General features: G+C 33.8%; 6 protein-coding genes, 1 long non-coding RNA gene and 1 pseudogene across 57 annotated transcripts in view; 6 read left to right on the top strand and 2 right to left on the bottom strand.

Moving 5' to 3' along the window:
- The first annotated feature begins 12014 nt into the window (after positions 1-12014).
- On the top strand, positions 12015-13838 carry LOC112706092 (protein NODULATION SIGNALING PATHWAY 2-like). The gene has a single exon (XM_025757202.3). It carries the CDS (start codon positions 12097-12099, stop codon positions 13636-13638), a length of 1542 nt encoding a protein of 513 aa, XP_025612987.1. The 5' UTR covers positions 12015-12096; the 3' UTR covers positions 13639-13838.
- A 5660-nt stretch (positions 13839-19498) lies between these two features.
- On the top strand, positions 19499-26213 carry LOC112706089 (pectin acetylesterase 11). 50 transcript variants are annotated; one of them, XM_072200663.1, is made up of 13 exons: positions 19529-20392; positions 20646-20775; positions 20851-20930; positions 21009-21095; positions 21175-21299; positions 21525-21578; positions 21737-21961; positions 22844-23013; positions 23224-23367; positions 23631-23731; positions 23880-23934; positions 25685-25728; positions 25894-26213. In XM_072200663.1, exons 2-8 carry the CDS (start codon positions 20718-20720, stop codon positions 22887-22889), a joined length of 675 nt encoding a protein of 224 aa, XP_072056764.1. In that variant the 5' UTR covers positions 19529-20392; positions 20646-20717; the 3' UTR covers positions 22890-23013; positions 23224-23367; positions 23631-23731; positions 23880-23934; positions 25685-25728; positions 25894-26213. The 50 variants fall into 50 exon arrangements, with proteins under 50 accessions (XP_072056756.1, XP_072056762.1, XP_072056761.1 ...); XM_072200642.1 differs by adding an exon at positions 21370-21430 and having other exon boundaries at positions 19805-20397; positions 20646-20930; positions 22853-23013; XM_072200644.1 differs by adding an exon at positions 21370-21430 and having other exon boundaries at positions 19805-20397; positions 20646-20930; positions 22853-23013; positions 25604-25728.
- Positions 26214-27086: 873 nt separating this feature from the next.
- On the bottom strand, positions 27087-28781 carry LOC112706091 (uncharacterized). Of its 2 annotated transcripts, none has more exons than XR_003155642.3 (2): positions 28309-28781; positions 27087-27508 (listed from the first exon to the last, which is right to left on the bottom strand). It is a non-coding gene; the product is annotated as an uncharacterized lncRNA (long non-coding RNA). The 2 variants fall into 2 exon arrangements; XR_003811355.2 differs by having other exon boundaries at positions 27087-27563; positions 28309-28647.
- A 427-nt stretch (positions 28782-29208) lies between these two features.
- LOC112706088 (uncharacterized) lies at positions 29209-31929 on the top strand. Its single transcript, XM_025757182.3, has 2 exons — positions 29209-29598; positions 30503-31929. The coding sequence occupies exons 1-2, from the start codon at positions 29386-29388 to the stop codon at positions 31649-31651; spliced, it is 1362 nt and encodes a 453-aa protein (XP_025612967.1). The 5' UTR covers positions 29209-29385; the 3' UTR covers positions 31652-31929.
- A 5198-nt stretch (positions 31930-37127) lies between these two features.
- LOC112706087 (protein SEEDLING PLASTID DEVELOPMENT 1-like) lies at positions 37128-39342 on the top strand (annotated as a pseudogene).
- A 57-nt stretch (positions 39343-39399) lies between these two features.
- Positions 39400-41727, top strand: LOC112706086 (uncharacterized). The gene is made up of 3 exons (XM_025757181.2): positions 39400-40975; positions 41047-41275; positions 41354-41727. Exons 1-3 carry the CDS (start codon positions 40044-40046, stop codon positions 41516-41518), a joined length of 1326 nt encoding a protein of 441 aa, XP_025612966.1. The 5' UTR covers positions 39400-40043; the 3' UTR covers positions 41519-41727.
- Positions 41728-68655: 26928 nt separating this feature from the next.
- On the top strand, positions 68656-70279 carry LOC112706085 (E3 ubiquitin-protein ligase RING1-like). Its single transcript, XM_029288305.2, has 3 exons — positions 68656-69756; positions 69838-69959; positions 70035-70279. Exons 1-2 carry the CDS (start codon positions 68856-68858, stop codon positions 69870-69872), a joined length of 936 nt encoding a protein of 311 aa, XP_029144138.1. The 5' UTR covers positions 68656-68855; the 3' UTR covers positions 69873-69959; positions 70035-70279.
- A 168-nt stretch (positions 70280-70447) lies between these two features.
- Positions 70448-71425, bottom strand: part of LOC112706084 (uncharacterized) — a 5304-nt gene continuing 4326 nt past the window's right edge. The window contains exons 10-12 of the mRNA XM_025757179.3: positions 71165-71307; positions 70982-71080; positions 70448-70824 (exon numbers count right to left, since the gene is read on the bottom strand). Coding sequence (XP_025612964.1) covers positions 70753-70824; positions 70982-71080; positions 71165-71307 — 314 coding nt within the window. The 3' untranslated portion in view covers positions 70448-70752. The remainder of the gene's footprint in view (positions 70825-70981; positions 71081-71164; positions 71308-71425) is intronic.

Here is a 71425-nt window from a genome sequence, read left to right as displayed (position 1 = left end):
GTAGGTATGGCTCGCACGACCTCCCGGGCTTCCCCTTCTCCCGCGGCGTATGATCCCTACGCCTGGGTCGTTTCCGACGTAAAGGACTCTCCTAACCAAATGGGCGAGGAAGAGCTCACCGAGTTCCGTCAAGCCGAGTACTTGTGCGGAGGGACCGATGAGGAAGCCAATTATGACGTCTTCGTCCCGGCTCCTCATGAGCGCTTGTATGAGCTTAATTTCAACCATCCCCGGGTCGCCGATTGGATTTGGTTCTATAAATCCATGTTTACCCAAGTCGGGGTTCGTATTCCATTTTCTGCCTTTCAGATGGCGCTTCTAGGTCAGGTTTCTGTGGCGCCGTCGCAGTTGCATCCGAACAGCTGGGCTTCGATTCGCTGTTTCGAGATGGTTTGTGAATACCTTGAGCTGCCGGTGTCTGTAGATGTCTTTCTTTTCTTTTTCAATCTTACAAACCCTTCGAAGGAGGGGAAACATAAGAAGGGGTTCATGTCCTTCCGGTCTGCCCAAGGTCGGAGGATTTTTGGTTTGTTTGAGGACTCCTATCACGGATTTAAGGATAAATATTTCAAGGTCCGCCCTGTCAAAGGTCGTCATCCCTTTTGGTTGTCGTTGGAGGGAGCACGACTTATCCCAACCTATTGGAGCTTCGGGGCAGGGTCCAATGCCTTCGTTAAAGTAACCTATAAGGGCATGTCTGCGGTGGATAGAAAGATTGCCGACGTGTTGATGGCAATCTTTGGGAGGAATCATGTGAATCCTCACCTCCTCATGGGTGATCGGGAGGCCGGTCGCAATTATATTTGTGAGAAGCCTTTGCTTGTCTTGTGTCAGCTTCTTGCTTTCCTTAATAACTTATTGTCACTAACCGACTTCTTTTTCTTTTTACAGTGGGAATGTCTGCCGAGATAATGGGTCTCCCTAACTTGTTCCAAACCTTCCTGTGTGCAAGTGACGACGAGGGAGGTAATGAGAAATCTGCTGCTGAGAAATCTGCCGTTCCCCCAGAGGACAAGGCCGCTTCCGAGCAAGGGGCTGAGGTCGGCGAGACCGGCACCTCAGCTCAAGGTGTCTCGGTCGAAGGTGACAAGGCGGTTCATGTTTCCCCCTTCCGTGAGGTGATCGGCACTGGGGGTTCGACATCTAACCCGGATGCCGACGACGAGGTGGAAGAAGTTCCTAGCCTCAAGAGGAAAAGAAAGACGTCGTCCAGTCCTGAGGGGGTTCTTACTGTCATGGAGAGGAATTTTGATGCCGGAAACTTCATAGATTCTCAGCTGATTCCTGGTACTGAAGAGCATTTTCATGAGTCATCCCTTGCCGGGCAGGCGAGGTGGATGTACCGTACCCTTTTACGCGGCACAGTGATAGCTCGGAAGGCCGAGTTCGAACTGTCTGGGATGGAGTCTCTTCGTAGAAGGTTGGAATCTGATAGGAAGGCTAACAACGAGCTTAAAAGTGAAGTTGAGACTCTCCGGGAGCAGCTGACCCAATCAAATGAGAAGCTTGATGCTGCCGAGAAGAAAGCTACTGCTGCCGAGAAGAAGGCCACTACTGCCGAGAAGAAATTGGAAGAGTCAAACGCCACGGTTTCACGTCTTGTCGAGCGCGAAATGGCTTTAGAGAGTCAGGTCGGCGCGGCACAAAAACGGGTGGCCGAGATCGAGAAGGAGAAGCAAGTTGTGGAGGCTGAACTGGCGACATTAAAAACGAAGTATATAGACGTCGTGAAGCAGGGGAAGGGTGCGATCCTGGCGACCGAGGAGACCCTTAAGGCTCAGGTCAAAATTGTTGCCCCCGATTTCGACACGTCGACGATTGGCGTTTTCAAAGTGATCAAAGATGGCAAGATTGTTGACGTTCCTAAGAAATGAATATTCTTTTCCTGTGTAAAACTTTTCGGTTTAGCCGTTTCGTTTTGGCTTTTGTGAACAATTGACTTTTTTGGTCGTTTGTCCGCTTTACCGTAGTTAATACTTTCTTATTCGCCTGGTCGTGTTATCATTTCTATTAACCGTTATTGGTTTATAGCTGTCGTTTATATTATCGGGTCGTGGCTTTTTAGTGTAGCCATTTGCTATTGCGGCAGTTGATGGGCTCCCGGGGTGATCAGTCCCGGTGCCGCGCATCGTTTTCGAGTTGTAATGAATTCACTTGTGAAGCGGGTTGTCTAGAAAAGGTGAACAAAACAAAAGAGAGAATTTGCACAAGTATATCTTATTCGGTAATCGCATAAAAGGCCCATAGGGCATAACTAGTGCAAATTTGCGAATTAACTACTTAGCTCGATTGGTCGGCATGTCGCCTCATATGCTAGGAGTAGAATCTTCTCAAGTTGTTCGCGTTCCATGTTCTTGGGACTTCCTTGCCATCGAGCCTTTCTAACTTGAAAGTGCCTTTACCCATCACTTTTTTGATTCTATAGGGGGCCTTCCCAGTTTGCCGCCAGCTTGCCTGCTCCTGGGGTCGGTGGGCCGATGTCGTTACGCCTTAGGACGAGATCGTTCGGCTCGAATTCCCTTTTGAGCACTTTGGTGTTGTAGCGTAGGGCCATTCTTTGTTTCAGCGCCGTCTCTGTCAAATGGGCCATTTCTCTGGCTTCATCTATTAGGTCTTTCTCCACGGCTTCCTCTACTCCTTTCAAAAGTAGCCGGGGGCTCGGTTCCCCAATTTCCACGGGTATCACCGCGTCTAACCCGTATGTTAGTCGGAAAGGAGTTTCCTTGGTGGAGGACTGTTCAGTTGTTCGGTAAGACCAGAGCACCGAGGCTAGCTCGTCGGCCCAAGCACCCTTTTTGTTATCCAATCGCTTCTTGAGTCCTAGTAGGATGATCTTGTTCGCGGACTCCACTTGTCCGTTTGTTTGGGGGTGCTCTACCGAGAAAAACTTCTGTCTTATGCCCAGGCCGGTGAGGAATTCCATGAACTTCTTGTCGGTGAATTGTGTGCCGTTGTCCGAGATGACAACTTCTGGAATCCCGAATCGCGTTATCACCTGCCTCCACATGAATTTCCTGCAATTGGATGAGGATATGCTGGCCAGCGGCTCGGCCTCTATCCATTTGCTGTAGTAGTCAATGGCGACTATGAGGTACTTGACTTGCCCGGGACCGACTGGGAATGGCCCCAAGAGGTCGACTCCCCATTGCGAGAATGGTCGGGAGGACGTTAACAGGCTTAACTCGGAGGCCGGCGCCCTGTGGAAATTGGCGTTCTCTTGACACTTGACACATTTTTTGACGAACTCCTTGGAGTCTGCCATCATTGACGGCCAATAGTATCCGGCTCGAATTAGTTTTCTTGCTAGGGCTTTGCCTCCTATGTGGTGTCCGCAGCAGCCTTCATGGAGTTCCCTGAGGATGTAGTCCGTTTGGTCGGGATGTAAGCACTTCAGTAGGGGCTGGTTGAACCCTTTCTTGAATAGCTGTCCTTGAATGACTGCATATTTAGCTGCTTCCCTTCTCAGTTTCACGGCGTCCTTTTCATCGTCAGGGAGTTTGCCATTTTCTAAGAAGTTGGTGATAGGGTCTAGCCATGAAGAGCCCACCCTTGCCAAATGCAAGGTGACTGCCGGCTCCCTCGTCATACCTTGGATGAGAGACCGGTTGCCTTCTCCCGGTTTGGTGCTGGCCAGTTTTGATAGGAGGTCTGCCCGTGTGTTCCTTTCTCTTGGCACGTGGTGGACCGTGACCTCCTCAAATTTTTGGCTTAAGTTCCTGACTTTTTCCAAGTACTTTTGTAATAACGAGTCTTTGGCTTGATAGCTCCCGTTTACCTGGGAGGTGACGACCTGAGAATCGCTGCATATTTCCAACATTGTTGCTCTGACTTCCGCTGCTAGGGTTAAGCCCCCTATAAGAGTTTCGTATTCTGCATGGTTGTTCAAAATGGGGAATTCGAACCTAATCGACTGCTCGTATACAACTCCAACCGGGCTTTCCAGGATAATCCTGGCGCCCCCAAACGTCTGGTTGGAGGCTCCGTCCACGTGGAGCTTCCACCGTGTGCTCGTTTCTTCGGTCGGATCCCCCGTTACTTCTACTAGAAAATCTGTCATCGCTTGCGCCTTGATGGCTTGCCGGGGCTCGTATCGTATGTCGTATTGGGAAAGTTCAATGGACCAAGTCATCATCCTTCCCGCCAAGTCGGGTTTTTGAAGTACTTGCCGGATTCCCTGGTCCGTTCTTACGACAACTTGGTGACCTTGGAAGTATTGCTTTAACCTCCGTGAGGAGGTCAAGAGTGCTAGAGCTAGCTTTTCCAGTTTGTTGTACCTTAATTCTGCCCCTTGCAGGGCTCTGCTTACGAAATAGACTGGTTGTTGAGCCCTCTCTTCTTTTCGCACCAGAACTGCGGCCAGGGCTTCTCCTGTTATGGCGAGGTACAGGTATAATGGCTCCCCATCCTTCGGCTTCCCGAGGACCAGGGGTGCCGCCAGGATTTCCTTGAAGTGCCGAAAGGCTTCTTCGCATGCGGGTGTCCACTCGAACGCTATCCCTTTCTTCATGAGGTTAAAGAACGGTAAGGCCTTTGTTGCCGATGCACCGAGAAACTGGGATAATGAGGTCAGCCGCCCTGCCAACCTTTGGACGTCCTTGATACAACCCGGGCTCTTCATCTGTAGTATCGCTTGGCATTTCTCCGGGTTGGCTTATACCCCTCTCTGAGTTATCATGAATCCCAGGAATTTTCCAGCTTCCACGGCGAAGGCACATTTGAGGGGATTCAGCCTCATGCCGTGTTGTCGGAGAGACGCGAATACAGTTGCCAGATCATTCAAGAGGTCGTCGGGTCGCGTTGTTTTCGCGAGGATGTCGTCCACATAGACTTCAACTGTCTTGCCTATGAGGTCGTGGAATATCCTGTTCATTAACCTTTGGTATGTTGCCCCTACATTTTTTAGGCCGAATGGCATCACCTTATAGCAGAAGGTTCCCCCCGGCGTTATGAACGCCGTCTTGTCTTCGTCTGGACGGTGCATCGGTATCTGGTTGTAACCGGAGTAGGCATCCATGAAGCTTAGATAACGGTAGCCCGCCGCAGCATCGACGAGTGCGTCTATGTTAGGGAGGGGGAAGCAATCCTTAGGGCATGCTTTGTTAAGGTCAGAGTAGTCTACGCACATTCTCCACTTGCCGTTGTGCTTTTTCACTAGAACTACATTCGAGAGCCACGTCGAGTAGTCTACTTCTCGTATAAAACCTGCTTCTAGGAGGCAGGCCGTCTGCCTGGCCACCTCCTCTGTCCTCTCCGTCGACATCTTTCTCCTCCGTTGGGCTATCGGGCGTGCTTCCGGCTTGACGGCCAGATGGTGCGACATAATTTTTGGGTCTATACCCGGCATGTCGGCCGGTGTCCAGGCGAACAAATCCCTATTGGCCCTTATCATTTCGACCAAGTGCTCCTTCAACTCATGCGGGAGGTTCTTGTTGATGAACGTGAATTTTTCCTCCGTGTCGCCGATCATGAATTTTTCCAGGTCCCCTTCTGGTTCCGGTCTGGGTTTGTCGTCTACTCTGGCATCCAGGTCGGCTAGGAACACACCGGACGCCTCTTTGGATTTCTTCCTAAAGGAGAGGCTGGCATTGTCGCAAGCGACTGCCGTCTCAAGGTCTCCTCTTATGGACCCTATAGATCCGTCATCGGTAACGAACTTCATGACTAGCAGCTTCGTGTTGATTATCGCTTCAACATCGTTAATCGTCTTCCTTCCCAAGATGATATTATAGGCGGTGGAATCTCGGAGGATCACGAACTCGGCCATCGCCGATCTTCGGTCTTGAGTCTGTCCCACCGAGATCGGCAGGAATATTACTCCATCCGGTTTGATGAAGTGGTCGCCCAATCCAATGACCCCGTGCTGGTGAGTCGTCAGATCAGCGTCCCTTAGTCCCAGTGCGTCAAATACGTTGCGGAACATGATGTTCGAGTCGGCCCCTGTGTCGACAAGGATGCGTTTGACGAGACCGGTTCCCACTCTGGCCGTGATGACCATGGGTGGGTTTTCCGGGGCGTCGTCGAACCATTGGTCTTCTGGGCCGAAAGAAATGGATGGAGGCTTCTTAGAGTTTCGCACCAACGAGGAGGAGATCGCCAAGACCTTAGCATCTTTCTTGTGCGTCGATCGGGATCTTGGCACGGCATTTTTGGCCGTCACCACGTTTATCACAGTGAGGCCGTGATCTCTGTCTTCTGGCTCTTGTCGCCGCTTTGACGAACGGGTTTTGCCTTCTTCGTCTTGGTCGCGATAACGCCTCCTCGGCTCCCTGATAAGATGGGAGAATGCTGCTAGCTTACCTTCCCTTATCGCTTGTTCTAGTGCATCCTTCAGGTCAAAGCAGTCCTGTTTGGTGACCGTAGCCTTTGTGGTAGTCACAATAGAGGTTCTTGTTTCCTCCCGTGCGGTCCTTGAGTGGTCGGGGCTTCGGCAGGATTCCTTTTTCGGCTATTTGTTGATAAACTTCCACGATGGGAAGAGTGAGCGGAGTGTAATTGGTGAATTTCCTGACCCGGGGGAACGACCTCAGTGCCTTGCTTGGCGCCTCTTCCCTGGTTTGTTCCTTTAGTCTTTCTCCGTTACCCTGCTGCCGAGGTTGGCCGTAGCCGGATTGCCATTTATTGGCAGCCACGACTCGGCTGACTTCCTCGTCGTTTATATACTCTTTGGCTACCGTCTAGATCTCGTGCATCGTCCAAACTGGTTTCGTGGTAAGGTGTTTTCGAAAGTTCTCGTTGAGGAGGCCGTTTGTCAGGCAAAGGCTGGCCACCGAATCAGTTAGGCCGTCGATTTCCAAGCATTCGTCGTTGAACCGATCCAGGTACTTTCTGGTCGGCTCTCCCTGTCTCTGGGTTATCCCCAGAAGGTTGATCGGGTGCTTTGCCTTTGCTATTCGTGTTGTAAACTGGGCCAGGAATGCATGACTGATGTCCGAGAAACCGTAGATGGATCCCTGTGGGAGGCCGTTAAACCACCTGATCGCGGGTCCCGCTAGGGTTACCGGGAAGGCTCGGCACCTCACCTCGTCCCCTACTCCCTCTAGATTCATCCTTGCTTCGAAGGCCGTGAGGTGTTCTAGAGGGTCTTGAGTTCCATCGTACCTCATGTCCGTTGGTTTGTCGAAGTGTTTCGGCAACCGGACTTCGAGGATGGATCGGTGGAATGGGGTGACGCCCATTATCACAAGTTGTCGTGTCCTCCCGGACCTCCCTTCCCCGTCTTCGCGATCTCGTGCCGTGCGGCGCGTTTCCCTGCCTCGGGAGTAGATGATCGTGTCATTTCGTCTTCTCGGGATCGGGGACTCTTCACGGGTGCTCTCCGCTTCCGTTCGGGATGCGGAGGTGCGTCGTTGGCGGCTTCGGTGGGAGTCTCTCTCTTGGCTTTCAGGGGATGGGGTGTAGCTGGGATCGGTGGTTCGTCCGTCACGCTCCTGGTCGGCCAGTTGTCGTTCCAGGTTCTGGACCCTGTGACGTAGCTCCTGCATTATTATGGCGCTGTCGCCGCCCGTTCCCCCGAAAGGTTGCATCCTCGTGTGCTGTTCGGTGTGTTGTCGGGGGGACCTTCGCCGTCCTCTTAGTGAGGCGACAGAGGCCGCCCCTTCCGCCCCGGCTCCTCGGCCTTGATCTCCGGGACCCGGCACAACGTCCATTGAGGAGTTCCCCACAGACGGCGCCAATGTTCAGTGAACGGTTACCGGGCAGGTCGGGTGGTTATTGGAGGGGGTGAGAACGCCTCGATTACGATCGTACTGGGTTCGGATTCGCCGTATAGTCGGGCTCTTGTTGTGAAAGGAAAGAGGGGGTGCCACCTGCAAAGACACTCCGACGCTCTAGTCAGTTAGTGTGCAAGCGGAAAGAATGATAGGTGAAAAGGTGACGTACCTTGGGGGAAGGGCAGGTCCTTCTCCATTTATACCGCTTCAGAGGTGGGCCCTTCAAGGACAGACCCACCTTCCTCGAAGCTTCCTCACTGCTGTAGTGGAGAGCTGTCAGGGACGCGTGTCCGGGTCGCACAGTGAACCGTATGTGCCCAACCGCTCGGGTCGGATCATCTCTGGGTCAGGTTGACCCGCAAATGACCTGGACCAGGCCGTAACAATATATATGATTTTTTATAAGTTAGTAATCATAAGAAATATTCCACTGAAATATTTTCTTACATGTTCATAAAAAAAAGTTCATTTTTCTTATATATGATTAGATTTTAATTGCTAGATATTTAGCTATCTTAAACTATTGAATAATTGAGTCGTCTATCATGTTTATTAATGCGAAATTATATTATTAGACGTGTGTATAAATATTCCACCAATCAAAATTAAATGTATATATATAACAAATGCCATACTTTTGGCTCCAACAAAAAAATAAAAATAAAAATAGCAACCTATTGGTATCCAAAAAATTAAAAATAAAATAAAAATAAAAATAATTCACGTATAGCCACCAGATATTACCTAGCCACAGTGTTTGTTTTTCTTTTCCCTCCCATTTTTTATTTGCTTTGGAAGAGTTTATTCAAATTAAAATGTATTGCCTAAGTAATGCTATTGTCTATTGAAGATAGAGAGTACAAGTACTTTAGCCGTAGGGAGAAAATTTTTTTTATCTTATTTAATATTTATTAATTATTATATAATATTTATTAATTATTATAATTATTAATAAATATTAAATTAAATAAATTTTAATTATTTTTAATTAATTTATTTTAATTATTAAATATTTTTTAAAATTTAATTAGTGTAATTTGGAACAAGTAACACATTAAATACACTATAAGATAGGTCACAGCCACTTGATAATTGTATCATACCGCCACCCTAAATAGGGATGCCAATTGAATATAAGACTAGTATAAAATATGTAACTTAGTTACTAGTAAGAAAAAAAAACTATTCTGTTATTTTTTTATTCTGTTAGATTCTGTTACTAGTTGAGTTGGCTATCCTACTATGTATAGTTATCAATTCATATCAACCAATGTAATGATTCAATTACTCAAAAATACAAAGTGTACTTTCAGTTGTTTCTCTGTATGTTGATTTTTTCAATAAATTTTTTTAAAAAAATAATTATTAATGTATCTGATAGGATAGCCTGGCTTGTAATTCTATTAGGTAGCGTTTGTTTTGAGGTACTGAAACAGAGACTGAGAGACTGAGACTCAGTATCGTGTTTGTTAGTTCAGAGACTGGTACTAAAATTTCTGTCTCTGTCTCTAAAATTTCAGTATTTTAGTACCTCCAAAAAGTAGGAACACAGGGGACTGAAATTTTTAAAGATGGAGACTGAAACTTTAATAACATTTTATACCTAAAATACTTTCATTTCAATTAATTAATTTTAATTTTATCTTTTGTGAAAATTAAATTAGAGTTTCATTCTTGTTTTAATTCCTGTCTCCCATTTTACACCAAACAGAATACTGAGATTTATTTCAATCCCTGTCTCTTAGTCTCTGTCTCTCAGTATCAGTCTTTCCGTCTCTGTCTCTCCACCAAACGCTACCTTAGTTTGTTAAAGTTTTAAACTTTTGTGCCTTCATCATGGCTTCCTCAACCATTATTGTTGTATATCGTGGCTAGTCAGCTTAAGCACAAGCCTTGAACATAAATATAGTTAATAACTATTATTTTTACCCTAGCGGAAATATAAATCTTTAAAATTATGTCGGTTTTATCATGACATTATAAATTATGGCACAAAAGATTTATAAAATTAAATTACTTTTATAAAAAGGCTGTAAGGAACAAAAATCTCTGTCGCCTAAAAAGATTAGAGTCTCCGTAGATTAAAAAAATTAAATAATAATAATTTTAGTTATTATTTTCATGTGAAATAGTTTAATTTTTTTACTAATAATTAATTTTAACTAACATTTATTTTCTAAAATTTAAAAAAATTTAATATATATACTTTTATATTTGATTATGAGTTAACTCTATTGCACAAATAAAAATAATTAATTTTTATATCTACTATTTAAAAATAATAATTTTTCTCTCTATGTATATAAAAATATAATTAGATATTAGTATAAAAAATTATATTAATAGTTATAAATTAATTCAAAATTAATTTTTTTTAAACAATTGAATCTTGATTCTAACTTTTAATCACAATATTAGTATTTTTTTCAAATTATATGTAATAAATATTTGAAAAAATAGAAGTGAAAATATAGATTAGAAAGATAAATATTAAAAATTTAAAATTAAATAAAAAATTCATATAATAATAATATTTTAATTTGAATAATATTATTTTGTTAATTTTATTTTTTATAGAATAGAAAGGTAGAAAAAAATAGAGAATGAGAGAAAAGAGAGAAAGATAAATAAGAAGAATGAGAGATGGAGTTTGTTAGTTTTGAAAAGAAAAAATTTATTTAAATTGTAATAAAAAATATCTAGTGACACATTTTGGTTTGTTAAATTACTAATATAAAATATAAATTATAAATTATATATAGAGTGAAAAGAGTAGAGAAAAATAAAAAAAGGGAGAAAAGTAGATAAGAGAATGTAAGAAGGGAGTTTATTAATTTTAGAGAAAAATATTTCCTCTCAATTTTAATAAAAGAGTGTCATGCAACACATTTTGGTTATTAAATTAACTAGTAATATATAATATATCATATAGTTATTTTAATTTTAATTTTAATTTTATTTAAATATAATTAGAGAAGATCATGTTATACATTTTTATCGTCAAATTTATAATTAGTCATTGATAATGATATATAATAAAGATACAGTGGGTAGAATGAAAGAGATAAAAAAAAAAGAAGAAAACTCTTTAATTTTAGAAGAGAAAATTAGTAAAATTAGTAATATATAATAGATTTAAAGTTAAACACATGAAATTAAACTCTACATTAGTTTAACATAGATTATTATAAACACTATAAGTTAAGACACTTCAAATTAATTGATAATACTAAAAAAATAAAAAAGTTAAAATTTACCTTATTTAATATTTATTTATTTTTGTCTATTTTTTGTCAAATATTTTTTACTAAGATACCACACATATTTATAAAAAAAATATTAAAAAATTATCATAATTTATTATTTTAGTCATCATTTAGTTATTAATTTACATTTTTGTTAGTGAATTATAACTCAAATGATATAGTCTTTTTATATTTATTTAGAGATTATGAGTTTGAATTTTTTTATTTTTGATAAAAAATTTAACTATTTAATAATTTAATAATATATTTTATCTTATATTTTTAAATATTAATAATTAAATAATAACAAAAAAAATAAATTTTAATAGTGTTGAGATTTTTAGTTACAAATAAAGGTAGTTAATGTATTTGATCTATCTAGGCTATAAATATTTCTGTCAAGTGGTAATGTGTGCTCCATCACCAATATTGGACTGCAAATATGATTTGTATTATATATATTACTCATTCGAGTTTTTCTTTTTCAATACTAAATTATTCTCCTTTCTATTGTTAGAAAGAGAGTAAAATTTAAATCGCCTACTTTATTCAATAATTAAAAAGAGTGAAAAGATAAATGTTATTTAAATTATTTTTTATTAGTTTAATGTTGATGGTAATTAATTTTAATAAGAGTATATAAAGAGTACATAAAATTTTTATTTTTTTGTTTTTTTTAATATATTTCTACTATAATTAATTACTATCAACATTAAATTAATAAAAAAATAATTTAAGTAACAACTAACAAATGTATATAAAAATTATAGAAAAAGTATAAATAGATAATAATATTGCTGAATAATATGAACAATAAAGTTAAAAAAATAAATTAATCCTAAATTTAATTAATGATATGGTGTGTTTTAAACTTTTAGTTAAATTGAACCAATTTTAAAATTCGTTTATTTATGTTATTCAAACAAATTATTGGTTATACCCAAAAGTATATTATAATAAAGTAAGTAGTGATCTGAATGATAAGAAGAGAATTTCATTACCAATAAGTATTAGTGTCTCTTGCTTCAACTCTTTGCTAGTTTCCTCTTTATAAGCTAAGTCTGAGACTCTCGGCTCCTTCTTAACTCACTCAAGTATACATACATAAATACTCTTTCAGCTTATTACTCACCTCTTCAACCATGGAAATAGACATGCTTGACATTCATAACATTGAATTCTCCGGCTACAGTACCACCACCACTCCCTCTTCCGACGAAAACCCTGCCTACACCAACTGGACCCACTGGTCCCCCCTCGTCAATTGGGAAGCCATCGCCGCCCCTCATGACGACTTCCACCACCTCATCGACTCAATCATCGACCATCACCACGCCACCACCCCCCTCCACCTCACACCCGACCACGATGACGAAGACGACACAACCACCGCCAACACAGCCGACGATGAATCGCCACCACTTCCAACAACACCAACACCTACCATCGCCGGCGAAGACGAAACAAAAGGCCTGAGGCTAGTGCACCTCCTCATGGCCGCAGCAGAATCCCTCACTGGCGCCACCAAGAGCCGTGACCTGGCTCGAGTGATATTGCTTCGACTCAAAGAGTTGGTTCCTTTTAGCAGCACCAGCAGCAGCACAGGGGCAACCAACATGGAAAGACTCGCCGCGCATTTTACCCAGGCACTCCAAGGTTTGCTAGATGGCGCAGGGGGTGGGGGCGCGCACAATAATCACAGTAACAATAACAAACAATACAGTTACTGGTCCCACCAAACGGAAACTCTAACAGCATTCCAACTGCTTCAAGACATGTCCCCTTACGTCAAGTTCGCCCACTTCACCGCCAATCAGGCCATCCTTGAAGCCATCGCACACCACAGACGGGCCCACATCGTCGATTTCGACATCATGGAAGGTATCCAGTGGGCCTCACTCTTGCAGGCCCTGGCCTCTCATAACAAAACAGCCTCGCCTGGCCCACACCTCCGCATCACTGCATTGTCTAGAACCGGCTCAGGCCGGAGATCCATTGCCACCGTTCAGGAGACAGGCCGGAGGCTCACTGCCTTCGCCGCTTCCTTAGGGCAGCCTTTTTCCTTTCACCACTGCAGGATGGACCCCGACGAAACGTTTCGGCCCAACGGGCTGAAGCTCGTTCGCGGGGAGGCTTTGGTGTTCAATTGCATGCTCAACCTCCCGCATTTGCCTTACCGAGCACGCGATTCAGTTGCGTCGTTCTTGAACGGCGCGAAGGATTTGAGTCCCGTGCTGGTGACGATGGCAGAAGAGGACATTGGGCCCGTAGGAGTGGATGCTGGATTTGTGGGCCGATTCATGGACTCATTGCACCACTACTCGGCGTTTTATGATTCCCTTGAAGCCGGGTTCCCAATGGAAGGTCGGGCCCGGGCTTTGGTTGAACGGGTATTTCTTGGACCGAGAATAACAGCGTCGTTGGGGCGGATATACCGAACAAGTGAGGGGAAGGAAGAAAGAGGGTCGTGGAGGGAATGGTTGTGTGGTATGGGGTTCAAGGGAGTACCTTTGAGCTCAGCCAATCAGAGCCAAGCGAAACTACTAATAAATTTGTTCAAGGACGGTTACAAATTGGAACAGTTAGGTTCCAATCAGTTAGTGTTGAGTTGGGAATCACGCCGTTTGTTTTCTACATCTATTTGGTCTTCTTCTTCCTCCTACTCTCAGATTGAACCATTGTAGTCTTTAATTATCAGATTTACATTTTCATTTGGCTTCCCGCTCACATTTTTTCTTTTTTGTGCAAATATCTATCATCATTTTTCATGTCATATTAGTTGATCGATCTGCTGCATGCTTGTTTATTATTTTTCATTAGTGATAATTTTCGTTGTTTAGGGTTAGGTACTCCATCTGTAACCCTAATTATTGTTTATTTTGTTTCTCACACGTCTGTGATTACTTTCATGGATCATGGACTTGAAAGCAAATTATTTTCATGAACATTGTTACTTTGCCTATTATGGCGTATTATTGAAGTAGAGTTCTTTTCCTTTTTCCCGCCTCTAATTGAAAGAATTAATTATTGAAAATAAAACGCATGTTTCTAAAAAGAATGTGCTGGCTATTAGGATTAGGAAAATTGATTAAAGTTTTTCAATGCAATTTATTTATATGGTTTTTTGGTATTCATGCCGAGGTGAAAACCTAGCTATATATGGTTCAAGTTGGAATTTGAATAAGCTTATCTGTCAGCATAGAGTAATAGGTTGATGTCAAAGAGGGTTATTATAAAGAAGGCGTATACTACCGGAATTCTAATTGTGTCTTCTCTAGACTTTAATCGGACTCTAGTTTTTGTAGTAGATAGGAGAAGTAGTACTTAACCATTAGTATCATTTATTTTCTCAACCTTTTTTCGTTGACCTTATCACTCCTAAAACGGAAACATGCATCTATTACTTATTTAGTAGTTTTTTTTTATGGCATTCATGAGTCACTTTTCCTTTTCACATATCTTGTCTTTTTTTTATCATTATCCTTTATTTCTTTTTTTATCCGTTCTTCTAATTTGTTTCACTATATATATGTATTAATTAATTTTAGGTAAATATCAAAATGGTATTTGAAACTTTAAAAGATATGAATGTTAAATAAACAAGATTTAAAATATGATGATAAAAATAATTATATACTAAATATATATATAAAAAAGTTTCAGAGACATGAGATAGATTGAAATGATTTTTTAAAAGATTATTTTTATTAGTAATATAAACTTTTAAATATCACTTTAGTATTTTATTCATAATTTATCAAATAAAGTAAATAAAAAAAGTACTCATAACTTTTTAATACTAATTAAACAATAATGGATACTTTGCTAAGATATTTTGACAAACAATGCATTTTTTTCACTATTTCACCTATTTTAGGTGTTGAGACACTTTGTCATTTGAAATAAAAAAATATAACAAAATGTTACAAAGATTAATTTCACCCAACTGAAGTGATTTAGTTAATATTCTCAGTATTAGTTATTGGTCAGTAATTAACTTACTGTTTATTATTGTTTTACTTAATAATATTGTTATGAAACTAATTTATCTAAAAGTTTAAGTTAATAAAAAAATAGATAAATAATTATATTTTTACACACACTCTTGTATAAGAATTCTTTTTCATTTTATATAAATTTTTGTATAAATTTTTTTTTATTTATCTTGTGTTTTTTTAGGGATGATAAAAATTAAATTTTAGCAGTAATAAAAATTTTGATATTTTGTCGTGAAATTACTTCTTCGAAACACTTAAACTGATAGGGAAAAAAATACTATATATCTAACAATTATTATGTTGTCATTTGTCAATGCAAGCTGTTAATGTAGCTATATGCATATAAACATATCTATCTGTTCACTATTTTGTTTTATCTTGTTTTTTATTTAAGAAATATGAGTGAAATACTATCTTATTTTATTTTAGATTAATGTGGTAACCCTTCTTGGTTCTTATAAAATATGTTGATAATTTTTTTTCTTATATAACGTTACTCTAAAAGTGTGCTTAATATAATAAGTATAATTTGTTTATTAGCTAGAGAAAATCGCGTAATTTTTTATTTAAAAGGAAAGTACTTATAAACTAAAGAAAAAAGAAAGAATAATGAAATATACACGGTATATACCACCAATGTATAAAACAAAAAAGAATTCAGTGATCTCATCAAATGCCAAGCAAACTATTAAAAATAATCGAATAGTAATTGTTTTAGATAATCCAGACACGTCACTAATTACTATAGTTGATCATTTAAATATTATGTCAACTGTTAGTTATGTAGTAATATATACCATTCTAAATTATATAGTACAAGTACATACACACATTATTAGGGGAAAAATTGTTTCTTTCTTTTAATTTAAGAGTGATAAAGTAGTCATGATTGCTTGCTTCTGTTTTGTTATATTTGAAGCTTTTGGCTTTTTCACATTCTTTGGAGTGGATCTTGGAATATATGAAATGAACACACCCATATATACGATTGAGGAACATTTTAATATTTTTCATCGTAATATACAAAGTAATTTATGTTCTCACATTATTGTCTTTATGAAAACCTGGCTAACCCTGTTAAATTGCAATTTGAATCATTTGAAGGTTTTTGTTTTGATAGCATCCATATTAATCACTTGAAGATATATGTAAAATAAGATGAAAACTCAGGTACAGTTGACTTTACGTGAGGTTAATAATGATAACCGTTAGATAATTTAACTGATTTGACTAAATTTTCATTTAACGACTCTCAGCTATCAACTGAAGTCGACTGTACCTGAACTTTTACCGTAAAATAATCTCCATGTGTGGACAACCCTCTTCTACATGCTAATTTTTGAAATTTAGACATGTAATAAATTGAGGTATAGTATATAGCTACCTATCAACTTGTCTTGAACTCAATATACTAGAAGTGAGATTTGTTCCTCTCTTATAAGTGTGACGAACAATTCTCTCAAGCTTTTTTTCTCCAAAACTAATTACATATTATTAATTTATATTAAATAATTTATATATTCTATATTTATTTACTTATTCTTTTATTTATAATTATATTCTCTATATCTATCACATCTCTTCGTATTATTTTCTCAAATAAATCAGTTCATTAATTTGACAAACCTTTTCATGGTATGAACTATTCCATATTATTTTATTTTGACACACTTAAAAATTGACAAGTGAGATTATTACATTAGTGCAAAAATAATATTGGCAGTAAAATGATATACAAATTTTAAAATAATAACCGTGCCATACGAGTTATATTACACATAATATTTTCTTTTTAAAATTGATTAATGTCACTTTTAAATCCATAATATAATTATTTTGAATTAGTACTTTAAATAATGAATTATTAAAAGTAAACAATAAATATTTTATTCCAGCAATTATATATTCCAACAATAGTATTATTATATATATCATGTTATATTTTTATCGGTCAAATAATTATATATAGTATTATCTTTTATATTTAAAAATATATAATTATATAATTAACCTATGAATTTTAATTTAAGAAATTATAAATTCTAATTTGATCTAGGTATGTCACGAGTTATTATATTTGTATTGTTGAGATAAAAAATAGCACCAAATCAGCCGTTATTATAAAATATATGTTTTAAATAAAAAATATTTAATTATTTTCTCCATTTTTATAGTTTTATCAAATTTTTATTTAGTTTTTTATATATTTTTTAATTAGGTTCCTATATCCTATCAGATTTTATAAGTAAGTTTTTATCATGACAAAAATATTAAAATTAATAGAATATTATATTAAACTATATAAAAAATTCAATTAATTATTAGGCATATTTGTTTTGTTTAACAGAATATTCCATTAATTTTTGCGTTTTTGTTATGACAGAGACTTACAAAAAAAAAAATATAAGAATCTAATTGAAAATTTAGTAAAATTATAAGTACCGACAGAATAATTAAATTAATAAAAAATTTATATTAAAAATAAATTTAAAAAAATATATTTATATATAAATACATAATAAATAATTTAATAATTAATTTTTAGTATACAGATAACTTTATGTTTTCCAACCCCATAGGAAGAATAGTGAGATTATTAAGCATCCGATCGTTTGGAAACTCATATAATACATTGTACATGGACTTGATAACAGATTACTAGCTAGGGTTTAATTAAATAATTCAAACTAAAAGACAAGTTTATTATATAATTAAGGATATCATTTATTATTCATATGTTTGTCACTTTGACTTGTTCTATTAAAGATTTAGACATGTTATTAGCTATATATCGAACTACTCCAATATACGATTAATACTAACTATTGAACAAATATTTAATTGGGGAATAATTCTTTTATACTCATTTGAGTTTATTCTCTAATTTCCTAATTTTACTTTCTTTGGTTTAAAAAAGTGTTTGAACTAAAAATCACTCATTTTGAACTATTATTTCAAGAGATAAAGTAAAAAATTAAAGATTGATAATTAATGAGTTTTGCTATCTTGTGCAGTTGTACCTTAAAAATACGAAAATATTTGATAACAAAAAAATATTAGCTAAAAACAATCAGAACTTACTTTATTTAGCATTTATTAATTGTAACGACAATTAATAAATGCTAAATAAAACAAGTTCTGGCTATTTTTATTTTTTTTGCCTACCCAACATTACCCAAACAACATTGGTTAAGTATACCATAAAACAAACTTTTTCAATGCATTGAATATTAGCAAAACCTCTATAGATGATAAGTAAAGGATGAAGGGCTAACCATTCCTAAGATTAATAATAAACCCAGGCTTGCGCTAACGAATTTGATATATTTCTTATGTTCATGAAATGGAAAGATATTTGTGTATTATGTCGTATGGGGTGGTGGACTTATGCTAATGACAAAATAGATATTTTTTAATATTTTTTTGTTCAGTATATCGAAGATAGTTGTGTATGAAGTTGTATGCTTCTGAGTGGTGACAACGATATCTATTTTTGCAAAAATAATAAAAACTAATAATGTAAAAATATCTGCTAGAGAGACAAGAGTATGATGTATTGATGTTTGAGGATTTTAATACTCAAAACAAAAGTGAGTAGTCATCAAAGGTTACGGCGCCAACCTCAAGCATTAACCTCACATATGATTGTAAACTAGTGTATTAACAGACAATAAAGTATTAATAACTGATTTATTTTTTATTTATTATATATGTATAAAAATAATAAAAATAAAACTAATTATAATAGAAGAAGTATATAGAACTAAGACTTTGAACTAGTCAACTTAAACAATATTATTTAATAATTAATTTTTAAAAGATTAAAATTTGAATAATTAGCATTAATTAAGTTTTGGGTAATTAGGATTAGAAAAAATAATCTCTCTAGAAGTCTAAACACATCTTCAGTAATCACTCCTCTCTATGTCTGGACCTTCCGTCACTCAGAACGCCGCCTCGTCACTATTAGATTGTGCCACACACGTCGCCGCTGGAGAGAACTCTTGGGTGAATGCCTCTTCCCGCGCGATTCGAAGCGACGCCGACCACCGCAGTGCCCTTTCTCTCCCTCTCATTTCCACCTTCTCAATCCTTTCTACTTTCTTTCCGGTGAACTAATTCATATTCTTTTAGTTTTCTTTTTTTCTGATTTTCTTCTTTTTCCTGCAATTTAATTTAGAATGCAATTGTTTTTTATTGTTAATTTTGATCTTTTTGTGTTCTGTTATTACTGATGAAGATTTAGGCATGCCATCATTTTTGAAAACAGGAGAGGAGCTACATACTGCGAAAGGGGGCAACGGCCCCCTTTAATTTTTAATTTTTTACATGTAAATTATATGTAAATTTCAGTTTAGTCTCTTTCAAAAATTTATTTTAATATTATTTTATTATGTAAATATTTTTAACTTCCTCTAATATTTCTTCTAGCTCCGCTCCTACTTAAAAATTCCACACAGCAACACCATGTAGTACCCAAAATTCCAAATCTTCTAATTGTTGGACATCTTAGAAGGGATGGTAAGTTCTTCCTTAGATATTGTTAAAACTTCTATTGTATTGATCAATGCTAGATGCATTGTTGGGCTTTGATACTTGAAATTAAGTAGGATAACAAGGGAAGTAATGTTTTGGTTAGAAGTTATATGGTAGTATCAATCTTTCCTAGTTTAAATTAATTATCAACTTATTCACTACTACATTATAGACATTTAGTAACATTTACCTCTTAACATTTATTAAAATGTTAGTAATTATAATAAAATTATATCTTTAAGTAACATTTATACTAAAATGTTACCAAATACATTTTTTTCCTTTTAAAATATTACATATTCCTAATTATTTATTCATATTTAGAGGAACAAGCAAACTTCCTAGGTCACAAAATCAAAATTTCTCCCTCCTCACATCCAAATTTCGCTCAGATTGCAATCTAATCACTTATTTCTTCACGCATTTGCTTCGATCTTGCTGGATTTCAATTCCAGTCTCGCTCTTGTTCGATCTCGATCTCGATCTCATCTCGATCTCGATCTCGCTCTTGCTCTCGCTCGATATCGATTCTCGATGGAGCCAGCAAGTTCAACTTCACCGTGCAGAATGACGGTGGTCAAGTCACGCTCAAGACCAAGATTGTTACTGCCAAGATCACTGTCACGCTCATTGACGAAGACCCGCTCGCGATCTACACCATTGATAAGGTTCTGCTTCCGAGGGAGCTTTTCAAGGCCCTGGCTCCGTCTCCTTCGCCCGCGCCCGCACCGGAGCCAGCCGCCGTGGACGCTCCTGCATCCCCGAAGAAAGAGGGAAAGAAGAAGAAGCAGAAGGCAGCCGACGCGCCGGCAGATGAGGAATCAGCGCCTGCGGATTCGCCCAGTGATGCCGCCGATGACAGCGCTGACGACGGTAACGGCGCTGTTAGGTTTGACGACGTCAGGTACGGTAACGTCATCTTCGTGGTTATGGCTTTGTGCTTTGGATTTTCGTTGCTGTAAACTGTGAGTTCTGTAATATATATGTGTTGCTTTAATATTTTTCTTACAAGAAAAAGAGAAATTTGTTTTTCTTGAGGTATATCCCTTTCCGAAAATTGAAATGTTAGGATGCTCAGGGAATAGGAAGATGAATGCATGATTTAAGTTAAAGTGAAAGGCTCATATTTTAAAGCAGTTGTGTTTTGTTGCTAATAGGGAGGAGAATGGTGCAATGATGTATCTACTTGCCTTCAACGCAAGGACACTCGCTTAGGTTCATCCAAACAAATGGATACGCAGTCTGGCTTTAATGGAATACTTAACAACCAACAAGTTTATAATCCAGGTTGGTATATCCAGAGTTACACTACACATATTCAAATTCATATTGTGTTATGTTATGTTATGCATTTGTTTCCAGATTTCTACAACTGGAACAGAATCAAGATTAGGTACTGTAACGGATCATCATTTACTGGTGATGTGGAAGAAGTTGATCTAGTAAGTGTTTTCAAAATTCTGAAGTACACGAAAAATATAAATTCTTATGATATGATATTATTTATGTTGTGAAATCAGACAACCAATCTGCACTTTCGAGGAGCAAGAATTTTTGAAGCAGTCATTAAGCATTTACTTGCAAAAGGAATGGAGAATGCTAAAAATGTAAAAAAATGGCACACAAGTTACATTAAGGCTATTCCTATTCTATGATCACTCACTCACTCAATTACTTATTACACAGGGTATTCTATCTGGATGCTCTGCTGGAGGATTGGCTGCTATATTGAACTACGATCGCTTCAAATCCTTCCTACCAAATGGCGCTAGAGTGAAATGCGTGCCAGATGCCGGCTATTTTATCCATATGTATGACTCCTTATTTAGTTTTGCTCTGCTTCTTCATACTTGATACTTGCTTAAATATGTTGTGTAACAGACCATATGTCTCCGGAACAAAGCACATTGAAAATTTCTACAATGGAGTTGTTGAAACTCATGTACCCTACTCTAGTCTTGGCCTCCTTTAACTTTTGAATTTATTTTTCTACTTTTCACCATAATGAGTAACATAACTCGTCTCCGTTGTTATAGGGATCAGCAAAGTATTTGTCTAAGTCCTGCACTTCAAAATATGGTGCTGGCTTGGTAAGTCTATGATTGATTTGTGTAACTGTGCAAGCAAGAAGCACATTATTAGTGTAAAGCACATGGTCTCTTCAAAGAAGTTCCCTTTCACATGTTGAGAGATTAGAAATTAACTTCTCCCGGACATTTTTCATACTCTCAATCCCCTTTATTTTCAGGTTCTGCTGGGGATATGGGTGCCGGAAAATCCAGCCTCGTTTTGCCGGAATGGTCCCAGTTCAATGGGGAGTGTATGTTTACAAGGAAGAAACAAGCATGAAAGGTATCTGCTTTAGTGGGTCGCAACAATTCGGGTTGGAGAATATACCTCGTAGTCCAGGGAGTTTGACAAAGAAGAGATTATCTTCTGCTGAGGACATGTTGCAATATAATGAGTTGACAAGGTTGGGTGACAATTCTCTCTACTCTTGGCCTGTTTAATTTTTATTCATTGGGTTATCAATTTGCATTTTCTGATGAAGAAAAGTTGTATTTCTTTTCATTTTTCTTGTTCTATATACATATTAGGATAATCATTGCTTCTAGTTAGAATGCTTCTTTGAAAAATATCTTGCCAACCTATCCTTACATTTGCATTTATGTGTTTTGTGGCTGGTTTAACTAACTTGGCCAGAACATACTTCAGAATTGTTGATTTGTTAGTAGCATTATATCATGATTAAGTAACGCTTTGACAAGTCCATTTCTCTGTATAGACTTGCGTTTGCATTATTGGCTAAGCTGAACAAATACTTTCATATGCTGACTAATAATCAAAATTTTCGATTTCAAGAAATATATTTTGAATATATCAATTAAGTAAATTAGTAGATTTTTGTACGTTTCAAATGTGTGTGTATTTGTAAATTGAACAAGGAGGATCTCTTTATATCAATAATCTAATTAGTAATTATCAATATCTTGACTTATTGAAGAGAAGAGAACCTTCACCCTGCATGCAGTTCTTTGTTAATCATTTTTAAATAAATGAATAAATGATCTCTCTCTCTAAAATAAAGTCTTTGATCAATTGAAATTTTGTACCTTATCCATGAAGAATACTATGACAGCATAACAACCATTGCAAACTTCACGTATATGAAGTATAAAATAGAAATGTGTTATTATAAAGACTCCTAAAATAAACATTATTTAATAACACTTAATAATTTTGTTATATTTTAAGTCTCATTTATTTAGCTTGACCATTGTCCCAAAAAAATAAATTTGATCTTTTAACTAAAAAAATAATTGTTATTTTTGTCGTTAATAACTAAATTTTGTAGATCTGTCAGTGTTGGAGGTACATGGGCATTGATTCATTGTTCTTGAATGTTGGATGAACTCTACCAAACAGCATATGCCTCCAAAAGTTTATCTTGCAACAGCTGGTTGGCTAATACATACAAATCAATTGTCTTGTACAATCCAATATTTAAGTTGGTAAATCCGAAAGGTAATTCACTCATTAATATATAAAAATGTTTACATGGTGAGATGTGAATCATTTAAAGGAGCACATCATTACGTGATAGACTCATTTTTCTGATAAACTCATTTTTCTGATGCGTGATGTAAGGATGTCTTGTTCATTCTAGCTATGATGATTAACAATTCAAGCTTTAGCATGTGTTTTTATTCTTTTCATTGTTTGCTACAATTGCAGGAGTCAAGCAAGTACCAGTACCATGAGAAAATTTTTATTTTTATGGCCTTGTGGAAATTTGTTCTGCAGAAATTGGTGGTATTTCCTCTCAAACTTCAGAATTTGTGGCTTTTGAACAATTATATGGGGAATTGTTTGGATAAGGTAAGAATATTAGGATAAATCAATGAGATTCTTCATTGCTATGATGATTAAAAGTTGAAAAGCCTAAAACTTTTCTCCTATTTTCTGTGATGAACTGTTTCCTTCAATATATATAGCATATTCTTACAAAAAGTTCTAACTATGCTGTGCTTGTAATTTTGAAGTGTTACTGTTTGACTATGATATTTTAGTATGTCTAAGACCTACTTATTTGCCAGCTGCATTGAGATATTAACTCTCAAATATTCGTCCTGCTTGTATAGGATCTGTAGTTGTTTAGGTTAGACGGATAAAAAGCAAGAATGGGGACAAAAAATAGTAGGATGCAACAACTGATGAAAAACTATGGAAGAATTAGAAAGGGGTAATATATTACTTTTTCTCAACTGTTCAAAAAGATCTAAATATTAGAAAAGATCTACACTGCCTTGTTGTAGCTTGTAGATAGCTATCAGTTAGGTCAGGAAGATCATGTTAATAACCAATTTTATTTTTTACTTTTATTTTATCAGAGGTGAATGGTTGGAAAGTGGAAACTTTACTTGGGATTCCAGATCACCAGCAGAGGTGATTCCATAATTATTTTTCTTTAATTTTATTTCTGCCTACTATATGAGTTCTTATTGCTTTTTTGTTTGATGTATATAAGATGAATTTGGTTGACTGGTTTAAGGGAATGGTAATAAGTCGTCGCAACGATGAGCTAGTCAAGCAGATAAATACATTTTTTTTAGGATTAGGATAAGAACTAAGTTTTTTATGTATATAGTATCACTTTTTCTTTTCTTTTTTATATGAAATGTTTATAGAGTTTAAGTGTTATAAGTATTTTTTTTTTCTATTTTATTTGCATCACGAAGCAAATTTGTACAATGATTATTGATTAATGAAAGAGGTTATAAAAATTTCATTTTATGAATTTGTGAATTTAATAAAATATTTCATGTTGTAGTAATTAATTATAGTATATTTATATTATATATAATATAAAATAAAAAATAGTATAATATAACTTAAAAAATGTTACTAAAGATTTTTGTAATATTTTTTTAGTGTTACAAAAAATATTTATGGTAACATTTTTTGAAGTGTTACAAAAAATATTTATGGTAATATTTTTCTAAGTGTTATATAAAATATTTTTTGTAACATTTTTTAAGTGTTACAAAATATATCTATTGTAACATTTCTTTAAGTGTTACTAAAAAATGTCTATTGTAACATTTCTCATAATATTACTATAGAAGATCTAGTGTAACATTTTTATTAAATGTTATTAAATCTTTAGAAAAATGTTAGTAAAATTTTTTAGTAACATAGAGTATATTTAACACTTGTTAAAATGTTACTAATATACATAGCTAACATTTTAATATGATTTGGTAATATTTTTTAAATGTTAGTAAAAATCAATTATGTAGTAGTACAATGTAATAAGATAGTTTCTTGTTTAAAGAAAGCTATTGCATAGCAAATTCTTAAGCATTTGGATAATTATAATTAAAACATTGAAATCTTTATTTTCTTTAAAATCTAATGTTAGCTGTGTGTTAATTGAATTATTTGTTCAGGCTACTTTTATATATATGGCTGAAAAATTAAGCTACTGTTTCTAAGTTTTGTTTTTTGCATATTATAATCTTGTTCTATTCCATTAAAAAAAAATCAAAGGTGTAAGAAAAGAAAAGGAAGGAAAACTTATGTGATTTCTTATTCTTGTTATGATTTATATACTCCTTAAATTAATTTGAATTGCTTCTATAAAATAAAATTATGAAAATTTACCTATTCATATTTTGGGTACTTGTATATTTACTTTTTTTTTACTAGTTTCTGGTTGGTGTCTAGTTATTATTATATATTTTCCTTTATGAGAATTCAAAGAGTTAGAATTTGCATTGAGAGCAGCATACCTTTTCACTGATTGAGGACATATGAGGACATATGCAGAGCATAAAAATTATACTCTGCTCTTACATTGTGACATAAGCATCAAGATAAAACCAAGTTCCTAAAGATTTGTTCTAGTTGTTATGTATTTTAATTTATGGATTATTTTTATTTTGGTGGATGTTTCATTTGCTTCTAGCTAGATATTTTTTTTATTCTATGTGGATTTTTTTTCTTCTGATTCAATTATGTTCTCCATCTTATATATTTTGGTTGAGGTGCTTGTAGCTTGTATGAAAATTGTTAAATGGTTTGTTGGTCTGTGATATATGTATCATATATGTAGGGGATTCTAAACCTATGAAGATGTTTGAAAGAATAAATTTGACAAACAATCAACTCATTAATTATCGATGTGTCCCTGTAGAAAAATGGTTGATCTTGATTGGTATTGCTCCTAGTTCTTCTGAGGTATAGTGTCTTGCATGTGTTACAGTAAGTAGACAACTTGGTTAATTACATTCAAACTATGCTTATGTTTTTTAATTTAATAAGAGGAAAATCAACAAATTAAATAAGATGAGTTGCTAAAAAATCACAATAGCTCTATTTATTCTTCATTTTTGCTTTTTGCAGAAGCAATATATCACATCATCAGAAGATACACTCAAGGATTTCGAACTGCAAGATTACATTGAAAAACAAAAGTCTACTTTAAGATGATTGATAAATTGAACTTATGGAAGAGGAATTTGAAGCAGTTGATGAACCTGATGAAGTGAAAAATACGTGATCAAAGTGTAGCAGATAGAAAGTTGTTCTTTGTTTAACTAGTTGTATAATAATGATACAACAATTTTCTAAATTCTTGTATTATTTATTGTCATGATGAATTCTTGATTCTACAGTGTTGCAAACTGTATGAATAAGTTGAATGAATATTATGATTCCTTTTATTGCATCTTAGCATAATGACAAATTTATTATTACTTATGTGGGATAAACTTTTTTGATTTGTTATTCACATGGCTTCTGTTAAAGTAACATCCATTTAGTATGGAAAAAAACATCTGAATGCTTGACAGAAATAACATCCGCTTAGATCTTTGCAAAAACAATCAGGTATCTACACGGAAAAATATGCCGAGTAGGATTTAAAAAAAAAAGGTCATGCAATTATTAAACAAATACAGTCATCCACAACTGTAACACAAAAAAACTAGGATAATATATGAAGAAACCTCTATTTAGTCTGAAGATAAAAGATGCTTAACAGAACAAAAAACTACTTATATCTTGGCTAAGAAAAACAAGGTACAAACACCAAGAAACCTACCGAAGAATATTGAAAAATAGAAAAGACATTCACTTTCTAAAGAAAATAGAGGCATCCCTACTATTTAACACAGATAAACTCAGAACATACATATAGAAACATCCATTTAGTACCTACTATTTAACACAGATAAACTCAGAACATACATATAGAAACATCCATTTAGTAAGGTAAAGGAACATCCTGATTCCTAGCAAAAGCAACATCCATGTAGATATTGACATTAACAAACTGGTATCTACATAAAGAAACCTGTCGAGTAGCTAGGTTGATTACATAAAAAGGCCATACAATACTTAAAGAACTAGATACATCCATAATTGCAACACAAGAAAACTAGTAAAATATATAAAAAAAACTTTCATTTAGTCTGAAGACAAAAGATGCTCCTAATTAATAGAACGAAAATCCACTTATATCTTCTTGGCAAAAAAAAATGTACAAACACCAAAAAACCTGCCGAAGAATATTAGAAAACAGAAAAGACATTCACTACCTAAAGAAATTGAGGCATTCTTTATTGATTAACACATATAAACTCGAAACATATATTCAAAAACATCCATTTAGAAGGGTAAAAGAACATCCTGCTGCATAATATCCACGTGGATGTTGCCTAAAACAAGAAGCTATCTGCACAAAAACGCATTGTGCATGGCCTAAAAAAGTAAATACTTTAAAAATACTATCACAAGTGTCTCAAACGGGATATAGAATCATGATTTTTCTAGATATCTTTCTTTTTCTATTGTCTTCCCCCCTTGTTTGGCTTTTTCGTAGATAACCCCGCACGCTGCAACATGGTCTTTATGCTTGGTGCTGTGAAGGGGGTTCTCACTTCCTTAAGTTTGTTTCTGGCTAGTTGCGGCATACAGAATAGTTGTCTAATACCGAAAGTAAAGCAGCTTTCAATTCCTATCAATTGCAAACAGCAACATCGAAACTCTAACAATTACAACTTCCTTTTTCCCTAATTTCAAAAACATCCAAGTTCCAATTGCATCAACTCACCAAAATAAAGCAATTTAGAGAACAACATCCAGCAATTCATCAAAATTTAATCCTCTGTATAACACATCCTAATTGAAGATGTACATTTACAAAATCAATTAAGAACCATCGACATACACGCTAGAATGAACATCTATTTAATATGAACAGCAATATATAAACAAAAAATTTGTGGATAAAATGGTGTTGTTTCACCATGTGTAGATAATTGAATTCTTTGTGTTTTTCTATTTGAATTGCAAACTGCGCGTATCGAATACAATAAATTTGAGCATGTACATGTAGAGTAAACTAAGTAGTAATTAATCGCCTAAATTTGAATACCATCGAAGACACCAACGCTTAAAATAAACAGCATCCAACCTTTTTAATGGGAAATAAATGAAATTTTGTAGCAAAAAAATAGTCCAATTTAAAAAAAACTACACAATCAAATCTCCACACATGTAATTTAGCAAAATTCAACTCCTAAAGATAAAGCAACTTCCAATTTCTAACTATTGCAAGCAGAAACTTCGAAACTCTATCAATTGCAACTTCCAATCCCTACTTTCAACAACATCTAAGTTTCAATTGCATCAACTCACCAAAATTAAGCAATTTAGAGAACAACATCCAACAATTCATCAAAATTTAATCTGCTGTAGAACACACCCTAATTAAACATGTACATTCACAAAATCAACTAAGAACCATCCACTTACCTGTTACAACTGTTTGAAAATGCTTGTAGAACTGAAGCTGGCGACTGAACTAAAGGAGACCTCTCCACGCCTCCAGCAAGCAGGGATGGTCTTCATGTAGTGGTGTTGAGTGTATCGGACAATCGATAACTGGTTGACGCAGATGGTTGTTGTTGCATGCGCGGCGGAGATGCGACTGAAAGCTCAAGAAGAGAGTCGCTGAGGATGCACTGTCGTCGTTGGGACGGTGCGCCGTCGTTGGGGATGGTGCTCGCCGTGGGGATGGTGTTCGTGCTTGCTGATGCGCCGCCGTGGGACAAAGTATATGATGGCTTTGAGGTGGAGGGTGAAAACCGATGGGAGTAGAAGGTGTTGGGGTGAAATGGTGAAATTTAAAAAATTAATGTTACATCTGAGTAATTTGGGGAATGATTTTTGGTAAATTGGGCTTTGAGATCCAGCCCAAAAGATGTTGTCAGAAGTTGGCTGATCCCACTCTTGGTTTTCGAGTAGAATTGATTGTAATAACAAGCGATTTATAATTGCTAACGAGCTATAGCTCAAATGACATAGTCTCTCCAAACTTATCTCGAAGTTGTGTGTTCGAGTCTCATTTTTAACTTTGAAAAAAAATGGTTCAAAATTTGATTATGAGATTTTGTCAAGAGGATGGGTTATGCTAACGAGTTATAATTCAAATGACATAGTTTTCAAATATTCACCTAGAAGCCGCAAATTTGAGTTTCACTCCTAACTTTAGAGAAAAAAAAAAACAAATTATAATATTCGTCTATTTTCACTCATTAAACATTGAATGTTAGTGTTTTTTTTTTTTGGGACGTGCGATGAATGTTAGTTTAGGTATACACCCGAGGGGACTTGGGCCTAAGTAATATTTTTGTTGAGTCCAAAATCAAAATCAATAAACCAATCAAAATGTCATTTCCATTGTACTCCAAAAAAGAGGTGCATTAGTTTGATAAAAGGAAAAGAAGTTGACCCCAAAAGCTATCATCATCATTCATCTTCCACTGAAATGATGTAGGAAACGAATGAACACAATTTGGAATCAAATTCCATTAAAATCAGTAATTTAGTATGCAGGTTCATTGTACCTGCACTCACCCACCCATGAGATTTGCGCCTTCTTCTTCTTTTTCCAAATTCATTGGCTTTTCAAAGCATTTCCACACTCTTATTGCTCCTTCTTCCCCAAAGTTATCGCCTTTCGTTCTTGCTGCCACCATGTCCACCGACACTCTTCCCACTCAGAATCACACCACCGCCACCACCACCCAACGTCCTTTGCAGGTTACACCTAACACTTCTTTTTTTTTTCTTTTTCTTTTTCAGATCGTTTTATTATATCTGCTCCAATTGTTCAGCTAGTTTGATTTCCTTGATGCAATTGTATTTCACATCATGATGCAGTGTTTCTTTGCATTGGTCTTTTGTGTGTCTTTCTGAATTGCTTAGTTTTATGGTAAAAAGGTTGTAATTTGGTACAACTTAGTTTGTTGGAGGATGCTATTATGATTAGCTTGTTAAACCTTCCTAATCAAGATGCAATGTCCTAGTAGATTGAGTAGAGCTTGTAATGGGGGAAGAGTTTGGCTTTGTTTTCTTGTTTGTAAACTACCTAGTCATGGTTTATATAGAACAGGGAAAGAAGAATGCTGATGACTTAGCTCTTAAAAGATATTATATTTTTCTTAAGATATCTCAATTATGATATAAAAAATTTGGTTTCCCACCTATCCCTCAGCCTAGCAGGCCAAGGACTAATTTGCCGCAGATCTGAGTTCCATTTAAGTGTTTGTCGCTGGTCAATGGGTTGCTGCATACACAAAACCGGATTCAAACCTCCAACACTTGTTTATGTGGACTAGTGAGTTAACCACTAGTCCAACCCAACTTGGTTCTCAATTATGATAAATTAGTTTGTGAAAGATCAACATTCTTACAAACTAGTTCCTAAACAACAAATTGCTAATAAATTAGTTATTAGTCCCTAAAAAAGGTCGTTTGTTAACACTAAAAAGCTCAGTATTGAGTACCATATTAGGGACTAATTTATCAGTGTTTTGATAGCTCAGGGGTCAAATTGGTGATTGTCCTGCAAAAGTTATGAAAGATACAAAAAGTAAATAAATAAAAATGATAGCACTGCCAGCTGTTGTATCTGATGCTTGCTAATTATGTATTTGTTTGTTAGGTTGCAAAGCGCTTAGAGAAGTTCAAAACAACAATCTTCACCCAAATGAGTAGTCTTGCAATCAAACATGGAGCCATAAATCTTGGTCAAGGATTTCCCAACTTTGATGGTCCAGATTTTGTGAAGGAAGCAGCGATTCAGGCAATCAGGGATGGAAAAAATCAGTATGCCCGTGGCCATGGAATTCCGGACCTGAACCTTGCCATTGCTGAGAGATTTAAGAAAGATAGTGGACTTGTGGTGGACCCTGAAAAGGAAGTTACAGTTACATGTGGGTGCACTGAAGCAATTGCTGCAACTATATTAGGATTAATAAACCCTGGCGATGAGGTTATTGTGTTTGCTCCTTTTTATGATTCTTATGAAGCTACTTTATCCATGGCTGGTGCAAATATAAAATGCATCACTTTGCGCCCTCCGGAATTTGCTGTCCCAATCGAAGAATTGAAGTCAGCTGTGTCGAAGAATACTCGTGCCATTATGATAAATACTCCTCACAATCCTACCGGAAAGATGTTCACCCGAGAGGAACTCGATTCCATTGCATCTCTTTGCATTGAGAATGATGTTCTTGTTTTTAGTGATGAAGTCTATGATAAGTTGGCATTCGATATGGAGCATATTTCACCCACTTCGTTACCTGGCATGTTTGAGAGGACAGTGACAATGAACTCCTTGGGGAAGACATTCTCCTTAACAGGATGGAAGATCGGGTGGGCCATAGCACCCCCGCACTTAACATGGGGAGTGCGACAGGCACACTCTTTCCTCACTTTCGCAAACTCCACTCCTATGCAGTGGGCAACAGCAGAAGCTCTTAGAGCACCAGAGTCTTACTATGTGGAGCTAAAGAGAGATTACATGGAAAAGAGAGCTATTTTGGTGGAAGGATTGGAATCTGTTGGCTTCAAGGTATTTCCATCAAGAGGAACCTATTTTGTGGTTGTAGATCACACGCCTTTCGGACTGGAAAACGATGTAGCATTTTGTGAGTATCTAATTAAGGAGGTTGGGGTGGTGGCGATTCCTGTCAGCGCGTTTTGCTTGGATCCAGAAGACGGAAAGAATCTTGTCAGGTTTACTTTCTGCAAGGATGAGGGAACACTGAAGGCTGCAGTTAAGAGGATGAAGGAGAAGCTTAGAAAATGATCCTATTGCATGATCAAGTAATGTGATGTGAAATCATTACAAAAGTGTTGAGTTGTAGTAACTTCTGGTTTATTGAATTATATGCTTGGCTATCTAGTCACAGGTCCTCATAAGCTGGTAATTCATGTTGTTCAGAGTTCATCTAACATTTTTGGTTAGGGGTAGTTTATTCTTTTGCATGTTTTCATGGATCTTATCCCCTGCCCCAAGCCTTTTCCCCCCTTGTTTTGGATGTAATGTAGGGAATAAATAATAATATGGATGATGATATTTTGGTATTGTGGTATTGGCAAATTTATTTTGAACTATGGCATATTATGGAATTTTAGTATTCCTTTTAAAATTCATCCATGATGAATTAACATTAAGATCTGAACATATTATTCAAATGGCAGGTAGATCTGAGGGAATTAGTTCAAGTTATTATGAGTTGAATATTGATTCAAAGAAATGATTGCCAAACCCTAATTGAGGAAAGCAAATGATGAATTGTAGTAATGGGGCCTAGAAGAAAAAGAACAAACTAATGGGTAAGGATGAATTGTTTTTGTCTGTAGTTTGTGCATGCTAGAAGAAAACAATAGCCCTAAATATAGGTAAATCATACAATTTAGTAATGTATATAAAATGTATTATACAAGGAAGAAAAAAGAAGAAGAAAAAACTAAATTGTCAATTATTAGGATGCAATAATTAGACATATACTGACCTAGTGATGAATCATAGTTAGGAAGAATGAACATGAAAGGACATTGAAATAGAGATTATTTACATATAAATTGCTTGAGAAGACTAAATTTGAGTGCAGTCTGAATCATATATAGTGTTTTATACAGGGATTAATGCCTGCAACCAATGTATCTGTTAATGATTTGACAATACCTTAACTCTTCCATTTACTTATTCTTTTTGGGTCATCACTTAATTAGGGATTGCACTAAATCTTTGTGAATCTATCTGAAAAAAGAGAATGAGGATCAAGGTAAACTATAGCCTTGTCAGGCCCACCTTTTGGGCCCATTTAAGAGACAAAGTGGTTATACATGTGCTATGCTTTATACCTTAGGCCCATTTCGATTTAAATTATCTTGGTTTCTTGTTTGTACTTGGTATGGGAAGACAGATGAGGATCAGCAATGTTTGATTATTACAAGCTTCTACTCTATTATTATAACCACTGAATTTTATATTTGCTTATTTATTATCTTTTTCCTTGTGGCATTCATGCCATACAAAAATTGCTGATCTTGCTCTAAATTTCCATGATTTTGTTGATGTAAGTTTAGGCCCACAAGTATCAATCTCATAATGAGGTATACTCAATTTGCGGCTTAGGTCTGGCCCACTGTAATTGCAAGATAAGGAGTAGGAGAAAAAAAGATTAAAATAATAATATCTAACATGACTTTGAGATCCATTTGTATTAGGCTATTTGCACGCATGTTATTAAGTTCTTATTTAATCCAATATGACCTAAATTTTAATCTCATCCGATTCAATATTCATATTTTTTAAGCTTAGCTTGATTTCACATATTTATAGATTGGATTGGATATCAAATACTGGATATACCTGTAAAATATAAAAATATTTAAAAATTGTATTTTTATAAAAATATTAATAAAATTTTTTTACTCTTTTAAATATATTTATTTTAAAAATATTATTAAATATATTTTTTTAAATAATATAACATATAAAAAAATTGTGTTTGTACTTTTAAATTGAAAAGTTATAAATATTTTTTGAAAATATCTATAAGGAGATAGTTTTAATTTAATTTGTAGATTCTAAAATTAAAAAAAAATAATAATATAATCTTATATATTAGTGAGTATCTATATTTATTTTTATTGTTTATTATATTATATTTATGTTTTTAAAATCATTTTTATTTTAATTTACTAAATATAATTGTTATAATTTTTGAAAAATTACCTTTAAAAAATTAGTTTTAATAAACAACTTTTGAAAAATCAAATATTTACTAAATTATATCAACTGAATTTAATAAGAGTTAAGCTTAATTAGTTACTGAGATTTTCTTTTTTATCCGTAAGATAATGAAATTTTGACAATATATAATTGAAAGAAAGGGATATGTTCTATTTGATTTCGAATAAACAACTTTTTTTTAAAAAAAATCTAAACCTAAATTAATACGTGAAAAGCGTGAGAATAAAAATATTAACTATAATTTTTTCTTCTGACTAATAATAAAATGATTTTGCGATATTTAAGTAAAGTTATTTAAATTAAAATATTTTTAATCATTTCTTTTCGTTCAAGTCCTATTAAGCTTAAATTACTTACTTTGGATATGGTAGGGTATTTCAATTATTTTTCTATAATGGCTCAAAGCCTCAAACTCTATGAAAAAGAGTTCTCATAAATTGACCACACAAAAGAAAAAAAAATCAAAATGAAGATAATTAATTTATGGTTTGTAGCTATGCTTTCTATTGGCTAGGCATGAATGTACAATTCTCAAATGCTCAGTGAGTAATAATTATGGCTAACCTTGAACCACTTGCAAACTTGTGTTTGGTGATAATTAGAACTAGTATTGTAACATTTTAGGAGTAACTGAAATTTTGAAAATATTTGATAACAAAAAAAATTAATTAAAAATAGTTAAAATTTGTTTTATTTAATATTTATTAATTATAATTAAAATAAATAAGAATTTTAATTAATAAATGCTAAATAAGATAAAATTTTACTACTTTTTGTCTCTTTAATATTATTGTTTATTTTTTTGTTGCTATTATCGTACTTCAATTTTTCAAGAACCTAAAATTAGGAGTGTAAAGATACCAAGTGAATCAATCACTTATAATGGAAACATTTGCTAAAGAACGTAATTAATGGCATTCTCTTAAGTTAGGAATAATTATCACACGTACTTTTTCTTTATGAGAAATCACTATCTAATTTCAACAAATTATTAATATATTTTATTTGAAAAGAAAATTTGTCTGAATTAATCCCAAGTCAGAGGAAGGTAGCAACAAGTACTACTATAGATCTTTGTTAATTAATAGCAATTGTTGTTTAAATTCATTTAATGTGCCTTAATTATTTAGTGCGCTTTGAGCTAGCTATAATTTTAGAATATTGAGGCAAGTTGATGAAACATGAAAGAAAAAGAATATCATCATCAAGAACTGAAAATTGAATATCCTCCAATCAGAAAAATAATAATCGGTTCGGGAGATCCCCTTAAGGAATGATGTAACAGTTAACACACACACATATATATATATATATACTAAAGTTTGCGTTTGTGATGGTTGTTAATTATAAATTTTTATTTTTAAAAATAAAATTTTTAATATTTTTATTTTATATTTAATCAAATTAATTAAATTTTAATTTAACTATTAAACTATTAAATCAGTTATTTTATCGAATTATTGAGCGGTTCAATTTTCGAAATCTTGAAAATAACAGAAAGTCTTTACGACATTGAATTGACAAAAAGACTCCGATCAAAGACATTACAAAAACTAAAGAATTTTTTTTTACGGTTGAACCTTTTTCGTTCATATCTTAAAATGAGATTCATTTCTAAACCTAATTAATCATGATTTAAAAATTGCCATTTACAATTCTTGATGAAGAAATTAAATCAAGTCACGTCTTTTCAATTCTGGTTGCTAGCTGAACATAATAAAGTAGCTGAAATTCACAAATGATTTGTGTATGTTAGTCATTGCTTAGCATAATTGACTTAGTAACATCAATGTTATTCACCGAAAAAATTATATAAAATGTAAATGATTGAAGGATGATAAATTAGTGATGCACAATAATTGACTAAGCAAATTTTTTTTCAATGTCCAAACGGCACATTAATAAATTAAAGGAAATTAATTCATGTGAAAGGAAGAATAATCCAACACATTCACCACCTTGTTTGCTTGACGTCAATCGATTATTACACGAATTTAAATTAATTAAACATGTACTGATTTCACCGTCGTCGCACATGAGGAAGTGTTATTTGCATGTTAATTATATTATAAATCTCCTTACTTTGTTTTGTATCTGATTTGGTGTTATTTGCATGTTAATTCACTTGTTTATTTTTATTATATATGTGTAAAATAATAAAAATAAAATTAAGATGGTAATAAGTGTTTTATAATTTATTTATGATGTATCGACTTTAAAATTTTAGAAATAATATTTGTTATGAATTATATATAATATAGATATAGAAGTAGAGATAAAATAAATATAAATATTAGAAATATTTAAATTTAATTTACACTCTAGTTCCAGTAATCTTATATAATTTTTGCATTAAAAATAAGAATTGTATTAATGTTTGTTTTCATCAAGTCAATCCTAAACAAACGTGTTATATGGTTGAACCGCTTGGGGAGAAAATTATTTCCTTTAAAGTTATAATTTTTTATCATTACAATTAAGTTATTTTCTAACAGGTAATTAAATTGTTAATTACATATAACATGATCCAGTTCAATAAATGATCATCTGATTGAACTAATCTTACAATATTTTTATAATTGTGGTTGAAAGTATAATCATACGGATCATTCTGAGTATTTGACAAAAATGGAGCAAACAAGAAGGAGAAAAATATGTATTATTCATCCAGAGAAGTAGAAGAAACACACAACTTGATATTTGGTCCCTTGTTGATATGAATAGTAGTTGAATACAAAAAGAAAAATGATGCTTTAAAAAAAAAAAGAATCTGGATGATAATGAGTTAATAGTCAAAATCGTCCCTAAAAGATATCCCGATCTCCATTTTAGTCCCCGAAAGATAAAATTAATCAAAATCGTCCCTGAAAGTTACTCACGTTGATCGAGTTTGTCCTTCCGTCATCTCAGTTGGTGATGTGGCTAACGTTTGCTGAGCTGGAACGTTAAGTGCCAGCGTGGAAGACTCCAAAACGACGTAGTTTCATTCCTCCACCCCCAAATCAACGGAACGACGTCGTTTATGGTCCAAAGCAAACATTCTTCCCTTCTCTCCTCTCATAACAACCCTCTTCAACTTTCGCTCCAAAAACCCTCGTCTTCTCTCTACTCTAGTACTATGCCGAAAGATCCTTTGATCAGAACCTCGCAGCGTTATTAACGATTCCTGTGTGTGTCGAGACTTGTAGAGAAGTTGGCTCTACTACGTTGGATAGTTGGAGGAGCTCGTAGAGGAGTTTCGCTGTTGGAGGAAGGAACAGTAACTGCCATAGGGTAAATTTTATGTTTTTTGTTTTCAAGTTTCTCATGTTGATTTTTTCCCTTCATGTTTCTCTGTGAATGCCTCAACAGCAAAGCACTCTTACCCAAAATGGTCTGTGACTGTGATTGTTCATGTTTCCTCATCAATGTAAATTTTATGCAATAATTTCTTTAGTCACGCCAAAAAATATCATTTTAAAGTTTTATGTATGTTAATATTGGTCAAGATGAGTTATTTAATATGCATGTTTGAAGAAGCTTGCTTGTGCAGAGAGATTGCTAGGATGCTAGCAGATGAGTTAAAGAAGCGTGTTGTAATAGTGGATACATCTAATGAAATTGGAGGTGATGGTGATGTTCCTCATGCGGGCATAGGCAGGGCAAGGAGGATGCAAGTTCCAAATGTACATATGCAGCATAATGTCCGTACAAATCTCGTTGGCTCAGTTTCATTTTTGTAGAACAAGTTCTGATAAATGAACTTCTGTGACACTATTCACGCTTCTCTATGCAGGTTATGATTGAAGCAGTTGAAAATCATATGCCTGAAACCATTATAATTGATGAAATTGGAACAGAGCTTGAAGCATTAGCAGCTAGTACCATTGTTCAAAGAGGAGTCCAATTGGTTGGAACAGCACACGGAATGACAGTTGAAAACATAATAAAAAATCCTTCTCTTTAGAATTTTGTTGGTGGCATAGAGGTGAAAACTCGCTCTTTCCTTTTTCTCATCAGTTCCCTTTTTCAAAGAGTGAATCAAGAAAAGTTCAGAAGCATATAAAAATAGAATATTTGTAATGCTTACACACATTAGTAATGTTTGTTGAGTATTTATATCAACAGAGTGTAATCCTTGGAGATGAAGAAGCTAAGAAAAGGAAAGTGCAAAAGACAATTCTAGAAAGGAAAGGACCTCCTACATTTACTTGTGCTGTTGAGTTGATATCTAAAACTGAATGTCGCGTTCATCATAGATTAGATGCAACTGTGGATGCCATTTTAGCAGTTATTTTTCAACCCCCTGTCCCAAAAAAGTTATTTTTCATCATACTACTAATGGATCTGTGACTACGAGGAGGTCACCAGTTCAAGTGTATACTTACAAGGTATTCAAGGGCTTTTATACCTGTCTCGTTTTCCATGTTGAATGGATTTCATTCTTGAAAACATGCATTGGCCAAACTCTTCTTGATGCCTGCCTTTCTTATTAACCTGGCACTTGTTTCATGTTGGATGCATTTAGATTCTTGAAGCTGATCTACTGCAAGTAGCAAAGGTGATGGGACTTGAAGATTTAGTAGATGTAACAGATGATATTGGAGCTGCTGATGCAATTCTAGCATCCAGTTTTGAGATACGACAGAACCCATGGATTCGTAGTGTAGCGAAATTTCACAAGTTACCAATTTTTGTTATTAAAGTGATTTTTGGTTGCCTCTTTAGTTGTTACTTCGATGTATTCTCTTTATGTTATAATGAACTTCTGGTTACAATAGAACACTATCATGTTATAATGGCTTGGTGGTGGTTGTTTGTCATTATCTTCTTATACTGAGTTTTTGTTTCTTGCAGTCTAATACCATGGCACAAATAGTACAAATGGTCAAAGCAGTACATATGATCCTTGGGCTAGAATCATTTGGCCCTGCACCGAAAAAACCTTACAATGATGCTCTTGATATTGAAATCGAGGATGATGAACCAAAACGAAAACCATCTCCGGAAGAGATTGATGCCTTGGAGGTACAAGCCTTTTCTTTTCTCAGATGACCTAAACAACAACAATGAAGTTCAATCACATTCTCCCCCTCCTCCCCCAGTCCTAAACTAACTCACTGGGTATCTCGCACAAGTATGGAACAACCTATCCAGATTCTCTCTTCTGCCGGACTTCTTGATTGTCGTCTTCAACCCACAAAAGCAAGTCTGGTCCTTCATCTTCCTCCTCCGTCGCATGGAAGAGTTCGACTCATGGCTACCGATAGACTGCGACGGCAGGTCACCACTGCGGCTTTCACTCATCATAGCAGCGACTCCTCAAACATACATCGTTATCTACTACGAGAATCACGCACATTTATGCTTCAGATTGGGGGTTAGGTTAGGGTTGTGACTTTAGGACTAATTTGACCTAAATAGGCAAACATATCTTATCAGCATTAACCGTTGCTATGCTGGAGTCTTCCACGCTGGCACTTAACGTTCCAGCTTAGCAAACGTTAGCCACATCACCAACTGAGATGACGGAAGGACAAACTCGATCAACATGAGTAACTTTTGGGGACGATTTTGATTAATTTTATCTTCCGGAGACTAAAATGGAAATTGGGGTATCTTTTAGGGACGATTTTGACTATTAACTCGGATGGTAATATATAAACCATACAGATAAAGAGGCGCCAAGGCATGCAAATTCCAATACTAACCGAAATGGAAATTTCTCTTGTATGATTCTAAAAGAGAACCTTCACTAGCTTTTAACTTGTTTGCGATGAATAATGTTGAGATTAATAAAATAATGAACGAGTCGCATGCTAAAAAGATTATTCCCAACCATATTAATATTAAAAAAAAAAAGAGTGTGACGGCACGTGCCGGCCTGGTACAGTGAGTAAAGCGAAAAGGCACGGCATCGAATAAATCTAAGATCCGACGACCACATCTCCCCGTCAAGACCGGGGACCTCGATTAATCCAACGGCCACCAAGGCATGTCAAGAATCATGAGCATCCAACGGCTCAATTTCAACCTGAGTCCCCTTGTATCGCCCCATAAATACACCAACCCACACATCTCACGCCCCCTTCGTTTTTACTCCTAACCTTCACTCCCACCTTCCAAGCAACTCAATTTCCCATTTCCCCAACTATTTATTAAATTAAACTTGATATTTGAAAATTTTTCTATTCCGAATTCCAGTTTTTTACGTTAGCCAGTGTCTTTGTGTGTGGGTGTGGCCGGCGTGAAATGTTGCCCGCGGCTGAGAGCAGGAGGCCCATCGTCATAAGAATATCCCGGTACCGGAGACGCCAGTGAGAAGAAGATCCAACGGCCAAGATTGATTTTTTATTTGATTGATTTGATCGGATTCTGGAGTCTGAGTTAGTGAGTGAGTGAGAGAGAGAGAGAGTGGGACCCGCACACCAAAAAGAAGAAGGAGAAGGAAAAAAAAATGGAAACGGCGCCGCAGAAGAGCCAGGCGAAGCTCACCCGAACCCAATCGTCGCTCCTCCGATCTTCCCCCACCATCCGATCCTCCATCCAAAGCCTCTCGTCCGTGAACGAAGAAGACCTCCTCCTCCAAGAACACCACCACGACGACGACGACGAAGACGAGAAGAAGAAGAGCACGAAGCCCAGGGCGGGCGGGCCTGGGCTAGGGCGACGGCGACTTTCCACCCAGGCCCTGGCGGTTGCCTCTGTGGGGTTCCTGGCGGCGTGCTCGGTGTTCCTGTACGTGTTCTACTTCTTCTTCTACGAGATCCCAACCTCGGAGAACGTGCTTGTAGCTCTGATCTTCATCGCGGTGGTGCTGTACTTGGTGTCGAAGAACAAGAGGCTGATAAACCGCTCCGTTTCAGGTCTGAAGCAGTCGTGGGAGGAGAGCGTGAAGCGGTTAGGGTTGTCGAAATCCCAGGAAGGTTGTTCGAAACCGGTTCAGTGGTTCATAGGGGAAACAGGGAAAAGAGGAAAAGAGAGCATCAAGAACAGCAAGAAGAAGAAGAAGAAGATAGTTCGGGAAGGGGTAGAGTTCTACAGCAATGGGGATTTCTACGAGGGGGAGTTTCACATGGGGAAGTGCAACGGCAGTGGGGTTTATAACTACTTCGTGAACGGCAGGTATGAGGGCGACTGGGTGGATGGCCGTTACGACGGTTACGGGATTGAAAGCTGGACGCGTGGGAGCCGTTACAGGGGCAAGTATAGACAAGGCTTGAGGCATGGCTATGGTGTGTACAGATTCTACACCGGCGATTCTTATGCCGGAGAGTGGTGTAACGGTCAGAGCCATGGTGTTGGTGTTCAGACTTGTGCTGATGGCAGCTGTTACATTGGCCAATTCAACTATGGCGTCAAGCATGGACTCGGTTGTTACCATTTTAGGTAACTTTCTTGTTCTCACTGCTCTGCTTTTTTCTTAATTGTATAGAATTTTGACAATTTCTATCTTGTAGAAATGGGGATAGGTATGCAGGGGAGTATTTTGGAGACAAAATCCATGGATTTGGTGTATACTACTTTGCCAATGGACACTGCTATGAAGGAGCATGGCATGAGGGACGCAGGCAAGGTATCGGAACTTACATCTTTCGAAATGCCGACCGGAGATGCGGTGAATGGGATGCTGGCAACCTCAAGCACCCTCTGCCACCACACTCTCATGCCGTCCTTCGAGCACTTCAGGTATTCAATCGTCCTGCTGTTTCCCTCCAAATAAACTTGCTGTTTTTTTTCCTTATCTATGTGTTTCTCTAATTGCAGGCTGCAAGGAAAACGGCCGATAGCGCGATTAACCTTAGGCGCGTCGACGATGAGGTGAACAAAGCAGTGATAGCTGCTAACAGGGCTGCCACGGCGGCTAGAGTAGCCGCCGTGAAAGCTGTTCAGAACAGAATGGATGGACAATTTTGCGATACTGATGTCTAAGAATTAGGGTATTAGCTTTTTGTTATAGAAATGTAAATTTTCCTTTTTACTAATTCTGAGTACTTATTTCTTAAGGTGTCACCCCGGATAGCAAAAGCTTGCTGGAGGTTGATCATAGTCATCCTTTTTTTTTTTTTGGTCTTTTTCAGATGTTTGTAACATGTACATAACCATGTAAATCAAATCAATGAAAGATGAATTTTCTAACATTTTCACCGTGAGGCAAGGCAACATCCTAAGTAAAGTTTACTAACTTGAGCATTGGTGCTAAGTTATCAGTGTAAGATTGATCCTTATTGAGAGAATGCAAAGAATAATGGGGGTGCCCATACCCTGATTCCACCCAAATTGTTGACACAAGAAAGCACAAGGATATGAAGGTGATAAACTTCAACTACTCCCAATGAAGAGTCAAAAACCACCCATCACCATAAATAAAGAAAGAAATAATGTCTGCTTATATCTATGCAACTCTATTATTACATGTTGTTCATGATAGTAAACATTAGCATTAGGCAAAGGCCATTTCATTTTACTTAGATAGAATAAAGTTACAAGAGGAGGAAAACAAAAATGCATCACATTATAAGAATCCATGTGCGCTCTTCTCATGTAGGACAATGACATGAATTCTCTTTTCAATTATTATTATTTACCATCATTATAATTAGTCTTTTTTTTTTTGGTTTAAGACTCTAGGCACATGATGTTTGTGGTGGGTAAGAATGTAAGATCTTTATCCCTTTTTCCTCAGAGAATAAAAAAGGAAAAAGACTCTGGCTTTTCTAGCATGCTGGATCTACAATCTGAGTTTCACTCGTTCTATAAAAAGCATATAAATTATAAAAACTCTTCCTTTATTTTTTCTTCCTCCTTTACTTATCTTTTAGCGTTGGTTTTTTATTAGGGTGTATGAGATTCTTTTTTTTTTTTTGAATTGCCTCGCATTTTATTAAATATATCCAATCCTAGATTCAAATCTGTGATTAAACTTTTCTGCTCAACGACTCCACATGCAAGTCAGAAAAGTCCAACAAGGAAAAGTGACTCTTGTTAACTGTCTAAGCAGGGGTCAATACCATAATTAACCTTTTATATATCTCTTGATTTTTTTATTTAGATGTTTTTATGGCTTAAAACAAAAATCTAACTATTTACAAAATATCACGTGGATATAATCACAACTGACCAAAAAAAAAAAAAAATCAAAGTGTGACTTGTAAGTTATAACTAATTTAAACTCACATTTCAAAGGTGATTTTTTAACCATTATTAGTACAATTTCGATGATATTTTAAAGCACTTGAAAAATATTTTCTAATACTCTAAAAATATTTATTAAATTATTAACTAAAAATTGATTTGACTATCGAGAATACTTAAATCACGTGTTAATCTTTTTTTTTGTTGGTTAAAATGATAAACTGTTATTGAAATATTACGCTCTTGAAACTTCATTCCAATTTACCCTAAGCATTCTAATTTTAAAATACATGCTACTACTTTAGACATCTTTACTAAACTCATAAAAAAATTTTCATACTGAAAATTTCTTAAACTAACAATACAATACAACTATATTCATTCTACTATAACTTGGCGGAGTTTGAAACAAAATTTTAGGGGTTAAATAAAAGATAATTGTCAAGATACTTTTGATATAGACACCATTTAAAATAAATTTATCTAATATAATCTCTCTAATTTGAGTGATATTGTCAAATTTAAAGCCGTTTGTCAGGGTCTCATTCCAAAGAATTAAGGTCAAACTCATCAGATGTAGAAGAACTATCTACAAGTGTTGATATTGTAAAAGTTATATGTTCTCCTTCTTGAATATTAGCCTTCCTCTTTAACAAAAGTTATATGTTATATGTTCTTCCTTCTTCAATTCTTTGATTTTTCATGATTATTTTATATAAAAATTTGAATATATATCCTGTAAAATATGTAAAAAAAAAGTTAGAACGAGAAATATTAAAATTTATAATATTTATTAAATTTTTTATTAATTTATACAAATACAATAATATTAGTACTTATTGAATATTCTAATATTTTTTTATCATATAAAAATTAAATTAAATAAACAATAAAATATAAAATAATATTAAATTACATAAATACAAAAGTACTTAATTTTTTATATTTGAACTCAAAGGTAGAAAGAATGTTACTTATTGAATAGAGAGTTGCGAAATGTAAATACACTCAATTCAGTCCAAATTCAACATGTTTTGAATGTTTAAAACTAAAAACCATTATGCAATAAAAGAAAGAGATGAAGATTGAACTTTGGTATTTTAAGTCATAGTAAAGTATTTGAGCCAACAGAACTTTTTTTATTTTTTGAAAAAATATTACTAATTTTTTTAACAAAAGTTTGGGGAGACCATGACCTCTTGTCTCAGCTAAACTCCGCCCCTCGCTATAACTATATTAAAGTTATCAAATAAGAAAGATTTTACAATAAAAAATACAAACCTTAAATTTTTATCTAATAATAACTAAAAGTTTGATTGAGTCTCTAATAAAAAACAATAATTAAAATTTTAAAACTTTAATAAATCTTGATTATATAGAATTTAAATAAGAAATCTAAATCGTCAACAAATTGTTAACAAAATTTAATTCAAAAATTAACATGAATTATAATTATAAATTTTAAAATTAAATTTAAATTTATTAAAATTTTAAGAATTAAATTAAATTTAATTTTAAATTTTAAGAATCAAATTAAATATTTTCTAAAAATAAGTGTAACTATTGAAGGAGGAATTGTGAATTTGTGATTTGAATTGGTAAGTACTAAGTTGTATTTAATTGGTGTGGTCGCCAAGGTAGGGGTCAGGTTCTGAGCAATACACAAGGCACACCAATAAACAAGTCTCTGTGTGTTTCTTTTCTTTTTAATTTAACCGGTCAAAGTTTCTTGAAGAATCCCCATAAAATTTTATAATCTCCTCATAACTATGCTCTGCTCCCATGCCATTATACGAGGCAATGCACATTGGAATACCTTTCACCTCCAACTTTATTTAAAAGGCTTAATTTCCTAAAAAACTTTATATATGGAAGATATCATAAAAATTAGTTGGTAAATTTTCCTTGACTTGTTTATTTAGAAAGTATCATCTTTTTTGCTCGAGTTTTTTTTCTTTTTTCCTTCTCAAAGTCTTCCTTTCCATAACAATCAACTCATTAATTTTGATTTTCTATATATGTTTCTCAAATCCATTGTGCATGCCTTTCGTGTGTGCACGCGCACTTGTTTATTGTCACATGAGCCATGAAAGTTTTAAAGTTAGTATTTATTTTGAGATATTGGGACAAGGATTTAGAGGTTAAAACTTAGTATTATGTTTGTTGGTTTAGATATTGGTATTAAAATTTATGTTTTTATCTCTAAAATTTTAGTATTTCAGTATCTTCAGAAAATAGAGACATAGAAAACTAAAATTTTTAAAGACGGAGACTGAAATTTTAATAATATTTTATATTTAAAATATCTTTATTTTAATTAATTAATTCTAATTTTATTTTTTTGTGCAAATTAAATTAGATCTTCATTCTTGTTTTAATTTTGTCTTCCACTTACACCAAATAAAATATTAAAATTTATTTCAATTTCTGCTTTTATCTTTCGGTCTCAATTTTTTAATTTTTGTCTTTTCACCAAACGTTAGCTAAATATTTTATCTTAAAAAGCTTTCGTATTACTTGCTTTACAAGATCCTATAAATAATAGTATTAGTTCAACGAGATTTGCATATTTAATGTGAACATATTATTATTATTATTCCAAGTGTCACCACGAGAGAAAGTGCTCATTTTTTATTAAACAGTTGAATTGATCAGAACAAATTTTAAATAAAATATTTTAATTTTTAATAAATTTATTATTTTAAAAATAAAATTCTAAAAATTACTCTCGTCAATAAATGAATTGGTCATCCGTTGCTTTTAATAAAATTTTTAATATATATTATGTTAGACAAATAAATTTTTAATAAAGCTTATTATAAGATAATTGGAGTTTGAAAATATCATTATGTGGTAAATTATAAATTTTTATTATTGAAAATTTTTAAAATAATAAAAATTTGTTAAGGCCAAAATTTTCGATCTGAAACTTTTTAAAAATTAATTCTGATGTTTACTCTTTTTGTTTTTTTAAATTATGTACACCAAAATTGAACTTTGCCTACTAGTGTCAATTATGTTATGTTTAATCCAAAAATATTTAGATAATCGATCCTTAAATTTGTATAAAAGGATGAAAGTTATGTTAGATAGATACAAGTCAACGAAAAACTTTGTACTTGGTATTGAATAATATTCGTCTAGATTATATATTTATATAAAACAATAATTTGTGATGTGATTGCTGTTGTATTATTAATTAATCCAAACTGAAATCAATAATAATGCACGTTTCAGCAAAATTTCAAAGTATAATTAGCTAATCCGAATTTGAAAATGAGTATGAATATAAATAGTTTATATAATGGGAAGAGTTCTGAGAGGGGAAGCATGTCTGGCCTTTGCATTCAATGTGCATCATATTATCACACTTCAACATTTCCCGGGTGTCATTGTCCCTCCATTATTAATGTGTCCACTCTATTCCTCTATTTTTTAATAAAATTATTGCTGCTATGTATTTTAATTCACAATTATTATATTATATAGTATAGTGTAGATTAAAATTTATAATTGTGTAATCATCAAGCTTTGGTATTAGTAACCCACAGATTTTCTTCTAACGGATAAGTCAATCACTTGTTCATTATTTTCATTTGATTCTGTGACACAATTAGGATTAAATTTTAAATAATTTTTTTTATAATTAAAATTAGTTTTTTAAAAAATGTATTAAAATATATAATTATAAATTATTTTTTACAATTTTATTTTTAGTATGATAATTATATAAAAGAAATATAACAATATCAATAATACATTATAAAATTATAAAATACCAATAATTTATAGCGTGTTTAGTAAAAATGATCACATATCTTATCAATTAAAATTAATTCTTTCAAAAATTTTAAAAATTCAAAAATAAATTATAAATTATTAATTATTTGAAAGATATAGTACTCTTAGATAGCGTTTGTTTTGAGGCATTGAGACTGAGATTCAACATCATGTTTGTTGGTTTAAAGACTGATACTAAACTTTCTGCCTCTGTTTCCAAAATTTTAGTATTCTAGTACCTCCAAAAAATAGAGACACAGGAGACTAAAAGTTTTAGAGATGGAGACTAAAATTTTAATAACATTTTATATCTAAAATATTCTCATTTCAATTAATTAATTTCAATTTTAACCTTTGTGCAAATTAAATTAGAGTTTCATTCTTATTTCAATTTTCGTCTCCCACTTTGTACCAAACAGAATATTGAAATTTATTTTAATCTTTGTCTCTTAGTCCATGTCTTTCGGTCTTAGTCTTTTTGTCTCTATCTCTCCACGAAACGCTACCTTATAGAATACAAGATATAAGATATCTTTATAAATTTTTTCTTTTAACAATGTAAATTTAGAAAAAATGAGTATTATTTACAAGAAAATAATATCTAAAGTACACAATGTGATTACTAAAATATAACTATGTAAATCATTATTAATATAATAATATAAATGTTAAATATGTTAATATAAAAAACAAATAATTTTTTTAAATAAATATAGATATTATTATATAAAAACTAATTTAAAAGATATAAAAATTTGAAGGTATAATATTAAATTAGTTAAATATAAAATATTAATAAATTAAATAATTAAAACATAAATCTATTATATAATAAAAAAATATATAAAATTATTAAATTATATAATATTTTTTTATTTTTTTAAGTATATATTTTATATATAAATATAATTCCTTAAACTTTTAAGGGATTGGGGTCGCTATTCGTGTCTTCTAAGTCTATTTCTGCACACAATTTAAAACATTTAGCCATTGTTCGATAATTAATTTAAATTTATTGAACGAATAGTCAATTAACTTGTTCATTTAATTAAGAATCGAATATTTAAATTTTTATCAGCTATATATAATAATTTATTAGTCAACAGATTAATCTTAACCTATTAAATTCAGAGATATCGTGCACAACCAAATTGTATTGTTCGGTTTTCCACAAGGGGAATAAATTATATTCTTCTTCTTCGCTCTTAGCTTGATTAGTTACTTTTTCTGATCTTTAGCCAAGTACTAATAAAATGTCCATCTGTCATGCTATGATTGCTCTAAGAATGTTCACTTATGAGAGGATTTTGTGCTGTAAAATAGAACAAAAACTTGTAGAAGAAACCAATTTATTTTCTTTACTTTGCTTGTGATCTAATCAAAACTAATTATCATCGCAATAATAATGTGAACAGGACCTTAAGTTTTACATAAAGATAAATCAATAATGAATTGGCCCAGTTGTGTAGTTTCGATCCTGAACATAATAAGTACATTTTTCCCCCCTTAGTTATAATTGAATCATAGATTTTTTTTAGAGAGTAATTTTTTTTTTGCTTACCAATATTATTATTATTAAGTGAATTCTATTTAATCATTTCTAAAATAAAAGATAAATTATCTTTCATGATATGTTTAATAATTATTATATAAAATTGATTAACTTATCATGATTAACTTTAGTTTTTAATTTAACCTAAAATTCAATAACCTACCCAATTAACTAGATAGTTAAATTAAATGTTAATATTCATCATTTGGTTAATATTCATGAAATTATGTGTTTAACTTTTTTTTCCCCTTTAGATCGTTGGGTTTAATGTTTGATGTGAACCGGTATATCGAAAAATTTAGTATAACAGTATTTATTTAAAAAATATAATTATAAAATAAAAAGTATATGTATAAATAGTAATAAGTTTAAAAAACTCTAATTTAATTTTGATGATGAACAAATATTATTGAAATAATAAATTACAAAATTATTAATTTAATTTTCATTTAACATATGTTAATTAATTAATAATCTTGTGATACAGGTTTTATTATTGGGCTGAAAAATTAAAAAAAGGCTGCAAGCCCAAGTGTGAATTTATTTCTCATTCAACTTTGATTCAAAAATGTTCAATGAAGTATGGCTGAATTGTTGTGATATTAATTGGGACAATTTGAGCTATTATTGCTATAAGCCCAAATTAATATTGATACTACATGACCCAATGCATGATCCGAAACCAATTAACCAGGAAAGCAAATGTTGTTATTGCTTTATGCCTTCAACGAATCTCACACTTCATCATGTGATGAAATTCAAATTTCATTAGAATGAAGTTAATCAATGCATTGGAACTATGAGAGAGAAAGTTTCATTGATTTGATTGATGGCCTTAATGAAAGGCACGCTACCAAAAAACAAAAGGGAAGTGGATATTTGATTTATTTTGTCTAAATTCTTTAGTTAATGTTCATACGTTGCCTTCTTCTCTCTTTGCTTCTAACCTTCGGTCATAACACAGAGAAACCATGGAAGCTAAGCATAGCCACCGAAGAGAAAAAGAAGCACGCTACAAGACCATCAAAATGATGACACGAAAAAGAAAAAGAAAAGTATGCTGTGGCTAAGATTCTCATTACTTGTGGTAAGATTTTGTGATGAAATCTTGGCTTTTTCATACCAGAAATGGATGAAAAAGATCTCGGCCAACAAGGTGAAGATTCTAGGAGGGATGACTTGTCTCTGATTTTGCTCAACCACGACAGGAAATAGCTAGGTGGCTACGTGATGGAAGAGGCAGAGATTGGAGCAGATGAAGCCATCATCATCATGAAGTATCAAGGGCCAGATATTCATCTTGGAGAGCAAGCCAATGATGGAGCACTCGGATTGATGAAGAGTGATGACCAAGGAAGGACTAGAGGTAATTGCATGTTGAATTTTGCATGGGTTATCTCTTCTCTCTCTCTAGCCGAACCGGTTTTGTTCTTGGAGAAGAAGAAGTTGGCTTGGTTTTTGGCTTCAAAGGTGGAGGCTTCCCTCTTCTATAAAAAGAGAGAACAGCCACGGTTTGGAGCAAGGAGACAGAAGTTAGAGTGCAAGGCACAGGGTTCTCAGAGCTACCTGAGCTAACATTCTTCTCCTTCAACGTATTCTATTTAGTATTTTTCTGTTTAATTTTGTCATGTCTTGAGTCTCATGGAAAAAAGGCAAACAGTAAGGTTTGTAAGAAAAAGCCATAGAGCGGAAAAAGGCAGAGAGTGCAAAATTAAAAGAAAAAGTCATAGATGTCCTTAGAGTTCCTTTGTACATCTGTGTTGTATTTCATGATTCTGTGGGAATCCCCTTATAAGTTGGGTTAGCACTTTACAGTCTGTAATCAAGAAGATTAAAGTGAAATTCCATCATTGTTGTGATGGAGACTGGACGTAGGCTGCACTGCACTTAGCAGCTGAACCAGGATATATTTGGGTGTAATTTTCTCTCTCTTCTACTCTATTTCCGTTTCTACTGCACAGGAGCTAAAACTAAAAAATATCTCGTGCCAAGTGACGAGACAAAAATAAAAGTCTCGTGGCTAGGGACGAGACAAAAATAAAAAAATCTCCTCAAAGAACAGCAAGTGTAACCAAGCGAAAAGGGGGCTAAGATTCAACCCCCCTTCTCTTAGCCACTGAAAATCATCAATTGGTATTTGAGCTTGGTCTCAAAGAGATCAAGCTTTGCAGCTTGGAGAAAAGATCTATATGGTAGAAAGCAGTGGCTCAAATCTGGTGTCCTACAACCTTACAGAAGGACAGTCAAGCAATAGACCGCCTCTTTTCAATGGGAAAAACTATACCTATTGGAAGGAGAGAATGAAAATCTTTGTGCAAGCAGTAAACTACATGCTTTGAAAGATCATCCTAGAGGGTCCTCAATTTCCAACTAACACAAGTGCTGAAGGAGTAGTCACTCTTAAACCAGAAGCAAGCTGGACCGAGGAAGATAGAAAGAAGGTGGAGCTAAATGCCAAGGCTATAAATCTACTCAATTGTGCTATCAGCTTTGAGGAATACCGACGGGTATCACGATGCACAACGGCAAAGGAAATCTGGGATAAACTGCAAATCACTCATGAAGGAACCACTATTGTGAAGAAGACTTGGATAGACATGTTAAACAGAGAGTATGAAATGTTTGCAATGAAGGAAGGAGAATCTATTGATGAACTGTTCGAACGGTTCAACTCCATCATTGTTGGCTTGGATGCTATGGGAATAACACATTCTGATTCTGTGCTTGTGAGAAGAGTGTTGCGATGTCTCACTAAAGAGTGGAAAACAAAAGCCTTAATTATTTCTGAGAGCAGTAGCCTTGATTCCATGACATGTGATGATTTGAGAGGAAACCTTCTTGCTTTTGAAAACATTTATTTGAAAAAAGATTCAAAAAAGAAAGGAATTGCTTTTTCTTCTGTAACTAACCCCCTGGATGATGAATCTAGTGATAACTCCTCTGAAAATGAATTTATGTTGTTTGCCAAAAAATTCAGAAAAATCGTAAAGTTCAAAGGCAAAGGCAGCAACTCAAAGAAAATAAAGAAAGACCTTAGCAAAGTAACTTGTTACAACTGCAAGGAAATAGGGCACTTTAAATCTGATTGTCCCAAGTTAAAGAAGGAGAAAAAGCTAAAGAGGGAAAAGAAGAAGGGACTGATGGCTTCATGGGAAGATTTGGAAAATGACTCAGAAGATGATAATGAGGAATCCGATACCAAGTCACAACCATGTCTCATGGCAGATCACATAGATCAGGTAGTTGACGATTGGATTTTTGACGGTTTAGAATTTCTCAAATAAAATCTCGTCGAAGTATAGTTTCTAAACCAAGCAATAATCCTTTCATACAAAAAGTTGTTTGTCACTAAAACAAACCCCTAAAATTTATAAACCGAAGTATTCAAACCTCGGGTCGTTCTCCCTAGGAATTACAACAAAGTGTCTTGTTATTGGTTGTGAGTTATTTTGGGGTTTTGGATAAGAAGCATGAAAGGTAAATGGCAATGAAAATAAACTAACAACTATAAAATGCTCTTGGCAAGATATGAGAACTAGAAGTCCTATCCTAGTTATCCTTCTCAATTGTGATGAGAATTGTTCATTGCTACCACTTAGTTAACCCTTACTAAATAAAGGAAATTCAAGTGGATGAATTGACTTGAGCCACAAGTCCTAGCCAACTCCCAAGGAAAGACTAGCTTTAGTGCACTCCAAACCAATTAGCAATCTCTCCAATTACCAATCAACAAAGGAATTAGATAACTCCAAGTGTCACTAATTACTCTCCCTAGGCCAAGAGGAACAAAATCTACACTAAAACTAAAAGAGACATTTCAACAAACACATAGAGTGCAATAGAAGTAAACATTATTAAATGCAAGAATTAAAGGAATCTATAACTACAAAAACAAGAGATCAACAATGGAAGAGCAAAGAAGACACATTTATTATGAATTACCTCTTATTGAATTGGAAGAATGTAGAAAGAACAATACTAGATCTACAACAAAATGTAAGAACAACATAAAGGAAATTACAACAAAAAAATAGAAGAAGATGAATGTAGCAACAAAGAATTGAGATGTAGAAGTAGAAGAAAGCAAAGATTAAAACCTAGATCTAAGGACTAATCCTAATCCTAATCCTAATTCTAGAGAGAAGTGAGAGCTTCTCTCTCTAGAAACTACTTCTAAAACTACTAAACTAAACTAATGGTAACTAACTTGTGTTTTCCTCTTCACTCATTGGGTTAAGTAGCATCAGAAATGAGTTGGATTGGGCCCACAAGGCTTCTAAAATCGCTAGCCACGTTTTGCTTCAAGTGGACTAGGTGGCAGCAACGGCGCGTGCGCGTACTATGCGCGTGCGCGCCACCATACTTGTAGCAACTATAGCAAATCTTATATCGTTTTGAAGCCCCGGATGTTAGCTTTCCAACCCAACTGGAACCGCATCATTTGGACCTCTGTAGCTCAAGTTATGATCGTTTAAGTGCGAAGAGGTCGGCTTGACAGCTTTCCGGTTCTTTCATTTCTTCATGAGTTCTCCAACTTTTCATGCTTCTTTCTTCATTTCCTTGATCCAATCTTTGCCTCCTAAACCTTAAATCACTTAACAAACATATCAAGGCATCTAATGAAATCAAGGTGAATTAGATTTAGCTATTTTAAGTCCTAAAAAGCATGTTTTCACTCTTAAGCACAATTAAAGGAGAATATACAAAACCATGCTATTTCATTGAATAAATGTGGGCAAAAGGTCATAAAATCCCTTAAAATCAATACAAGATAAACCGTCAAATTGGGGTTTGTCAACCTCCCCACACTTAGACCTTAGCATGTCCTCATGCTAAACCAAGAATGAAATAAGGGATATGACACTTATTCAAAGCAAAGAAACTATATGCATGCAACTAAATGCAAAAATGATTCTACCTACTTGGTTAAAAATAAATCAATCTCCAAGACATACATGCACAAGTAGGGCTTAAGATCATGTGACGTTTCATGAGTCCTACCAATTTAAATATAAAAGTCAAGTTCAAGAAGACTTGCAAGAAGAATGCCCATGAAAGCCGGGAATCAAGGAATTGAGCATCGAACCCTCACCGGAAGTGTTTGCACTCTAGTCGCTCGGTGTTTGGGGTTGATTCACTCAATTCTCCCCTAATCATGCTTTCCAAGATTTGTTTTTCATCTAACAATCAACAATTATTCAATGCATGCATACATGTATCATGAGGTCTTTTCTTTAGGTTGTAATGGGGCTAGGGTCAAGGTGGGATCATATATGGCTAGTGGACTTAGGATTTGAATCTTCGATTAACTTAAACTTTCCCACCTAACCTATATAATGACCTATACAATTAAGTACTAATCTAACTACCCATTCCTCACTTTTTCACATACTCATGCATTTTCTTTTTATTTCACAACACTTACGCATTGATTTTATTGGACTATACTTTGATTTGGGGCATTTTGTCCCTTTTTTATTTCTTTCTTTTTCTTCTTTTTCTTTCTCTTTCTATTTTTTTCTTTTTTTTCCATATTATTTTTCTTTTTTTTTCTTTTCTCTTTTTTTTTTCTTTTGTTTTTCTCCCTTTTTTTTTTCTATATACAAGAGCATCAATGCATAAGGCCTATACGTTTGATCAATACATGAGTATGTACCCAATTTCCAATATTTTTAATAACAATACAAAATTACCCTTTTATTCACCCAATGTCCCAAGATTCCCACACTTGAATGATACTCACACACACTAGCCTAAGCCAATCAAAGATCCAAATTAAGGACATTTATTGTTTTTCGCTTTAAGCTTGTAATGTGCTAAATTAAAGAACCAAGTGGGTTAATCGTAGGCTCAAATTGGCTAACAATGGAAGATAAAAGGTAAGGCTATTTGGGTAAGTGAGCTAATGAAATGATGGCCTCAATCATATAAATGCATGTATACACAAAATAATGGACATAAAGAATCAAACAAATCAAAGATTACATTCATAGAAAGAGAATAATGCACACAAGAAGGAAAAATAAGTGGTTATAAGATGTAACCACACCATTAGGCTCAAAACTCACTTGCTTGTGTTCTTAGCTCAAAAACCATGTTCCAAAATACATTCTTTCAAGCAAGTTCAACAGAAAATTTTCAAATTGGTAGGTTGCCCTAAAACAGTTTCTTGGAAAAGAAATCATCATCCTAACCAAGTAGTCCTAATAAGAAGAAGGTAGTAAAATATGTACAAATTCTAACTAACATGCAACCTATCATGCCATGCAATAACTAACTAACATTGGTGTTGAAAAAGAAAATTGTTACCCATGGAGATCGGTCGACGACCTCCCCACACTTGAAGATTGCACCGTCCTCGGTGCATGCAAAGAAGAGCAGGGTGGACGGGTTGCTACAATTGATGAGCTCCTCAAATGGTTGTGCGGATGACTTGTTTGTTGCCCCATTTAGAAACTTTCCTTTTCTTCCGTATTGGTGGCCAACCCAAAAGGAAAGAAAGAAAGAAAATTAAGCCTATAACAAAGATATCAAGGCAATTAGAACATAGGCGGGGGCTAATGCCAAATAAGAGTATGATTCCTTACTACATGGTAGCTACAACATGTGAGTGAGAAAACAATATAAGCTAATGGCATATCAATGATGCTTGATGCAAGAGTAAAGTTAAAGCATGAAAAACATATTGAGCATCAAGATCAAATAAGAATTGACACAAACAAGATTAGCGATAAGCATGAGAGCATTTGGTCCCAACCTAACTCAATGATGATGAAGCACAAAAACAAAGGACAATGAGTTAGGAAGGACTAAAGCACTACCTTGTATGTGGAACAAAATATTTCAATTAATGTTAAACAGGTCACAAAGCGCCAAGATAAAGCAAGAGAGTCTCAATAATTGAGTATAAGAATTCAACACCATTATTGAAATGACTTAGGAAAAAAAACGAAAACATGCTACAAAAACTAAATGAAAATGGGAAGAGTAGAAGTATGCGAATGTGATAAGCAAAAGAAAATGGAAGGGGAGAAAAAAAACTCTTTTTTTTTTTTTACCGACGCGTGCGCGTCATGCATGTTTACGCGTCGGTGGGTATATTGGTTGAAGGACGCGTACGCACCAGGTGCGCGCACGCGTGCATCGAGTTAGGCCGGAGGCATAGTGTCGGCCCAAGTCTAGCACAACTCTCGGGTAAAGGTACCGGGGGTGCAGATTGTGCAATCGACGCGCGCGCACAATGTGCGTGCGCGTGCATGCCAATTTAAGATCATGTGCGCGTACGCGCCAAGTGCGCGCACGCGTGCATAGACTTATGCCTTAGGCCCAATGTTCGCACAGTGCAGGCCTAACTCTCGGGTTTTTTGGCTGGAGTCGAATTTTTTGCATCCACGCGTACGCGTACAGTGCGCGTGCGCGTGGGTGGTCGAAAAATGCTCAGGTGCGCATACGCGTCATGTGCGCGCACGCGTGGATGGTGTTCTGTTTTTCAAAAATTTTTGCTATGTTTTTGCACCAATCCAAGCCTTTCAATCCTCCAAACAGCTACCAAAACACCCTAATACCTTATTTATCATATTATACTTCTAACTAAATTCAATAAAACAATAAAAACAAGAAATTAAACTAATTCTACCAATATTTACAAAAGATAAAAATGAAAATGAGAATCTACCTACAATGGCAACTCAATTCACTTATTAACAAAACTAAAAGAGTATGGAAAGAGTTTACCATGGTGGGGTGTCTCCCACCTAGCACTTTTAGTTTAAGTCCTTAAGTTGGACTTATGGGGAGCTCTTCTCAAGGTGGCTTGTGCTTGTACTCATCTTGGAACTTCCACCAATGCTTGGTTCTCCATTGTGCCCCAATATTTCTCATGGATTGAGCCAAGTGTTGATGGAGTTCTTCACAAGCTTGGGGCTCCCAAAGTTGATCCTCTTCTTGTGATCCGGGGTCCCACACTTTGTTTTCACACCCGTCTTGGGGTTGATCATCATTATTAGTCCATCCGGGTGGTAAGCAAGATGAATTCTCTATATAGTGGCCAACAATCCTCCTAGACCCATCTATTTGTGCACTACTCCAACCTTTATATCTCGTGTTTGATGCATCAACCATAATGAGCCTTGATTTGCAACGCCAACCACGAAACATCTTTCGCTTACGCTTCATCCCACAAAGCATCCTTAGTTGACCATCTGTTTCAAGCAAGCCATACTCAAGTGGGATAATAAAGCTAATAGAATTGAATTTCACCCACTCAAATGAAGGTGTAGATGGCAACCTAGGCAAAGATGGTTCCAAAGATCTTGACAAAGCGTATTCCACTCCCATCCTTCTATTTCTAAGGACTTCCACCTCTTCACAAGATTTCTCTAATTCAATCCTTTGTTCATTAATACTATCTAAGCCTTTTCCCTTAATCAAACTATAATTGGGAGGGTGAAAGAAGTTTACCTCCACAACATTTTCAAATGCACCGGGAGAAGGTTCTTCAAGTTCAAAGGATTCTCCGCCACTAGGACTTGATGCTCGCTCTTCATTGCCATGGGAACTCAATCCTTGCTCTATCCCATCCAAGTCTTCATATGGAGTATGCCTTGGAAGGTGTGCACTTTCCTCTCTAGCATCAATTTCAATCATCTTGGAGGGGTTTTCTTCAACTCTATGTTCCCATGGAAGCTCCGCATCTCCTAAGTCTTCTACTACTTCTTCCTTGTTTTCAACAATTAAAGCTTCCTCCAATTGTTCCAATACAAAGCAACTTCCTTCATTTCCCACCGGAGTTTCCAATCTATCCTCCATGCTATGTTCTTCATTTGATTCTCCACATGTAGCCATGGGAGTTCCTTGAGTGTTCAAGCATTGGGAGGCTAATTGATTTGTTACCGCATCCAAGGCGGCCATGAAATGTTGCACATCCCTTTTCATCTCTTCTTGCCCTTGAACAAGAACACCAAGGGTTTCATCCAATAGAGATTGGGGTGGTTGGAAGGATTCATCATTTTGGGGGAAGGGTTCATAGTAGGAAGGTGATTCTTCTTGGTAGAGTTGTGGTGGTTCAATGTTTTCCATTCTTTCCACTTGTTGCACAACACACTCCATGGTTGCTTGAAATTGATCCAATGCCTCCTTGAGATGATCCCTTAACTCTTGTTCCCCTTGGATAATATGATTAGGATCATGTGGCTCTTGGATCAATGGATATGAGTATTCTTCCATGGGTGGTTGTGGTGGAAAGTAGTATTCATCTTGTGGTTGAAAATTTTCATATATTGGAGGTGGTTCATCTTGGTAATAATATGGAGGGGGTGGCTCTTGAAAATATTGATGTTGGAGTGGTGGTGGCTCTATGTGTGGTTCATATGGCTCATATGGTTGTTGGTAGGATGGATATAGATTAGGGTCATATGAAGGTGGTTGGTGAAAAGAGGCTTGTGAGTATGGTTGAGAGTTATGTTGAGGATATGGTTCATAGGCATATGGTGGTGGTTCTTGAAAGTCACAAGGAGATTCACCATAGCCATTGGATTGGTATGCATCATAGAATGGCTCTTCTTCATAGCGCATTGGTGGAGGAGGTTGTTGCCATGAAGATTGATCATATGCATATGGCTCCTCCCACCTTTGATTGTCCCATCCTTGATACATATCTCTATTATAGTCCTCATCACCTACAACATAATTGTAATCACACTCATAGCCAAAATGAGAATTCATGGTAGCAAGAGAAAATAAAAATCAAAAGCTAATAGAAAACAAGAGAAACAACTCTACAACTAGCAAATAAAGCAAAAATCAAGCTATTCACAATATTCACATATATACAATAACCAATAACATAACACCATTGCAATTCCCCGGCAACGGCGCCATTTTGACGATTGGATTTTTGACGGTTTAGAATTTCTCAAATAAAATCTCGTCGAAGTATAGTTTCTAAACCAAGCAATAATCCTTTCATACAAAAAGTTGTTTGTCACTAAAACAAACCCCTAAAATTTATAAACCGAAGTATTCAAATCTCGGGTCGTTCTCCCTAGGAATTACAACAAAGTGTCTTGTTATTGGTTGTGAGTTATTTTGGGGTTTTGGATAAGAAGCATGAAAGGTAAATGGCAATGAAAATAAACTAACAACTATAAAATACTCTTGGCAAGATATGAGAACTAGAAGTCCTATCCTAATTATCCTTCTCAATTGTGATGAGAATTGTTCATTGCTACCACATAGTTAACCCTTACTAAATAAAGGAAATTCAAGTGGATGAATTGACTTGAGCCACAAGTCCTAGCCAACTCCCAAGGAAAGACTAGCTTTAGTGCACTCCAAACCAATTAGCAATCTCTCCAATTACCAATCAACAAAGGAATTAGATAACTCAAGTGTCACTAATTACTCTCCCTAGGCCAAGAGGAACAAAATCTACACTAAAACTAAAAGAGACATTTCAATAAACACATAGAGTGCAATAGAAGTAAACATTATTAAATGCAAGAATTAAAGGAATCTATAACTACAAAAATAAGAGATCAACAATGGAAGAGCAAAGAAGACACATTTATTATGAATTACCTCTTATTGAATTGGAAGAATGTAGAAAGAACAATACTAGATCTACAACAAAATGTAAGAACAACATAAAGGAAATTACAACAAAAGAATAGAAGAAGATGAATGTAGCAACAAAGAATTGAGATGTAGAAGTAGAAGAAAGCAAAGATTAAAACCTAGATCTAAGGACTAATCCTAATCCTAATCCTAATTCTAGAGAGAAGTGAGAGCTTCTCTCTCTAGAAACTACTTCTAAAACTACTAAACTAAACTAATGGTAACTAACTTGTGTTTCCCTCTTCACTCCTTGGGTTAAGTAGCATCAGAAATGAGTTGGATTGGGCCCACAAGGCTTCTAAAATCGCTAGCCACGTTTTGCTTCAAGTGGACTAGGTGGCAGCAACGGCGCGTGCGCGTACTATGCGCGTGCGCGCCATCATACTTGTAGCAACTATGGCAAATCTTATATCGTTTCGAAGCCCCGGATGTTAGCTTTCCAACGCAACTGGAACCGCATCATTTGGACCTCTGTAGCTCAAGTTATGGTCGTTTAAGTGCGAAGAGGTCGGCTTGACAGCTTTCCGGTTCTTTCATTTCTTCATGAGTTCTCCAACTTTTCATGCTTCTTTCTTCATTTCCTTGATCCAATCTTTGCCTCCTAAACCTTAAATCACTTAACAAACATATCAAGGCATCTAATGGAATCAAGGTGAATTAGATTTAGCTATTTTAAGTCCTAAAAAGCATGTTTTCACTCTTAAGCACAATTAAAGGAGAATATACAAAACCATGCTATTTCATTGAATAAATGTGGGCAAAAGGTCATAAAATCCCTTAAAATCAATACAAGATAAACCGTCAAATTGGGGTTTGTCAGTAGTCTTTCACAACCCTAACATTGAAGATCTTCATCTTATGATAGACCACCTTTCTGAAAAAATAAAATGTTTTCTACTTGATAATCATGATCTTGAACAACAAATTATCATTCTTAAAACTGAAAATGGTTTTCTCAAGGAAAAGCTAAGGGAGGCCGAAACTGCTTGTGATCTTGTTGAAAAAAATAAGCAGTTAAAAGCCCAACTTAGAAGTTGTGAAAGTAACCATTCTGTTGTTGCATATGTAAATTATTTTAAGGAGAATGAAGAGTTGCTGAAAAAGATTAAAAATCTGGAAAATGACTTAGCCAAGTTTACTCAAAGTTCTGAAAATTTGAATCAAATATTGGCTAGTCAAAAACCACTCTTTGATAAAGCTGCTTTGGGGTTTTACAAATCTGATGAAAACTTTCCTTTGAAAATAGAGCTTCATCTTCTAATAACACAAGGTTTCAAGATCCCACCTACTTTAACAAATCAGTAACTCCAAGATTTTGTAGACTATGCAACCGAAATGGACATTTTTCCATTCAATATTTTTTTGGTGAAAGAATGATTGGTGATAAAGTTTTCAAAGTTGTTTTTTATTACAATGGTTTGGGTCATAGGAGATGGTTTAACGTGAAAGGATCCAAGAAAATTTGGATACCTAAGGTCACTTGAGCTTATTTTGTAGGTATGCCTAACATCCAAACAGAAGGAAAATATGTGGTACATGGACAGCGGATGTTCTAGGCACATGACCGGAAAGACAACCTTCTTTATAAAGCTTGATGAATATAATGGAGGACTTGTCACTTTCGGTGATGATGGTAAAGGAAAGATAGTGGCCGTTGGAAAAGTTGGTAAAAGCTTTTCATCTTGTATAAATGATGTTCTTCTTGTAAATGGTTTGAAACATAACTTACTTAGTGTAAGCCAACTGTGTGATTTAGGATTTGAAGTTATTTTTATAAAGTTTGTGTGTTTGATTGTCTGTGAAAAAATTGGTATAAGCCAACTTAGTGTAAGTCAACTGTTAAAATAATTTATTTTAATATAAATATAATATAATATTTGTTAAATTTATTTTTAAAAAATAAAATTTTATTATTTTAATATATAAAATTTATAAATTTGTATATACTAATATTTTATTGAGTCGACCTTGTTTAATCCGATTTCTTTTCGAGTCACTTCGAATTAGATCAAAATAAACCCTTTATCTTTTTAAAACCTAATTTGAGTATACTTAGACCCAACCCAACCTGGCTATAAACACCTCTATGCACCAACACTGGTGCTATAGAACTTTCCTGTGGGCAGCCAAAGGCTAATTTTTTTTATATAATTTATTTTGAACTTATTTTTGTGATAACTAATCTTTGGAAGTGGAACTTTTGAAGATGCGATTAGGTTGTCCATTTTGAAGCCTATTTATGAACACTTTAAATTGAAGCTGCATGTGAAACGATTCTCTTGTACTTGCCATATGTTGCTACTTTCTTGTGTTTTTTCTTTAATTCTCCATCTCATTGCACACTCAATCATATTTTTCTTTTTGTTTCTTTCTTTCTTCTAATTCATCTATAGCAGATACTGAATGGTAGCTTTGACATAAACTCACCGAAAGGTAGTTAAAATATCGTGTCTAATATATATAATTTTGATTAACCATATTCCATATAAAAAAATTTATATGTATATTTAATTAAGTGAAAGAACTTATTATATTTGTATATAAGTACATATATAATTTAATTTATTTTTAATATATATTTTGTATTTTAATTTATATTTTATACGAATAATTAATTTAATAATTATTTTATTGTGTATATCTAGTACTAGTGAATTAGGTATTATTATATAAAAAATATTTTTAATATCTATTACACAAATGATCAAGTGACTGTGTAAAAGTTTTAAGTTGATCAATAATTATTATATTAAAATTAAACTCTAAAAATATGATTGGTTTTGCTTTGGGTTTTTTTGGTGACTTGGTTTTGCTTTGGGTTAATAAAGTAAGTAATGATTTGCTAATTAATTGATTATTAACTAGTGAAACGGTCAAACTTTCAACGCCAATGCAACAATTGTTATAATCTACTTGTTAAGATTTAGGCATAATAAAATCCACCTAAGAATTTAATTTTTCTAATCCATCGGTGTCGAAAATATTTGTAATCTAATTAGTATTATATCAACAAAAATGATTACTTTTAATATTAATTACATATATTATTTAAAAAGTTTTAAGTTGGATACTAGATTAAAATTAAACTTTTAAATTTGAAACATGCATGATAAGATTATATTTATTTTGAAAATGAGGAGATTCAATTAAATCCTATTTTGTTAGCGTGTTGCAGTATTTAGGCGAATAAATAAAGAAAAACTTGTCGTTTATGTTGTTCGAGAAATGCCATTATTATTTCATATGAACACATGAGATGATTCTCTTTATATCTTATTTAAGGAAATTATAGCGACCCCTTTTATACGCTTTTAGAGTTTCTATATATTTTTGCCAAATAATTATTGCATGAAATTATGTTTGTACATTATATATACATGTCATTTTCAATCATCAATTTTACAAATCTGATATATATGCGGGTACTCGTTTTGTGGTTGGTCCCAATCACAATTAATTAAAAAGGAAAAGATTTATCAAAAATTAAAAAAAAATAAATAAATAGTAGGTGTAAGGTATTTTATATCATTGATTTGTAGTTCGAAAATGGAAGCAGCATGGTCTTTTGATTTACCTGCCCACAAAAGAAAATTGGACAAGTTGTTCAATCCAGCTCAAATTCCATAGAGTAATGCATAGGATCATAGGTATGGTTAAGCTTTCACTAGTGTAAATGAAATGATGCATTATCTTTTGCCTCTAAATCCAGAAGTTGCCATTAATAATGAATCAAAGTAAACTCGGATAAGATATGACCAAAATTTTAATCCAATTCGTATTAAAATAATTAGATTGAATTCAATATATGTAAATTTTAAGTTTAGATTCGATTCGGTAATCGAATATCAGATATATCTGTAAAATATTAAAATATATTTAAAATTTTATTTTTATTAAAAAGTCGATAATTTTTTTAAATATGTTTATTCTTAAAATAATATTAAATATACTTTTTTAAATAATAAAAATAAAATAATACAACATATATGATAATTATTAGTTAAAATAAAATATAAAAAAATATTTATTTATTTATTTATTTATTTTTTACAGATTCACGGATATACAGATTGGATATACAGATACATACATAAAATCCGTAATTTGATTCTATTAATGTGCATATCAGATTGAATTCAATCTGATAGTCTTGCGGATTGGATCATATTTGTAATTTTTAAATTGGATTTGGTTAAATATTGCGGATATATGGATCAGATCCGATCTATGAATATATTTAATAATTTCTGAATAAAATAATTTTTTATTGCTCATATTATTCCCAGTTCAACAGGTTAAGGAAATGAGTTGCTACATATACAGAATGAAATTTAAATTTTGACACTTATTTAAACAAATGAGTGAGTTAATGATCCGACAATCTCATGTTGGTTTATAGAATAAAATAGTTGTATACTATCAACAATAATAGAAAGGGAAGTTCTACCGTGCTTTAGAACGTTTTCAGCATAGTATGCTGATTTTGCGTGGCCATATAAAAGATTGAGATGTGGAGTGAGAATGATTGTGAGATAAAACAGGAAAAGCATCCCGTTCTACAAGAGTAATTATGGGTAATAGTTAATTTTATAATTAATTGATAAGATAATTTAAAAATTAAGAATAAAAAATATTTAAAAACAAATATAAAAATTTTATAAGTTATTTAAATTTTAGAATGTATAAAATTTATAAATTTAAATTAAATAAAATATTTTAAAAAAATTTAATTGTTCTATTGATTTTTATGGTTTTACAAAATTTTTAATTTGGTTCATATATATATTTTTTTAATTAGGTCTCTGTACCAAATTTTTTTCTTAATTAGGTCTCTTTTAGTAGTAATTGGCTTAATTTTATAGAAACCTAACTAAAAAGGAAATTGGTGCAAGGACCTAAATAAAAGAAAAAAAAGTGTAGGGACCAATTAAAAAAAATTGGTGCAAGGAATTGATTAAAAAAAAAAGTACATGGACCTAATTAAAAATTTTGCAAAACTATAGAGACCAACACAGTAATTAAACCTAAAAACATTTATTATATTATTATTATGTATAACAAAATTAAGATAAATATTTATAAAGTAGTTATTATAAATTATATTCAAAGTATTTTTTTATCTTCATGCATAATTTTAAATTTTATATTTAATTTATTAAATTATCTTTAATTTTATTACTTTTTCAAAATGATTAATTTATACTTTTATTATATTCATGTTTTATCGATTTTTAGCAAATCGAAAGTGGTTCGATATCTAATTATCTGAGTTCGATATCTAATTCATGTTTTATTATATTAATGTTTTATTGATATTTAATTATGTCCTTTTACTTTTTTTTCTTTTAATTAAGTCTTTGCACCATTTTTTAAATTGAGTTCATACATTTTTTTCTTTTATTTGGGTTCATATACCATTTTTTTAGTTGAGTTCCTATAAAATTAAGCCAATTACTACTATGATGAACTTAATTGAAAAAAAAATTATGTAGAAACCTAATTGAAAAAAAATATAAAAACCTAATTAAAAATTTTGTGAAACTATAAAGACAAATAAAATAATTAAACCTTTTTTAATATTTTATTTAATTTAAATTTATAAATTTTATACATTCTAAAATTTAAATAACTTATAAAATTTTTATATTTATTTTTAAATATTTTTTATTCTTAATTTTTGAATTATCGTATTAACTAATTATAAAACTAACTACCACGCCTAATTAATTTTGCAGAATGGAATGCTTCTCCTATTCTGTTTCACAACCATTCTCACTTTACATGTCCATCTTTCATATTGCCACACAAAGTCAGCGTACTATGCTAAAAACGTTGGTAAACATGATAAAATTTTTCAGAAATAGAATAGTGAAAAACCAAACATTTACAGGGAATCATCATTAATGGGGTTTAATTAACTAGAATACATGTTAATGTTATTGTTAATAAAATAAATAAACAATAAACACATTAACGGGGTTAAGTGTTTAACTAAGTAAGATACATGTTAGCAATTAGTAATTTTTTTAAAATGTTATTATTTTAATAAATGAATAATATATACATTAATTTTTTTCTAAAAAAACTTTTTTAATTAGTAACATTAACATAACCCTTATTAATGAGGTACTGTTTTACAATTTTATCTATTTACGTTGAAAGATATTTACACTTTTGAATTTTTATATATAAAAATCAAATTGATAATGAATATCTAAATAAATGCAAAAGAAAAAATTATATATGTTCACACTTTGAAATTGGAACCTGTTTGTTTTGACATGCTAAAGTGATAATGTATATTTAGTAAGGATTTATCTATCTTATATTCTAAGAAGACATTTATCTATTTAGAGATTTAAATTCGTAATTTTTAGACGAATATAAAAAAATTATGTCATTTGAACTATAACTTATTGACTTCTAAAAACACATGTAAAGATTATATATTAAAAAGTTTTTATTAAAAATATAAAAAAAATTTTAACTTTTCAATGTATTTATTTTATATTTATTAAATAAAAAATTTAAAATTTTCTATTAATAGTAAATTTATTAAAAAATATATTAGCTAAACCCGTTTCATAATAGGCAACTAAAAAAAGCATATACAAAGTGACGTTTGAAAATTTGAAACTGAACAAGATCAAAGCTTTATTAATTGTCCTTAATTCAAAGTAGCTAAGAGGGATGACAAAAACAAAGATGTAAACTCAAAACCTTAAATTAAAGTCATGATGCCATGAATTGAACCTTATACATAAAATGTCTTTTGACTCTTTTCCTATATGTATGTTACAATATTTGGAGGGTCATTATCCTACTTACAGTGACTAATAACCACATTCATCAATGTGGTAAGAGAATGAACCACTTGTAGGGTTATGAAGTGGGTGGGTCAATTCACCTAATCCAATCGACTTTCTTGACTTTCTACACCTACTTGATAGTTAATTTATAGCTGGATAATGTTGTCATCAGGGTTAATCAATGTGGTTAGCAAAATATAAAATAAATACACACACACAAGTCTTCAACCTTGGTTTAATTAATGTGGTTCTCCACTTGATATTTTACCTCTACCTTTTTATAACCCAAAATACAAAATATTAGCGGATTTTGGAGCTTGGACTTGATAATAACATTGTGTGTTATATTGAAAAGAATGTCACACATCCATAAATTGGTTTGATTAATTCAAAGCTAAAATTTAAGGGGGGAAAAGAAATTGCGTTGAGGTCAAATATGGTCGGTGAGTTCGAAATTGCACTTTTGGAATTTCCTTTTCTTGAGAGTGGAAATATTTGAATACCTACGAGCCATGATCAATTCAACAATAATGCTTTGCTTTACATGGTCCCAAATTTAAACATATTATTATTATTCCATTCACAGTGTGAAGGTTAGAGGCTAGAGGAGCCTTTTAGGTCAGAAGAACGAATAAATTATAAAATTTTTATGTAATTTTTAATTCAAACCTTGATCATTATTATATTCTTGTTTTACTTGGAATATAATATATTATGATTTCAAATGTTAATATTAGGTCTCTTAGGAAGACTTGGCTTTTACAAACTATTACCTTTGGCTCCAAATTATTTGAATAATTATTAAAGCAATAATTATTAATTATTGACAAAGAGAATGGAAGTGAAAATTTTGTACTTTTATATAATCTATCCATTTCTACAATGAAAACTATTTGAAAGTTTATATTTCGTTTTTCTTTTATACTACTAATAATTGCATTTTTTTTAAAGCAAAACTAAAAAATAAAATGAAAATGTATGTATTGTTGTCATGATTATAAAGAGTATCAAATTACTCGGTAGCATTGACAAAGAACGAGGAAGCTTCTAAGAACTTAATGTTGTCAGTAGTGTACTATTTTCTTCGGTTCTTTTATCTTATTTCCTCTTAAATTGTACAATTGTAAAAAGTACCGCGTATACAAATGATGAAGAGATTGTTGACCAGCCAAATATCATTGAGTATGCTACAATTTAATAGTTTACTAACAACAAGAAACTATGATTATTTTTGTAAAATATGAAAAGTTGTGATTAAATTAATAAATAGTAAATACTCAAATTGCTATTAAATATTCCCCATCAAACGGAAAGAAAAAGAAGAGAGTTGCCAGACCTAAATACATAAACCAAAAAGATTTTTTTTATATATATATTTTCAGTATGTATGTAAGATTTTTCTTTTTTTAATTAATTTTATATTTTCTTTTTTATACATTTGAATCTGATCACACATGTCATTATGTTTTATTATCCATTTTCACTTTATACTGTTCATACAGTTGTAATTAATTAGTCATTTTAATATATATACTAGAATAAAAATTAGAATAAAAATTAGTTTAACTTGTTAATTATTTAATATGTGATTGTAATTAATTATAGTAAAAATATATAAGAGATAATTAACTAACATTTTTTTAGAATAAAATAAACTCTTCTCATTTTTTGAAATAATTTTGAAATGAATAAAAAATTGAAAAAAATATATTAGATAATTACTTTTTATGTATCTTATGTACTCTTACTATATCATTATACTTACATATTAAACAATTAATAAATTAAACGAATTTCTATTCTAATTGATATAAAATAATTAATTAATTATAATTAAGTTTATATTTATTACTAATGAAAAATAATCCAGATAATAAATAAGTCACTACTATAATTAATATAAAAATCATAAAGCTGAGGATAGACAATACGTAGAAATATTTCTGTAATATCCAAGAGGATAGACATTCCCTTCAACTTGGAAGATGTTGGATGAAGCATCAGAAAATACATAACTGCTGGGGAAAATCTAACGTTAATAAAATTATAGATCATAGATTCTAACACCAAAAAAGATAACTAATATAGAAAAGTGTTGAAGTAGATTCACTGTTTTTCTATGTACCAGCAAAATAATTTACCACCCATACATTTAGGAACATAATTCTGTTGAATGCTAGAAAAAAAAAATTAAACAATTATTTTTTGTATATTTTATATATGTTCTTGTTATACTTAATTATAGTCATATATTAAATAACTAACCAATTAAATAAATTTTTATTCTAATTGACATATGCTAAATTGACTAATTAATTACAATTGAATTTATATTTATTATTAAAAAATAATCTATTTTATCATATGTCAATTAGAATAAAAATTAATTTAAACATAATACAATATATTATGTTATGTATCATAAGTTAATGTAAATGAAATTATAGATAAGAAATTCCATCTCTAAACAAAATTTTGATAGAGAAAAGTGTTGAAGTAGAAAAATTTAGGTGGTTATTTTTTATTTACTCTTATTATAATTAATTATAATTATATATTAAATAATTAATAAAGTAAATTAATTTTTATTCTAATTAACATATACTAAAATAACTAATTAATTAAAATTGAGTCTATATTTACTATTAATAAAAAAATTATCTAAATAATAATATAGTTACAATTATATGAATACAGAATACTAATTCATATTTGGGTAAGAAATAACACATTTACAATCTTGTAATTGTGTGATTCACAATTTATAACCACGTATAAATTTTTAATTCAACTATTTGGTTTGCTTAAAAAAAAATTTAAATTCTTCAATTTATTTATTTATTATTGTTGGTCAACCTTATTATGGTTTCCGCATTTTGAGTATTCTCTTCGTTATTGCATAACTTTCTTTGGATTTTTAATAGTAACACAACATGGGCCTAAAAATACATGACTAAATTGATACAGGCCAAGCCCGATATATATTGGGCCTCTACACCGATGCAAATGATAACCAAGTGGCATGGAGTAGGTGTTAACCCTACAACTTTTCATGACAAAAAAGTAAAAACAAAAAACCTCTACAACTCAAAAAGCAAGTTGATGCGATTGTGGTTGACTTAACCCATGAACATAGTCTAACCAACATTGTGGATGAAAGGCAACAAAATTTAGAAGCAAAGTAATTCCATTTGAAATGAAAAGCGTTTTTGGTTAATATAAGTGAATGCGAAAATCCAAAACACTAGTTATCCTTTTCCCACCATCACAAGAAACAGGGGCAGCATCAAAATTAGAAAACCCATAAGTCATGCATCCTCATAAACACAAATATAAAACATAGTTCCATGCATGCATACCAAAACAAACCATCATAATAATGTCTCTGAGTCCACCAAGAGAAAGAAGCAACAACAATAACAATGGATTCCAACTATACTGGTGCTTCCAGTGCAACCGCATGGTGCGAGCCGCACACGATAACAACCCATCCTGTCCACGCTGCTTTGGCCAATTCATCCAAGAAATCAACATGCCAACCCCAAGACTCTTTCTCGATTTTACCCCTAACACTAACGACCCTTCTCCACAGCCCCGTCTTCTAGAAGCTCTCTCCCTCATGCTCGATCCCGCCTTCCAACAACCCCGTCGCCGCCCCCGCATCCGCATCCGCCGCCGCCAACCTTCCGACACATCCGACCCCCACCCTACAACTCGTCCCCGAACCTGGATCATCGTCCATCCCATCGGTGCTTCCCCCGAGGAGCTCGAAGCCATGGTTCCGCCGCCGCGCCGCGACCGTCCGGTGGTGCCGATCGGGGTGGACTCCAGGGACTACTTCCTTGGTCCGGGACTGAACGAACTGATCGAGCAGATTACCGAGAATGATAGGCCGGGTCCGGCGCCGGCGGCGGAGAGAGCGATCAGAGGGATACCGAGGGTGAAGATAGAAGCACAGCATCTGAAAGAGAATTCTCAGTGTCCGGTTTGTCAGGAAGAGTTTGAGGTTGGTGAAGAAGTGAGGGAGCTTCCATGTAAGCATGTTTATCACTCTGATTGCATTGTTCCGTGGCTGAGGCTTCATAATTCTTGCCCCGTTTGCCGCCATGAGGTGCCCGATGGTGATGATGATGATGAATGTGTTGCTGAGGGGAGGTTTCAGAGGTGCTTGAGGTGGACGAGGGTTTCTTCTCTTTGGCCATTTCATCACCACCGTCGACGTGTTCATCCTGCTGATCAAGGACCAGGAGAGAATAATAACGCTACTGCTTCTCTCAGGGGTGATTAATTCAAATTAAACTCAATTAATCCTTGTGTTTATTTTTCCACCAACTCAGATTGTGTTTGCACTCGTCTTTCAGCACCTAATCCAAGACGCTCTTGCACCATTCTTTAACTAAAAGCTCAGGTGCTGAATTCAGTTGTAATTTATTGGCAGCTCTGTCATCGCAGTTTAGGCAACTTGTCATGCTGTAATTAAGTTGTAAGTTACTATCACATATTCATGCTGCATTCTTTGCTTGCTTTACCAACTTTTTAATAAAAATGCATTTCGCAGGAGCATCTTGAACTTGCACTTCAGACGAGTTAAAATTGTCTTCGAGTTTTCACTTTTCAATCATGTTAAAACTGGAGTTCATCTTCACAATATGCAAAGTTGGAGAACAGTGTAAGCCGTCGTGAAAAAGGGCACTTCTCCCTCATTCCATGGATGTGGCATTTGTTTGTTATTCTTTTAGCATATAAAATGTATATAGTTTAATACAGTTAATTAATGAATGGCTAGTGTACATGTTACTGCAATATAAGATGCCATGTCGTATCACAATGTTACTTTGGTTATCGCGTTATATCTATATGCTGTAATTATTATGTTATTAACAATAATTGGATTACTATAAAATTCATTCACTGAATGAGGTGAAATCAACATTAAACATAAAAGTCATGCGTATACTCATGAGATAAAAGTTTCTATGAAAAGCCATCTCGTCACATTTCTTGATAAACTGGGACTTTAAAAATATGAAGAAATTTTTAATGAGTAACAACTCTCTCTGGATGACCTGCTCCAGTGCCTATTTCTTTTTTTTTTTTCTTTTGTCTTTTAAGCCATTAAATTAGTTTTCAAATCCTCTTTTCAGGACCAAATTTCTCTCTCTATGAACGATGAATCAATAATGCAAGGTGAAGTCATAAAACGAACACTGAATAACTGGAGCTATAATATGGTCCCTTGGTTTAACCTCCATAGCTGCAAAATTTAACATCGAGATTCAAAAGCCCCTGCGCTGATGTTGAGTACCAGCATGGAACCCTTCTGTGTATGCGGTGTTCTTAAATATCATCTGTGTGCAATTAACAATAATCTAGTTATTAGAAAGAAATTGCATATCAATAGAAGATTTTTACCTATTGCAACTGCAAGGAACCCATTCCCTAATTTTATTGCTAAGGAAAAAAAAAATAAGGATTAAATACTAACCGGCATCACCAAATACTTACAGCAAGGTTTTTGAAATCTGAGCTCAGGTTTTTCTGTAAATTGTCGGATACCACGGTACCAAGCTGCTCTCCATGTTGCTTTATATTTCCTTCATTGATCTGTATAATCAAGATTGTTCATCATGATTTCGGGATAGAATAATAAGTTCTAATTTGAAAAGAAAGCTTTAATTTTAGCTTTACCTGCAAAAGCACTAATTCAGATGTTTTTTGCAAAATCTCCTCAACGAATTGCCCAACATTAGCTGAGGAGCTTGATAAACGTTCATTTTTTACTGGTGCCCCCTTTGCATTTTTCTCACTAACAGCTGGCTTGACAGCTTTGCCTGCATTAGAAAGATGAAGGATCCACTTCACTATTCACTTCACTAGCTCTAAGCCAAGAACATGGCTTCTGCCACCCTCATAAAACTGATTAGTGAATGCGCTAAACTATTGCCAACT

This window comes from Arachis hypogaea, chromosome 8 (genome assembly GCF_003086295.3).
Source record: "Arachis hypogaea cultivar Tifrunner chromosome 8, arahy.Tifrunner.gnm2.J5K5, whole genome shotgun sequence".
In the NCBI taxonomy this organism is placed as follows: domain Eukaryota; kingdom Viridiplantae; phylum Streptophyta; class Magnoliopsida; order Fabales; family Fabaceae; genus Arachis; species Arachis hypogaea.
The sequence above is the reverse complement of the archived record's forward strand: the minus strand, read 5'-3'. Positions and strand labels throughout refer to the sequence as shown.

What these genes read in the sequence shown, in the direction of transcription:
- LOC112706089 (XM_029288312.2), top strand. Translation starts at nt 20,023, where the DNA reads ATGGAGCCAGCAAGTTCAACTTCACCGTGCAGAATGACGGTGGTCAAG. An exon ending in GTTTGACGACGTCAGGTACG is followed by an intron (nt 20,398 to 20,645) that starts GTAACGTCATCT and finishes TGTTGCTAATAG; the next exon opens with GGAGGAGAATGGTGCAATGA. An exon ending in CAATATAATGAGTTGACAAG is followed by an intron (nt 21,962 to 23,223) that starts GTTGGGTGACAA and finishes CTACAATTGCAG; the next exon opens with GAGTCAAGCAAGTACCAGTA.
- LOC112706086 (XM_025757181.2), top strand. Translation starts at nt 40,044, where the DNA reads ATGGAAACGGCGCCGCAGAAGAGCCAGGCGAAGCTCACCCGAACCCAA. An exon ending in CTCGGTTGTTACCATTTTAG is followed by an intron (nt 40,976 to 41,046) that starts GTAACTTTCTTG and finishes TCTATCTTGTAG; the next exon opens with AAATGGGGATAGGTATGCAG. An exon ending in CCGTCCTTCGAGCACTTCAG is followed by an intron (nt 41,276 to 41,353) that starts GTATTCAATCGT and finishes CTCTAATTGCAG; the next exon opens with GCTGCAAGGAAAACGGCCGA.
- LOC112706085 (XM_029288305.2), top strand. Translation starts at nt 68,856, where the DNA reads ATGTCTCTGAGTCCACCAAGAGAAAGAAGCAACAACAATAACAATGGA. An exon ending in CGCTACTGCTTCTCTCAGGG is followed by an intron (nt 69,757 to 69,837) that starts GTGATTAATTCA and finishes CTCGTCTTTCAG; the next exon opens with CACCTAATCCAAGACGCTCT.
- LOC112706092 (XM_025757202.3), top strand. Translation starts at nt 12,097, where the DNA reads ATGGAAATAGACATGCTTGACATTCATAACATTGAATTCTCCGGCTAC.
- LOC112706088 (XM_025757182.3), top strand. Translation starts at nt 29,386, where the DNA reads ATGCAGGTTCATTGTACCTGCACTCACCCACCCATGAGATTTGCGCCT. An exon ending in CCACCCAACGTCCTTTGCAG is followed by an intron (nt 29,599 to 30,502) that starts GTTACACCTAAC and finishes TTTGTTTGTTAG; the next exon opens with GTTGCAAAGCGCTTAGAGAA.